Source organism: Uloborus diversus, chromosome 8 (genome assembly GCF_026930045.1).
Source record: "Uloborus diversus isolate 005 chromosome 8, Udiv.v.3.1, whole genome shotgun sequence".
NCBI classification, from domain to species: domain Eukaryota; kingdom Metazoa; phylum Arthropoda; class Arachnida; order Araneae; family Uloboridae; genus Uloborus; species Uloborus diversus.
This window is the reverse complement of record NC_072738.1, coordinates 60,764,196-60,836,284: the sequence shown is the minus strand read 5'-3', so window position 1 is coordinate 60,836,284 and position 72,089 is coordinate 60,764,196. Positions and strand designations below refer to the sequence as shown.

The following is a 72,089-nucleotide window of genomic DNA, read 5'->3' as shown; positions in this document are numbered from 1 at the left end:
GAACCCTGATTAGGGGCCTCCACTCCTTCGTTGCCCCGGGGCCTTCACACTTCCAAATCCGGCCCTGCTTTTCTTCATATGGGGGACGTTGCAGCAGGATTTCCCGTTTGTTCTAGATGGGTAGTTAGTTTTTTATACTTACTTATTTTTTTCAACAAACCGGTTCAAACACTTAATAGTTCATTAAAAATTTTACTCTTTTCAATTTACAAAGTTTAAACAGAACAACGTCTGTCGGGTTCTCTAGTTTCTTATAAAATTCTGGAGGAGTGTACTGAACTTTATCCTTTACCATCCCGTCACCAAAGGTGTCCTAAAATTGCTTTTTTTTTTAAACTTTAATTAGAAAACTTCCTAATCAATAGGGAAGACCCAGAACTCCATTTAGCATCATCTAAAATTATGTCTAATTGAGTTTTTGGAACTTCGAAAAATGTCCTGTACAAAGTTACGATCCCTTTCACTAAAGTGCTGAAAGATTTGCTACAATTGCTTTTCAAGACTAAAGTCTGAAAAAATATTGAGGGAGATCACTTCTTTTTCGTAAGATCGTCTAAAGTTACGTTTTTTGCGAACTTTAGTATCGAAAATTACCGAGGCAGAGTTCTTGCGTCTTGGCTCAAGAAGGGGTCGGGGGTGATCACCCTTCTCATGTATCCGTCCGTGTCATAAATCAAAATTAAAAATAGAAATGGAAAAAGATATGAAATGATTGTAGTGAGAATGGACTTGCAACAAATACCAATAATACAAATTAAAATATAAAAAGAAAAGCAATAAATCTACATTTTGTGAATAATTAATGCATTAAGAATAACAACATTCTAACAAATCAAGCACAAAACATCAGAACAAGGCAAGAATAATACTAAAAACAATAACAATTACAAAAGTAATGATTCATTTAGGTTAGTACCGTAGCAGAACATTGTAGCAGACAAGCTGGTTTCGTTTTTATCCGATTTACAGCACTATGCTTACGTTGGCATATTGACCGTTCCCAAGCGGTAATTCTGTAGACGTGCTAATTCTTTCGTGAACACTAGATGGCACCACTATTTTATTGTTTATTTCCATGAAATAAAACTTATATTTTTGTTGAGAAATTCAGTTTAGCTTTGTTTTTAGTGTGTGAGAAGAAGATATTAAAAGTAATAAGTCAGTGCACCTATTGACGTGTAATTAACCAATTAATTAAGAAATAAAATACCTTAAAACTTCATAGCTAATATAATTACTATCTTTTTTTTTAAATTAAAAAATAAAAATCGTAATGTAGAAATTCAAGAGAAAATGATCTATGATACCTTATCATGTGTCGATAGGTTTTATGACGCTGTATAACATATATTTAATGCTCAAAAGTTTACTTTTCAAGTTAAAAATTACATTGGCTCTTTTTTTTTAATGACGGTGTATTTAACATAAAATGAAAATGATTATTTTTTTGGAAAAAAATTCTGTTCTGTTTCATTCAAATAATCATGCTTTTAATTCTGTCCCGCCTTCCCCTCAGTTCTTATATTATCAAAATTAAAAAACAAATTATGGTTCAATGTTTCTGATTATGAGCTCAAAAATAATTTCAGGAAAAGATCATCATGACCCTTATCAACTTAATATAAATAAATAAAAAGGCAAATTGAGAACCAGAAACTGGTATTGGATTGTAAAATACTAACCAGGCTGGTCTTATTCATGTGATCTGCATGCATTATCTGCCAGACAGCCTAGTTATCCCACCCAGAGGCTGCTGTTTTGTCCTTGTTATGAACTCATCAGTTTGGAACAGTCAATAACCATGCTGGAGGCAAATATCCTCTTATTGGTGCTCAGAGTACCAACAGACAGGCAGTTAAATTAAATTAAGAAACCCAGCGAGAAACACCAGCAATGGTGTTCTTGAGTATTAAGGAGTAAGTTACTGCCTTAAGCCAGAGCTAAGGCAGAACTACAGTTAAACCTCTTGTTAAACCGCCCCTTGAAAAACCACCACAGTCGTAATTCGCCAAGAAAGATTATTTAAAAAAAGTTGTGTATAGAAATGTAATACAAATTCTCTCATTAAATTGCCACCCCTCTGTCCAGTACTGGACAACACCGCAGTCTCTGGATGAGATAACTGGGCTGTTGGTATATTGCATGTAGAACTCTTTCGAGATTTTTTTTTTATGAAAGCTGCTGAAGGATTTCATAAACATATATTAATAAACATATTATATATACATTTAATTAAAAGTAACTTGCCTTTGTATTGTAATTGTCAATTTAGCAGTGCATCTTGTGCAGAGCCTGATCATTCTGATATTGGACATGGGGCACAATTCTATTTCAGGGCCCCCTTAGGGATTGACAAAGGTTTTTGAGAACACTGGGCATGAAATTCATTTTGTGCTCCACCCCTCCAATTCCTGCTTATTCTATGTAATGAAGCTATAAAATATTTCGATACTTGCGTATTAGCACAGCCATGCTAAATTTGGTGGTACCTCATATCAAAATATAGTACTATATATTTAAAAAGTAGAAGTGATATAGTATACAATAATTGTTGAAGATGTAGTTGCACTTTGCCCGTTGCAGTAAACCGTAAATATTCAAGTTACCTATGATATAACTTTTAATAGTAAATACAGACTAAACTTGGAGTGGTTTTAGGATTTGCACAGAGATCAAGTTTTTAAGGGGAATTTTTATCAACAAATAAGAGATTTTTTCCCTTGTCTTAGCATTTGCAAAAATATCAATGACATCATTGTACTCTAGATTCTGAGGAAAATTATTATTTATTTTGAAATAGCATGATAAATAAAGCGGATTTTGGGCCCCCCTGAAATCTAAGAGGAGGGGCCTGTGCCCCGCATGCCCCTGCGGTAATCAGGCTCTGATCCTGCATGCTTTGAATTACCATCCCCAGGAACTGTTCTGTCTGTCTTAGGCACACAGCGATAGCTGATTTTGTATTTATTAAATCTCCCCTGTTTCGGATATGTTGTTGCAACACGTCAAGTACGTTTTGTATCTTCACTGTATTGCTGTAACCAGTTCTGTGTATAAAATTAACAAGGATATTTAAGTTAAATCTGTATAAGCCATTCAAAAGAGAAATTAATTCAATTTTCATTAAAACACAAATACAATCTTAAAAAAAATCTTTAACCAAAAAAGGCTCAACATAGCTATTAAGTAAAGAACGTGTAAGTACTGGTGGAAAAAACAACAAAACTTAAAGAACAAACTAAACAGAAAATTAATTTTAAAAAATGCTGCAAAACATGAGCAAATAAAACTAAGGGTTGGGGGGTGTTCCCCCCTCCCCCCAAAAGGAAGCGATCACACCCCCACCACCAAAAAAAAAATTAATAGCATATATATATATATATATATATATATATATATATATATATATATATATATATATATATATATATGTGAGTGTGTGTGTTTTGCAAAAAATAAATAAATAAATAAAAAAAACTAGAAAGCCTATTGGAGTACTTTTGTAAAAGAGCTGTTCTGACTTACATTTCACACTATATATATGTACCCCCCCCCCCGAATACTGCATATAATAACGTTATCTAATTGATATAGTTGTATCAATTAGACCGTTGATTAAATTATTAATTACAACGTTAAACCTTTAGGCACATGAATTGTCACATTTTTTTTTTAATTCCAATAATTTAAATTGGCTGTTTTGTCCCTTTAATAAAAATGTTTTCGGGATTATCCGCAATTAAATTAAGAAAAAAAATTAAAACTTACATTTGCAGCATTTTCATCAGTGATTTCTTTTACTCTGAAAGTTAAATTTTCGTTTCGATCGTTTGTAATATTAATATTTGAATAAGTAAAGCCGGATGGTAAGCTATCTTGAAAAGAGCGCAAAAAAATGGGATGAAAAAGTAGTGGCGCCATCTATCGAGCACGGAAAAAACCAAGCCGTAGCGTGGATTACAGAATTACCGCTTGGGAACGGTCAATATGCCTTACGTTGGTACGTTGGACGACCAGCTGGGTAACCACATGACAGCAATGACGTCAGCGGTTACTAACCGGTTGTTCACGAACCAATGCTTCATCGAACGCTTTCGGTTGATCACCGGTTACTTGCGCAGATATGATGCATACGAATAACACGCAGGTGAAAAATACATAAAATTGGTCAGAAATGTCACGTGGTTCCATCAACCAACCAACCAGCTAGAGTTGCGGTCGACCGTAGATCAACCGGTTAGGCTCATAAAACGACATCGGAAACAACCAGTTAACCGGTAGCTCTCAAGAACGCTGCGGTTAGCAGCCGGTTACTTACCGGTAGACTGGTGAGGTTACGTTCGACGACCTTGATCGGTAGCTATCGGCTGGTTGATCACTTAACAGTTAATGATCACTTGCTCCAATCAACCAATCAACAGCTTAAACGGTAACCGATTGATCATAGAACGCTGCGGTTTGTACCGGTTAGTCACCGGTTGACCAGTTGAGTTTGTCAAACGCAACGTACAAAGAAAGCTAATATTTTTTACACCCCTGAAACCGTAACTGAAAAAAGCTTGTGTTGTGCTGAAACGTTTGAACTCGGTGTAAGCAAAGGTTAAAAATAATTTTTTACTGTGTTTTCGTTTGTTTGTTCCATATTCAAAAGTAATAATTTGGAAATCCGGTATGAAATGTGCGAATAGTTTAATTTATAGTCAGATTTTTAGAGTGAAATTTATTCTGTGAAGTAAATAACATAGGCTTAGTATCATTAAAGCCTCCATACTTTTACCAATTTGGAACTCATATTCGCTATTTAAAACTCTTGACTTTTTCTGTGGTTTTCTTTAAAACCATACAGTATTATAAATGGAAGATCTTGAACTTTCTTGAAAGTGCAGTTATATTAAGCACAATGACGGAAATGTGTATTTAAATTTGATGGTAGTTTTCTAATTATTCTTTTCTGAAAGCGTACTTCGTATTTTGTGTTTTTTTGTACTTTTTAAATGTATACATTTAGAGTTTTTCAACTTTTAAAAATTCATAATACATTTGTTGTTTTTTATCACACGAGTTCTTTGACTGTTTGTGTACAACTTTGACATTTCTGTTTGAACTCTACTTCAAGAAAATAGCTATCAATCCTGCTCCCTACTTTCATGTAGGTGGTGATTTACTGATCGGTAGCAATCTGAACATTCATGTTCAGTGATTTTGTAATCACTTAAAAATTTTGCTTTGTGACGTGAAATTTCAATTTGAAATCCTTGAGTATTCCTAAATTTTTTAATGTTGTTTTTAGTAATTTCTTGCAAATTAGAATTGTTTGATATTTTTTGGTGCAAGAGTTTAAAAATGCAGGAAATTTTAACATTACCTATCTAGGCTTCTATTTGACTTTTAAGAAAGCTGCGGGACCCAATTACGGACAAAGTGGGATCATGAGGAGGGGGGGGGGGGATTTAGAGGTTTTTTTCAATTTTGGGATGAATTATGGAGAGTTTTCGAGAGTTAAAGGGGTCAAAGAACGGTACACAGGGACTGTTTCAAGTGAAAATTATTAAGTTAATTTGTTCAAGCCTTTTTCAACAATTTAAATCATGAAAACTTTTGCGTCACTTTTTAATGTATTTTATGTTTATGTTTGTGTATCATTTATATGCAATTTAATGATTGGCAAAAAAGCGCGGTTGTGAATTGCTGTTCTAGCAATTTCAATTAGAAAAGTAAATTGTATAAAACCTTGCCAAGTTCATTTGCATTTAATATCAGCATCGAATATATTGAACCCAATGTCTACTCTAAAATAAATAGGTTAACTCTTTAGTAATCAGGGGGCTCTGCCCCCTTCACGTTTCGCTCGTCAACCCGTCCGCCCCTGCTGCGGGTGACAATTGATGATGTAAATGATTTTGATGTCCTCAGGACATCCCGAATGTCCACCCTTGTAATGCAAAGTCCACAATTTTGCCAGTGCTTGCACAATCAAGCTGATTTTTTTGTAAAAGAGTTGGAGTCGATTCTGAAATTTCCGGAGTGAGAGTCTCATTTTCCCCCTGACTCCGCAGCCCGGTTTTTATGAAGCCCTTTATGTATAAAGCCCATGGGCCACGGCCCACGAGTAAGCTGTGGACAGCATGGTACTGGGCCGTGGATACTGATGACAGATCCTAAAAGACAAGATAAATCTTGGGGTCCAATATTTTTCGTGGACAATTAACTTTTAACGTGAGATATGACTTAGAATATCTCAGTGGCTCTTAGCCAATGGTCGATAAAACTATATTTATTTAGTTAACTTCAAATATTTTTTTTAAATCTAGCAACTGCAAACTACTTTTAAAATTTAGGTCGCTATTTTGCTGCATCAAAAAAAAAAAAAATTATAAGAAGGATTACAAAATTGAAGCAGTTCAACCTTCAATTTTTTAATTCTTTTTGCCAGCATTTATTTAGTTCAAGAAGTGCAACTTGAAAATAAAAATAGAAGCAGTCATAGTTTGATTTAAATTTTGTAGATATGCATATAATTGATTAGATGATGTAAAACATCTTTTAAACAGATGAGAAAAACGTAATTTTCATCATCGAAAGTTTTAATTTTGCAGGAGGAACCAATTAGTTTGGAACTTTTAGCTAGGATTTCTGGAACTGGACACCATCCCCTTTCTAACACCACTGATAAAATAAAAACGTTTTTTCAACACTACCGAATAATCCTAAAATGTTACAAATGTTAAAAAGTTGTTATTTAAGTTATTTGTTCAGTCTGTACTAATATTATTAAAAGAGTTTGGACTTTTGTGTGTTTATATGTTCAAGGTAATCTCCGGAACCCTTGCAGCTATTTGAAAAAATCTTTCACTACATGAAAGGTGCATTCTTACTGAGTGACATAGGCTATAAATTATGTATATATGTACTCATACTCATTTTTTAAATCAATAGTTTGTCATCGCTACCAGTTTATGTTTCCCACTGCTCTGTTATATATACAGGGGTCGAAGTAGTCCTATATATCCTATATTTCCTATATTTTCAAAAAAAGCATCAAAATTGTCCTATATTTCTATATTTTTCAAAAATGTCCTATATTTTTCAAAAATGTCTTATATTTCCTATATTTTTCAAAAATGTCCTATATTTCCTATATTCCCGTTTTTTACCCAATTTATCTTTTAAAAGGAACAGTAAATAAACTTTCTGACATTGGATTTTTCATTAAAAATATGTGCCCAAACGAATTTCAAATTAAACTCAACTGACTAAATCCTACGACAGGCATCTTCACTCATTGGCTACAGCAAAGTGACGTCACTCTATAGTGGGTGGAGTTTAGCGAACTAAATCTGAAGTTGGTTTTAGAATTTTACGTTTGGGGGAAGGGGGGCAACAGCCATTTGTTTTGTTTTCCATCATGGTTTTCGTTGGTATATTTTGTGTTCAGTTCATTTTCTAATCGGAATGTTCTAATCTTCTTTTTGCAATCTTTTTTTTTTTTGGGGGGGAGGGGGGATTTTGGGATCATGGAATGTTAGTTCCTTATGATGTTAAAACGTAGTTTGTGGTAATAAGTAGAATTATAATGGCGAAATTGCATCGCTCAACAAAATTTCGTGTGAAGTGGTTGAATCAGGAAGACATCAATTGTACAAATTTTGGTGCATGGTGCACTGAAGGAAAAGATGATTTTACCGCTTTTTGCCATTTTTGCAACTGTTCAGCGCCCATAAGCAATAGTGGATTTTCGCAATTGAGGCTGCATGCTAAAACATTTAAGCATAAAGAAAACTGATAAAACGTCAGAAGGATCCTCCTCAAGCTCTGTTTGTTCTTAATACAAGTGGTAAAGGGTTCAGTTTAGATATAAAATCAAAGAGCACTGGAATTAGTACTTGGGTCATGAGTGGGAAAAAAAAAAATTTATCTTTGTTCAAATTTTGTTTAGTTTTTTAGTCTGTAAAGTACACTGTTTTTTCAAAAACATTTCTTTCAACTACAGGACGACGACAGGAAAGTCATTTCAGATGTAAATTATAATTTTGTTTTAAATTTTTTTTAAACAAAATCATTGATAAGAATAACTAAAAAATATATATGTGATATGTATTTCTTTTTTCATAGCAAAATTATTCATATAATGTGTCTTATATTTGTCCTATATTTTTTGTGGAAAATGTCCTATATGTGACAAGTCGGTCACTTCTACCCCTGTATATACGTAAACACAAGCACTGTTTATCTCGCACTTGCAATGATAAAATAGTTGAATTCTGCATAAACTGAATGTTAAGGAATAGAAACTAGTAAAAACATAACCATGATGGCGTAAGAACCGCCATAACCTATACATGTATTTGGGGCTGCAGAGGATAAGATACATAGCATTCTATTAGCCTTGGACATCGCCAAACATTTAGAGTCGCAGAATGTTGATGCATCAAAATTTATTCAAATGAATTATAGCTGAGATTCGCTTCGAGAAAATTAATTTTTGAATTAAAGCAGTGCAGATAGATAATATTATGTTTAAAGTTGCCTCCTTTTAGGAACTTCGTACGATCTCTGTATCACAAGAATACTTTTAAGCAGGGTTGGCAAAAAACCGGGTTTTTTAAAAAAAATGTGGGGTTTTTTTTTTTTTTTTGTGTCTTTTTTTAGGGAAAATGTAGGGTACTTGTAACATATTGTAGCGTAAGTATATGGAAAAAGTGCAAAAATTGTCTTCGAGTAAAAAAAAGCGGGAAAACTAGTTGAATTCAGCGTTTTCCGAAAAAAAAGTATAAAAGTCGAAAAAAACCCAAGAATGGTGAAGTTTCAGATTTTTTAATTTTTATTATTATCAACAGTTAAGGCAAAGTTACTTCTCGAGTGATAAAATCAATTGTTCGTTTTTAATTACTACATTTTTTTTTGCATTTTACTTTATTGTATTTCATTTTGTTATGCAAAACTACTGTAGAATCTCAAGTAGTTTAAATCCCGTTTTACTGAATTCTAGCTTAATCAAGACATTTCTTTGAATTTTATGTTGCCTGTTTTTCTATTTCTGTGTACAGAGTAAGAAATATTAAACTTTTACGTAAGATAATGAAAATACTGTACCTGTTGTTTTCTGTTGACCGTTTGAAAAATCTGTTTATTTCTAAAAAATATACCTTGTGTTTATTCGAGATTTGTGACATGTTGATTAGCAGAAAATAATTCACATGAAAGCCTTTTAACTTAGATTAGTTCCTCTGTACAATCTACAAATATTGAGAAAATCAGACGTGACAGGACTTGGTCAAGATATTTTGAGTTATTTATTGACCAGTTAAAGAAAAAAGTTAAATACATTTATTTAAAATCTTTGAAGTATTTTTTTAATGCCGTTAAGAGTTAACAAATACTATTACAGTTCAAAATTCATTTTTTATGTTCATTGTCTGTGGTGAAGAACAAATAAAAAAGAAGTTTAAATTGTAAAAGTATTTAAATTAATTAATTTTTTTAAAACTTCTCAGAAAATTTTAAAAAACCCAAAAGTGGGCTAAATAATGGGTTTTTTTAAATGGGTTTTTTCAAAAAAACCCATTGGGTCCAACCCGATTGGGTCCAATTCAGCCAACCCTGCTTTTAAGCCCTTAGAGCCCTATTCATTCTATTAAAATTAAAGGCGGTATTCCAATAATTTCGTTGCGAAACTTTGATTTGTCATATTTATGCAATGGAATTGGACCCCGAGTAAAATCAATATTGACTAATATGATTTACCGTATTATTCTTACCGGATCACCAGCAGGTCAGCCGGGAATATTTCGCAAAATCCCATGGTACTTACACATTTTCATTTCTAATATAAGTAATTGCAATTTCCAATGAAAATTTATTATGCCATCACCATCATCAAAACTGAAGGTCAAACGTACAACGTTACGTATGGAAAGATTATATTGTTCATGGGGGGGGGGGGAGTAAAGGTTGATCTCTCTTGATTAGGAAATGTAGTGAATCAATTTCTTTCAAAACCTCATGAAAATGAAACAGAAAGCATATATGCGAGTATACCATGATAATATGTATCATGTATACTATGATATTTTTAAACAAAAAAATTGCAGAACATTTAAGACAATTTTTTTAACCCGAAAAAATTGTTCGGGAAACAAGTTCGGGACGGTCCCTTAGTGTTCAAATAAATCAGCTTAGCCTTTTATTTTATGAGTTTTTTTTTTTTAAACAGAGAAACAAATTTTTGTTTTAAAATTCAGATTTTTGGGACATTTCAATTTTTTAATGTTTTTGTGACTGTTTGATTTTCAAAATTAGTTTTGTGAAGCTGCTGATTTTCTCACTTGATTTTTGGGAGAGTACCTATTTTAAAATAGGATTGAAAAAAATATTTAATATTGTTTAAAATCTATCTACTTAAATTAATGGAGTTGTAATCAAAGTTTACTAAATTATGCTGCTGGAATATTAGGAGTTGTACAAGATTCTTTATTTGGAAAATAATATGTTAGGATGATTATCAGTTGTCAAATCATTTATCAGGAAAGAAATTATCAATTTATACATAATTTTAAATGTACATAAACTAAATTGGTCTTTTGCTTTATTTACTTTTGAAATGAATAATTTTGCAGTGAAAAACGTTTAACACAAAATTAAGAGGACCAAAATATTTTTTCATGTTAAAAGATTTGTATTAAATAGAATAAAATACAGTTCAGACCATTACAGCATTTTGTGTTAAGCGATTTTTCATGTTTTAGATATAGAATAAATAAGCATTTCTTATTTTTTAATTGGCATGAATTAAAAATACAATACATTTCTGCTTTAGCCCTGGCTATAGTTAAATATTTTCACCAGATATTTCAATAGTCTGCCGAATATATAGTCTGAGAATAAATTCTGTTATATGAGAATGGAGAACTCAATGTGACAAGTGTAAACAGTTACAAGTGTGAGCAATGACATAGTTATACTTAGTGTTAAAAAGAATCCTTGATTTGGGATGTCTGTATGATTTCATTCATGTGTTTTGCTAGAAATAAATATTTTCTGAAACTGTTTCTTTCTATGCCTTTTGTGTTTTTATAGGTTTATTTAATTTTAAATAATTTTATCATTCATTGTATTTATTTTTTCCCTTTTTTTTCCAAAGAAGTTTTCATCATGTCTGTAATAGAAAACCCCAATGCTGAAACCTCTGTAGAAGCCGATAACTCTGAAACCAAAGAAGACGATGATGGAAATAGTAGCATAGGTGAATACATTGACAGTCCTGAAAATGGTAAGACTTACAAATATATTTTAAAATCATTCATGTTATTTTTTCTTTAAATCTTGATACAAATGTTTAACTAAGATCAATGATCTATGTCTTAAATTAAGGAAATGAAGGAAAGAGCTAAAAGCATTATGCAAGTTGAAAATAAACTTACAATCTGCATGTACAACACAACCAATTGCAGTATTTTCTGTAAAATATCAGTTTTGGTGCTTCAAACATTAGATTTTTGCATTGTTATATCAGTGCAATACACAGCCTGAGACTTCTAATCCTTGACACTTGTGGCATGTCAGAATTTGGGAAGCTCATTACAAAAGGAAACATGGTTTTGCCCCTGGAGATCAAAGACCATGAGCACCCAAAGGTAGGGGTCTGATTTGGCTTCGTTTTTTTAACAGGGTAGGGATGTTAACCCTTCACACAACCCCATTTTAGTCGCCTCTTATGACATGCATTAGGATACATTGGGACTGTTATTGCCTCTTAGTTAGCACAGGGTCACCTTTGGGGCATTTCGGTCACCACACAGGGATTAGGCACGTAGCTAGAACTTTGTTAAGGGGGGGGGGGGTCCAAGGTTGCACGAACTTCAAAAGAGGAGGCATGCTAATGCGGAATTAGTATCTGATAATTACACAAGATAAAATAAATCCAATTAAAACTGATGATAAAGTATGATAAGTAACTAAAATCAACTAAATAATTGAAATTAATAGTCATTACAGTGTCAGTAGACCCTCGTTTTATGCGGGTTTATTTTATGAGGTTTCGATTATACGCAGTTTAAGATTTGACACCTTTATTTTATTTTATGCGGATGTGTTTCGGTTTTATGCGGATACGGCACACAATGCAAACTGATAAAAAAATTTCCCTCTCTCAAAATCCTAAAGACTGCAGATTACGTGTAATCAACTGCATTTTGGCGTGCTAATAATCGAGCTTGGGCACTGGAGACATTTCATACGATTGGTTCTAAAGCAATTTCCAGAAGTAAAGTTATTAAACTTGCATAGTTCAGAACTCACTGGAAGAAGAGCTTTTAGGAGTGACAAAGGAGGCCGAAACAAACGAGATACTGACGTCGGTGACGCACAGCCAAAAACGTTCACATTGAAAATTTTGAGCAATTCCTATACAGTAGAAATGATATTTCTGATTTATAAGTGAAGGAAGATTCTATCATGGAAATGATGCAAGTGATCATGGATGCGTTAATGCTCTGCAAAGAATTACAGAGAAAAAGTCTTAATGACTGCCAAAAGACTATCATAGCCAACTTCTCTTAATAAACAGGACACGAAATTAATTTATGTTTTCTTTACGCATGTTGTGTATAAAAGTCAATATAAGGACACATTAAACTTATTATACAATTAGTCATCACTAGAATGAAGTATTTTAATATTTACGGAACCAAACCCCTATTTCAACACTAGTATTAGGTCTCAATTTACGCGGTTTTGATTTATGCGGCATTTCCGCGGAACGTAACCCCCGCGTAAAACGAGGACCTACTGTAGTTAAAATTAGTTAACAAAAATTTTATATTAAGTGGTAAATTGATTATTGTCAGTTTGCAAAATTAGCATTAAACTGAAAGTTATCCCATGCAAAGTTTTCAAATATGGGTAAAAAAAAATTCCATCACAAAAGCATCCTCTGTTTTGATGCTTTGAAAATGAGTGATATAATTCCTATTAATAAAAAGTGCACAATAAAAGAAAATCGGAAAACGAAAACTGTTCTAGAGATTATTTGGCAAATGCATGCGAAAATTTAATAAAATATTAAAGCTTTGTAATATATTTCAACAAAATATGTACATTTATACTTATGCCATTTTATTTGAATTGTTAAAATTTAGACTTAGGCACAAATACAACTAAGTCAGCACAAATAAAACTATATTGACCTTAAAACTACTATGACCTATTTTTTGAGGTCAGAAGTTTTATTTGTGCTAACCACAACTTTGGTTTTAAATCTTCATAGTATGCGTGATATTTTTAACATATTTAAATAGTAATCCAAACTTAATTAACAAAATGTTTGTTTTAGCAATGATTTTGTACCAACCGTTCAACTGTATTTTCAAATGAAATTTTAAAATAGAATTAATTTTGTGTTTGTAAAAAGTAATTTTCTTCTGTACATTGTTTCCTTTGTATAATACGCTGCCAAAAGTATGAAGCAAAAGATTTTTTTTTACATTCTGATGTGTATGTATTAAATCATTAAAACCAGCACCTAGATTCAGTGTTGCCAGATGGTTAAATCCAGATTTCCCCAATTTCCTCACAACTTTTCCCCAAAAAGCGATGGTTTTCTATCAAAATTCCCCAAATTCAAAAATTTTTTCTTAATAATATTTTCATAAAATGAATTGACTTCCTCTTTTATTTTTGTCTCTTGAAAAAAAAAATTTTCCCCCCAAATAGCCAAATTTTCTTATCAAATTCCCCAACTTTTTTTTTTCTTCCCATTTTCGCTTTTTTTTTTTTTTTGTCTTCTTTATCTTTCTTTATCTTTACTAATAATAAAGCTGAAAGTCTCTCTGTCTGGATATCTCTCTGTCCGGATCTCTGTGACGCACATAGCGCCTAGACCGTTCGGCTGATTTTCATGAAATTTGGCAAAGAATTAGTTTGTAGCATAGGGGTGTGCACCTTTAAGCGATTTTTCGAAAATTCGATTTTGTTCTTTTTCTATTCCAATTTTAAAAACATTTTCCTGAGCAAAATTATCATAAGATGGACGAGTAAATTACCAAGTTATCTCAACGTGGAATAGTTACGTGGGCAAACCAATTGGCGAGAAATTCATCATGCATTACTTGTAAACATACAGGGGGACCAAAAGACCTTTTAATTTTCTACTTCTGGAAGAGCCGTGCGGGTACCACTAGTCATAAATACAAGCGCCTGACCGAGAGATAAGAAATAGCCAAATATTTTTTTTCTGCTCGCATTTTCTACTCTGCTTCTGTATGTACATTTTAACTATGATTTTTGTATGTATTTATCCAAGAACACTCTTCATCACACTTATTTTTACCTGTTTAACGTATCAACTAGTTACTCACGCAGAACTATTAATGCGAATTCCGTAGCATAATATTCCACATAATGTGAAATGCGAATTCCATAAAGTTGAGCAAAGCTAACCCAACGCTGTTTGATACAATGTTCTCACTACTTCTTGACGCAAATTTAAGTACGGAAAAAAATCTTTTTTCCCCAAGGGTTTTTTTCCCCTGGTTTTTCCCAAGGAAAATATTTTTCCCCGAAGAATTCCCCTCAAAACCTATTTCCCCAAAATTTCCCCAGAGAGCACCAGATTTCCTCAAAATGGAGAACTTTCCCCCAATCTGGCAACACTGCCTAGATAGTATGTTTTTTCTGCTTAGGAACTTATTCTAGATGTCAGTGTAATGCCTCAATTTTAATTCTTATTTCTGACATTGATGTTGACTAATATTTGATGTAAGTTGTTTGTGATATAAATAATTGAGTGAATTTATGTTTATCTTTTATGATCATATAAGAGCCAATGCCCTATTTTCCCACAACGGACACTGCGGCAAAGTTTTTTTTTTTTTTTTTTGTTATTATTATGTTTGAAAGCTTTCTCCTCATAATTTGAACTTGATTTAATTGTGATCTGAGACACAGTAGTTGTCTTACTTTAATGTATAAAAGAACTTTTAAATATTCCAATCATATTGATTTATGAATTTTTTATGGAATTTTTCTTGCAATGAATGAATTATTCTATCATTTTTGTTTTAAATTTGGGTTTATTTCTCTTATATATGGTTAAAAGACAATGTAATATTTTTTAACTCTATGTAATTTTAATAAATGGTCATGATACTATCTTTAGTCTTTTGATTGAACAGCAAGTTAAACAACTTAATGTGCACTACTTAAATTATGTCAGTCTCTTCTACCAACTGTCTTTCTGTTGCTGCAGAAATTGACCAAATATTAATATAATGTTGTGAACCAATGATGCGATGCAGTAATTTTAAAACTAGAAATTGTTTCAAAAATTGTACCCTAGAACCTTGATTTATTTTGTAAATGTCTAAACGTTTTATTTGAATCAATTTTTTTGCATTTGAATCAATTTCTTTGCATTTAAAGAAATTCCTGAAGAACACGCTCAAGTACGTAGCCCCACACCTCAAGAAGGAAAGCCTTTTACTGCAATGGAAGGTGAATTAGACTTTGAAGATGAAGTAAATAATGAGGATAAAAGAAAAGATAGCCTTGAAAACTCAGAAGTAAGGGATATTATCTTTAAAAAATATAAAATGTTGAGACTTTAAAAAAAGGGATAATCTCTTGTTTTCAACATTTTTGAAGAATTGCAAGAGGTTACTTTTCCCCCATGTTCACCCCAAATACAATACAAAAGTGGTGATCAGCAGCAGGCCTTTTTATTAGGCTAGGCTGGTCTTAGTCAATTTATCTATCTCTAAATAAAGATCAAGGGCCCTCATCAAGTTATATACTTTGTTGCAAGTAACAAAAATTTCTGGCAAACTATTCCAAATCCCACAACCTTATAGAAGTAGTGTTCTTCCTACTTTCAAGATTAGCATGGGATTTTAAAAGCTTAACTCCCCCCTCCCCTTTTATATTTGATAACAATTTTGAAGTCCTTAATGTTCAAATAAATCTTTTGTGAATAAACGAAATGAAAAGTATTACTTGTATATCTTTTGTTACAAAGACAACACATTTAATTAAATCTTGTTATTATTGGTAGATTCACCCTAGTGTAAGCACAATTTTCAGAAGATATATGGGATCAGAGGCTGCTCGATCTGACAATTTTCTGAATTATAAGCTATTAAAAAAAAAAAAAAAAAACTAGACATTTTATTTATAGCAATGTTAGAGAAAGAAAAACTTCATCAACCTGTATCAACCAGCTCATTCAACCCATCAGTATCTTCCATTTTAATGAATGTAAATTTGAATCTTGGTAAAAAATGAAAGAAAATCAAACAGAACATTCACAGTTAAGTGTTTCTTCCAGACCATAACAGGGGTAGGGAGCTTCCAGATAAAAGGGTATTTAAATTAAATTAAAAGAGCACTTTTAAATAGAAATTTTGCACTTGAAAATCTTTTTTGCTAGAGCATTTTTCAATAGCCAAGTACTTTTTAATATTTTTTTCCGAATATTAAAAAGCTTTTTAACGTTTCCTTTGAAAAAATTAGTAAAAGCTGAGAAAATTCAGTTTTATGATCAAATAAAATCCTTGTAGATAAGGGAAACTGAGGGAATTCCATTTCTAGACCAGGCTTGTGTAAAACATTACCTTTCTGAAGAAAAAAAAAATTGCTTTTGTGAAGAAATTTTGCTAAAACTTCGAAGGGTCAAGGAAAGCTTATTGAAAAATCAATAAAATAAATAAATAAATAAATATATATATATATATGCATGCAACTCCCCCCCTCAAAAGCCTCAGGGGTACACTAACAGTAAAAGTTATCAGTGAAAATAATGATCCTTTTTTCTCTACTCTTGGAGGGAGAAAAAAAAAATAAAATGATTGATTTGTCACCCACATTACCCAAAGATATTCATGATGTTATCCCTCATTGAATAAGTTAGAAATAGATTTGTTAACCTATAGAGGCTAAAATGTATTGGTAAATAGTTTCTTGTTTATTGTAGTAGCATTTTTGAGTCTTTTTTAGACATTTGTTGCTGTATTTTTGAGGAGAATATAAGCAACATATTTTATACTAGATTTGTTTTGCTGATATTCTGCTAGTTCCAGCTTCGCTTGGTCGTAAAACTGGGGAAAAAAAAAAAAAAGCTCAAATATTTATGAGAAACTTCATTGGAAATAAATGTATAGCAATAAATCTTTTCTTTTGCCAAAGATTTCAATAAATTTTCAAGATATTTCAGGATTGATAAAGTTTTATTCTTCATTTTGAGATTAACTTTCATACTGTAATAAGTGAGTTAAAGCTAGCTGCTTATTTTGTATAATTAATATTAGATTTGTGTTAAATAATTTAAATAAACATCCCATAATTTAGTTATAGTATTTTTGTCTTCTGTTCATGGATTACAACTAAGACAGTTACTAGGAAATTAATTGAGGCATAGTTTAAGAGAGGAAACCAGTTTGGAAGGCCTAAAATTTTAGTGCTTTTTGTAATTTTTTTTATCAGGAAAGAAATAATCAGAATTTTTTTGAACTTGTAGGATATTTTATTCATTTTTGTAAGTACACCTTGTAATTTTTTGAAGTCATTTCCTCTAGAATTAGAGGAGCTAGAAGCTGCTGTCCATGGATGATCGCCATCAGAGCTTGTTGCTGGTGTGCATTATCGAAGCCACAATTTTTGCCTGTAATCATTACAATTTTTCTTTCATGTAAACAACATATTTCCCTAGAATATGAACCTAATTGAGATCAACAAAATTGAAAATTGCACCTTTTTTGAGGTATTTGGGGGGGGGGAGGGGGAATACACAGTTAAGTTTTTCTACCATTTTTTTCACACTTGTATTAAAAAAATATTTTTACTAATAATATCATCAAAGATATATTATTAATAAGAGAGTTCATATAAAGTATCATTGAACAAAGAATATTTACACAAATTTTCAGAACAATTGGTCAAAAACTCTTTGAGCTAGAACGCACACTAGTTGAAAAAAAGTTGCTTCAAAAAAAAAAAAAAAAACGGGTTTGAGAGGAAAAAAAATGCTGTGAACGATTTAGAATCTTTACAGTCACATTAAGTGCTCATAGCATCAGAAAATTTTGCCAACATTCTTAAATAGTTTTACTAACATTTTATGACATTAAAAAAAGGATTTTTAGACCGGTCTGAACTAGTTTCCCACCTTATAATAATTAAGAATTTCGTTAGTACATTACGTTTGAGGAGAAAAAAAAGTGGCACATGAGATGCTATGTTATCATGCATTGCTACGATAGCTGCTCTTGTGAGCCGTAAACTGTACAAGGTCTGATTGATTGCTGTACGTGCAGCTTCCTCCTGAGAATGAAGAATAATGGCAACACAGCTGTTTCATTATAAAATAGTATTGCCTCGCAATCAGTTGTTGTCCTTCTCTAGACAGTTATAAGCACTCAAATAATTCCATTTTAGTGTTTTAGAAATGTATTTCCTTCAATTGATTAGCATCTATTTTTTATAAATATTTCTATCAAGATTTTATGCATAATGTATTGAGTAGAATGAATCCCTGTGGATGGCATTCTTGTTTTTAAGTTAAGAGTGAATGCAGACTTCGTATTCTTCTGATTTTCCTGATAAAAAAATATCTTTATTCTGGTTATTTTCAGTTTATTTTATTCATTTTATTATTGGTATTATCTCTGTGCCTGTCTGAACAAATTTTTATGTGTGTGTTTTTCTTTTAAGTTGGAGAATGCAGAAGTTAAAGACAAATTAGATTCACAAGGTGATGATGCAGAAGAACCATCAACTGAAAATGCAGAAGAAGGCGAGGAAACGAAAAAGGAAAAGGTAATTAAAATATGTTCTAAAAGAAGAGTTTAAGAATCTCTTAGCATTCCACTAAAGCAAATATTGAAACAATTTTTAGTTACCTACTTTATCCAGTGTTTCAATTTATGTATTATATTTTGCTCCCTAAAAGAAATACCTTCCACATAATTTAAATAAATTTACATATATTATTAATTAAATTTTGCTTTTTTTATTTGACAGTAATTTACTGTTATTGAAATGAAGCTATGTATTTCTAACAATTTTATCAAGAAAACTTTCCATCTTTAATTAATACTGCAAAATGTTAGAATCCTTATATATTATTTCTGTAGCCTGTTTTTCATTTCTACATGAGATCTTCCTCAATTCGTGATCGATTTCTTTGATTTACACCTTATTTTAAAGGTTATTGTGCAGGCTACTGACCAAAAATAGACCCACGGTCTAAAAATTGTTTTTTTCTGTCAAAAAAACCTGTTTTAAAGAACCAGAAAGAGGTTTTCGGTTAAATTATAACTTTAACTTGCACTGTGACCGACAGAGCTGAATAGCTTGATCGGCAGAGCGTTCGACTACTTCTGCATCAAAAACTTAGAGAAATATCGCGCGTTACATGAACACTTAATAACAATGAGTAACAAACATGAGAGAATAGATGAGATGGAAACGCTCCTTGCTGTTATGAAAACTTGATGCTACATGGCGCTAAATTGATTCTTAATTGTAACGCTTTTTTATTTTTTTTTAAAGCTTTGGCTCTGGTAAGAAAATTAAAGCATAATGTAAGCTAAAATATAAGTATCAGGTTTATGATTTCAGACTACAATGGAATTGCTTTTTGTTCAGAAAAAAATAATAAATCGTATATTGAAATATAGATTCTTCTAATGAGTTTTTGACTCTTTGTACAAATAAAAAATATTACTTCCTCAATTTGAAAGGTAAAATATATATTTTTTCTTCTTTTTGCAAAAAAAAAACCAAATTGCCTATCATTTTTACTACATTCGAAAAGCTACGCTTAAAAAAGAACTTAGTTCAAGTTATTTTGTATTTTGACCATGCTGTTAAATGATGAACACGTACTGCCATTTAAGCCATAATGGTTCAAGCAGCCTGCGATAACAAATTGAAAAAAATTTCAAAAATAAAAACACTTCTCTTTAATATCTTATATATTATTTCTGTGGATTATTTTTCTGTCAGTATGCAAGATCTTTCTTATCTCCTGAAGAAATTCCCTCCTCATTTTAAAACTTATCAGGCCGGCTAATGACGAAAAAAAGACTTACGGTCTAAAAATCAATTTTACGGAAATGTCCCTTGCTGTTGCAAAACCTTGATGCAGCCTGTAGTTCTTATGCAATTTTTTTTTAAAGCAAAGTTCTAATACAATTTTCCAATTTTTTAAGTCGCTTTCGACAAGAAAAAAATGAAACTAACCTGGGTGTGTTTTTTTTTTTTTAATTTTTATAAAGCTTAAAAGCACTGGAATAAGTTATTCGGTTAAATTGATAAGTTTTTTCGGTAAAGCATTCGGCTATAAACTATCTGAACTTCGGGCAAGCTTAGGCTGTCCGAAATAAGAGCAAATTTACATTAATATTACGCATTACATGTACTCATAACATACAACAGATAACACAGGTAATAAAATAAATGCAGTGGAAATGCTACTTGGTGTTTCGACTCCTTTATGCAGGCTACAGTTATCATTCAGATAAGTTGACTGTTAATCGAAGGGTGTTCTTCCTTTTTTTTAAAGCTTTGACTCTGTCCAGACCACTAAGCATTATGAAGCATAAAAAAAGTATTAGATTTACCTCAAGGGAATCCTTTTTGTGCAGAAAAATATTTTCATTGTATGCTGAAATGTAGATTATTCTAATAGCAGTGTTCGACCTTTTGTACAAATGAAAAAATACTACGCCAAATTAAAACTATGAGATTCACCCAGTAAACCTTCAATTATTTATTCGAATATGATATAAAACATCAAAATTATTATCTACTTCATTAATAAGAAATCATTTTCTACTCCTTTGTCTATGTTCGAAAAATTACACTGAAAAACGGACTCAGTTCAACTGGTTTTGAATTTTAAGTGTTCGATTAAAAAAAACGTGTTGGCATTTAAACCGTAACAGCTGAAGCAGCCTGCTATGGGCAATTGTTCAATATTCAAAAATAAAAACGCTTATTTCCAATCGAATTTATTACTTCTCTAGGATGTTTGTTTCACTCGCTACATGAGATCTTCCTCATTCTTTAATCAAATTCCATGTTTTACGAATAATTTTAAATCTTATCATGCTGGCTAATGACAAAGCATAGACACATGATCTTTTTTTTTTTTCGGCAAAAAGCTTTTTTGCTGTTTTTATTGCGCATTCTTCCAATGAATAGCATTCAAAAAGGAAGCCGCAATCGCTTGGTTTGTTGGAGTGTCGTGCTGTTAATCTGAATGTCGACAATTCGAATCCGTACTAATAAACCTCTTTAACGTTTCCTTGTTTTCCGTCAGATGCTCACATGGGCAAGACTGTATTTGCTACAACCTGTTTTTTCACATGCAAAACTACAGCTTTTTCACGAGTCACTCAGTCACACTTTTTATGATGTTTATGTTTGCATTGAAAGTACGTACAACCAAAAGGTGAGTGATGATCAGATCATCACAGCATTGTATTTAACGAGGTTTTGTTACTGTTGTCTTCAAATTAAATGCCTTCTCTTGTGGGCTTACTTTTTTTCGGTTCTTCTTCATGACGTTCTTTCTTTGAAATTTTTATAGAGCGAAATGCCTTATGAAATGATTTGAAGCACAGTGCAGAGTTCCGCAGGGGTTGACTGGTTATACTTATAGAAACAGAGTTGGCAAGCGAGTTCTAATTTATTACTACCCATTCCAGTTTCTAAGCCTTGTTGCAAAAATAGGTTTTTGACAAAAATGCTCTGATTTTTGCCTTTAATCAGCCTTTTTTCATTTTCTTGTTCAAACTTCATTTTTCTTTGGTGAAAATATTGTGCCAAAATGTACTAATTCAGAGCTCTAATATTGTCCATTACCAAAGTTTAAAATTCTACTTTTGTGTCAGCAACAAAGTTTTCCACCCTTAAAATTTTCTATCCATCCAAAAATTTTATCCTAATCAAAAAAAAAAAAAAAAATAAATAAATAAATAAATAAAAATAAAAAAATAAATAAATAAAAATAAATAAATAAATAAATAAATAAAATAATTAGCGAAAAAGTAACAGCCATAAAATGTGTATATATCGTCTCCTCAGAGCAACAGTAAGACATCTAATCCCGAAAATAACACTAAGATATCTTACTGTTGCTCTGAGGCGACGATAAATATATGTATAAATTCAATGAACTGTAGAAAACTCATTTCTCCCCCATTATTTCTAGTTGGATGAATCAATAGAAGAAGGTGAAGATGATGGTGAAATTACAGATGTATGTATTTTATTTCTTGAAATCTATTTTTCGACATTTCACTATTGATTTTATGATGTTCCGATTTTTTGGATCCAATTGTAACACTGACGGTTTTGCTTAAAAAAATTCTAATATGTATTGTATATAAAAAGAAAAGCATACTTGTTTTTAAAAATAAAATTTTATTTTTTTTCTTACTATAAAATTTTGTTTACTATTACTTTTAATCTATTAATGTATCTTAAATTGTACTGAGCTCTTCAAATTTTGAATATAATTTTCCTTAAATATATAGATTGAATGATTCATGATTTTGAGAATTATCTCTAATAATTAAAAATATTCAATAATTATTCGCAACTCCAACGAACTATAGGGGGCACTGAAGTCACTGTCTAATGGCGGAATTGAAAACTACAACAAACGCACATGGTAACGAAGAAAATGTTAAAAGTGTTGTGATTTTTGTTCGTACGTATGATTTTTTCGCTTTATTCTTTTAAAATTAATTTTCAAAGTCTTGTGGATATTCTGGCCCACGTAGAAAGAAATGAGAATTCAAGAAGCATTACTAAACGTCAAAGATTCATGCAAACTACGTAGTTCGTAGTTCTAAGCAGCTATTTCCACGATGTTGAATTCGATATTTATCAATTCTTGATAAAACTAAATAATAATTGTGGCCTGACAAGAATAACAATTAATGCTAGAAAATTCAATGTGACATTACAAATTGTTATCGAAAGAAGATGATACCTTTTTGCCTTGCTTGGCTAGCGCTTATTTTTTTTTCCATTTGTAGTTGAGTTATTTCTCTCGAATTCCCGAATCGGTTCATTTAAAAATTTTCTGTTTCGATTTTTCTAATTTCTGAGTTACGATTTAATTGTGTCATGTTATGCAAATCATCAACAAAATTCTCACGGATATATGGTGGTAGTTTTCTTTTCAGTTGATTGACCATTATTTCCTTTCACTTATCGAATTCTGTAATCTTACTACCATTTTATTCCACTCATGATAAAAATTAAAAATGGTTTAACTAAAAACGCGAAATCTCGCCAAGGCTACTTTGTTCGCACAATACTAAAAATTAATAACCCTAAACAAATTTGGCGAAACCTTTCAGCTGAGAATAAAAGGAATAAAGTAAATTCTTTCTCGGTTATTCATTTTGTTCTACGATAATATATTCAAGAAAATATTTTGCATACTGTCCATTCCAACTAAATGCTGCTGTAAAATATGGTAAGTTTAATTAATTTAAGATTAAAAAAAACCCCATATTCTTACAAATTCATACAAAACAATAAAAAATTTTACCTGGTATAACGTTATCCAATTTTGTTAATCCAGAGTTTTCTTGTTTACGCTTCCACCATTTAATACTTTTTTGAAAGAAATAAGGAAAACTAACATTATTTTGAGAAGCTCGAGAATACTACTAAGGGACGAATTAATTTCTGTTGTTGAAGGCGTTCTTAGACATGTTGAATGCGTTACTCAGAACAAACTGACCGCGTTTACGTCAACAGACACACGTGATGCGCAACGTGGCAATGTTTTAGGTGCAGACGCAGTTTTATAAATCACCGCAAGGTAGCGTATTCGAGCGCTGGAGTTCCGAATTGATATTACAGTAAAACTCCAATTATCGGAATCAATTGGGACAGAACCCCATTTGGGTAATTGAATTTTTCCGAAAAAGAGGTCTACTATTTTAACCAATTACTGTATGTAAGTTGAAAGTGAGAGGAAAAAAAACTATTTTTATAAAGAAGAAAAAAAGGTTTTAACTAATCAAATAAAAAGGTAACATTTTTCATGAAAAGCATACTTACAAGTGTTGTACATTGGTAAAGTATGGACTATGTACATTCCATACTATAAATGAAAATCATTGCTTGCTGAATATCTGCAAGTTACAGAAAGTGTTTGACTAGCTTCACTGAGGGAAGGTTGTGCATCGACAGAATCATTATTTTGGGTATCGCTGCGAGTGAAATTGCCTTAATTCTTTTGTTCAAATTATGAAAGCATTTTGGATAATCAGCAATTTGTATAGTTGGAAACTGGATAGTTGAAGTTCTACTGTATTTCATAAAAAACATTTTTTTTTATTTTTAAACAGGATAATAATTTTTTATATGTTCCTAAAATATTTTAAGTTAACTTCCTGAATGATTATTGTAAAATCTGTTAATCCATTGGAAAAATTTCAAGATGCCCTTGATTTTCTACTTTGTTATTTACTTCTGAAAAGTCATCTGACACTGGGAAATAACTTGTGTATTCATGAATGTTGTAGAGGTGGCAAAAAGTAGCAGTCGCAATTACTACAGATAATCAAGGATTTACTGCAAAATGATCATTTTTTAAAAAAATCTACAGGATGATGATCTCGAAGAAGGGGAAGTGAAAGATGTTACACCGGCTCCAAAGCAGCAAACTCGTCAAGCAGCTGTCTGTCGATTTTTCAATCGAGGCCAATGTACTTGGGGTAGCAGTTGTCGTTTTTTGCACTTAAGTGTGAGTGAAAGAGGAAACTACAATATGTTTGGTCCACCAGCTAGGTATCCACCATATGTTGCTTCAAATGTTTCACCAAATATTCAAATAGTTCCCCAACGATCTGGCAATGTAAGTAATAACTTTTTTCCCTATATTTTCTTATTAAAGACTATTTTTATTCCAAGTCAGCTTCTTGCTGCAACAATGTTTTTACCTGTAAATAATGGGATTAGTTAACATACATTAAAACTATAAACACATGAGAAATTCTAATTATTTGGGGAAAAATTATTACTGCTCTCTTTATAACTGAAGGTTTAGTTAATAGTATAGTTTCTGTCAGCTACTGCAGCAAAACAAATTTTTCTATTACAAATTGCAATTCTTTTTTGCACTAAATGGAGTAAATTTTAGATTTCACTTTTCTTTATTGTTATAACTTATTTACAGTATTTTCCTCTGAATAAACTAGTTTTTAGCATGTAAGCAGGATCCTATGCAGGCTGATTTTACTAACCTTCTTTGGTACCTTCACAAAACTAATATTTAAAAATATTTTCACAAAAATAATTTTGAAAATAGAAACATTTGCAAAAACTACAGTAGACCCTCATTTTATACAAGTTTCTTTAACGCAAATTTGATTACGTGCAGTTTAAAATTTGACATCTTTATTTTGTTTTACGCAGATTTAGCATTGTAAATAAGTAAAATTTTCCCCTCTTTCAAAATCCGAACTCCTGAGACTTGCAGATAACGTACAATCAACTGTATTTTGGCATGCTATTAAGCAAACTTGGGTCACTGGAGACATTTTCTTGTGATTGATTCTGGAGCTCTTTCCAGAAGTTTTATGGTATTAAACTCATGCAATTCAAATCTCACTGGAAGATGAGCTTTTAGAAGTGACAAAGAAAGACAAAAGCAATTAAATGGTATCCTATTTTTGAAAGTTTGATGATGTATTATGCAAGTTATGGCTTTGAGAATACAGCAATTTACCTTCTTAAAAAAGTTTTTTTTAGTGGTTTTAATGCAATAACACAAGGTTTAGAGTCTTACCCCCAATGAATCAAGATTATATATTCATGGAAATTTTGATCAAACTTCTACTAAAGAAATGAGTTGTTGAAATGATATTTTTCTGCTCATAGAGGTTCGAACTCACAACCTAAGCATTATTAGCACACTGCTCCAACCAACTGAGCCAATGAGTCTGCATTTTGGGATGCTATGCATTGATGTTATGCGTAATAAAAAACAAAAAATCATTTTTTTTTTATATAGAATGTACATTTCTAACAAAATGTGGAATAAAATTAGGTTTCATTTTTGCTCAAAATGTTTCATATTGTCCCTGCTATTAAAAAAAAATAATGCACAACATGAAAAACCAGTAGCAATTGAGTTTAAAAAATGCTGCCCTTTTACAGCTATGGTTCAAGATTTCATAAGTCGACTTTTTGTGTGCAAGTAGAGGAACGTATACTTTCTGCATCTGTTTTTTGATCAATTTTTTTTCTATTTCAGCTATTCATTACATTTTGTTACAGAGTAAATAAAATTTCTATTAAAATTCATGGAAAGCTTTGTTCGGAAATATAGACCGAATTTCTGAAATTGTTGAGCTTTTAATTCAAATGTTATGAACAGATTTATTTTGTTCTGTTTTATTAAAATTTAGTATTCACAGCATAATAGTCACAATTGATTAAAAATCATTGGACCGTAGAATAAAGAATTAAATAAGTAAAAATGTCAGTTATGAAAAGTTTTAACCTCGCACAAGTTATTATTTAATCTTAGCAGTAATCATTTTGAAAAGTAAAAAGACATTTAAACGTTATTGCAATGAATTGAAGTACTTTTAAGTAATTGAACATACTAAGTAATAATTTTAAAGAAATAAAGCTTTTTGTGTCTGAGGTCATCAGTTCAAATCTATAAAAGAATTATACCTGCTTCTTTAATAAAGCTTTTATAATTTCTAATTAGTTTTCAAAATAGTGATTCTTTGCATTTCTAGCGCCCTGCACCAGATTTTCTGCCAGGACCTCCTCCACCCATGCCTCCACCTGTAGAACCTAGTCCTGTGGAAACTGCTTGGGAAAGGGGTCTAAGACAGGCAAAAGAAGTAAGCACCTTATCTTTTGTTCATTCTATTTTTGTATTTTATCTTGTTTCTGCCTTTTTTAAAAATTTAATTTACTTTTTAAATTTATTTTTTTAATGTGTTTAAATTTTAACAACAAAAGTTCTGAGTTACGTAGATGCAGTTCAGGTACTTTTTGTGAACTTCAGACATTCTCAAGAATTAGGTATTATCTGCTTTCCATGAGAAGGCACTTGAATCCTCTTTCATCGTGTGGCATCCGATGATTCTATTTCGTTGTTTTCAGCATAGGGTATATTCGGATCATAGCATTTAGTTGTAAAAGCATTAGTTTTTAAAATGGAAGAATAACTCAATTGACAACAGACAAGTGAAGCAAGTGATGCAAAGGCCACTAAGACTTTTTTGCACATTAAAATGCACACCCAGGTTAAGGTTGTCTGGTTGTCTCATTTAGAAGCGAGTGGATTGTTTACCAATCCCCCCCCCCCTTCTGCATAAAATGGAACTCTGCATTTGAGAACGCGGGACGAAGTTCCTTCTCCTGAAAGAGGACAATAGCAGCATACAGTTTTGCATGTTACCCACTTGGATTTGACCTTTATTTATGAAAGCCAGTTTTTTTTTCTATATGTGTGATAAAAAAAAACTGTGTGCTTATTGTGGTGTATATCCAAAAAAAGAAAGATAAGATCACCCAATTTCCACAAAAATATAGTCATCTCCCCCCTCCTTTTTTGTTAATAATTAACAAAATTTTAGCAGTATCATCGTTTAATTTTAAAAGTGCTTTTTTTATTGCTTTTTTAAAAATTGCTTTATGTATTATGGTTTAGTTTTTGTGCTCAGATTTATTCGTACAATATTTAGTGTGAATAAAAAAATAGAAAAATTAATGCAAAACTATAATTTTTTGGAACATAGAATAATCAACTGTAGAGTATAGTTGTAATACTAATTTCAGATTCACATAATTATGAATAGATTTTCCCTGTTTTAAAGAATCAGGTCCCTGTCTGAACAGTGGACAGACCCCTAATATTTATGAAGGACCCTTATAATTTACTGTAAGAATGAGTATTTATTGTTAGCTACTCTTGTATTTTGCCGCATTGACCCTTTAAAGCAAACTGAAACATACCCTGCTAGGTAAACAAAATGTTTTCCTGATGGTGTAATTTAGCTTTTGTTTGTGTTAACTCAATCGTGGATCATAAAAAAGTTAATGGGTAAGTATATTTTGAGTATTGTTGTACATTTAAAAAATATGATAATAAATTGTTAAAACAACTTTGTAAAATTAATTCTGGAAGCTAAGTATTAAACTGGGAAAACTGGAAATGAAGAATTTCTATCTGTAAATATTTGAGGTTTTCTTCTCTCTCTCTCTCTTTTTTTTAAAGTTTGAAATAAAGATCCATATTTATCTTTCACTGTTGAGTAATATGATTTTCTATGTTGAAAATTGGTGGAAGTTTTGAATGACGGCTCTTAAATTTTAGTTGGTGAAAAAAGCAAATAAAAGAAAGGAAGAAGAGCCTGATTTTGAAGATAAACGACTTAATTTGAGTATAGATATCAATGAGAAAAATTCTCCTGATTATGACAAAGAAAACGAATACTTTGACAAGCCATACAAAAGGCAAAATGATATGCATTCATATAAGTGAGTAATGGTTTCGGTATTTCTCTTATTCAATTCAAAAATTCCTGCTACTTTTTGTTTCACAACTTGTTGCTAATAACTTATTTGTTATAAGTCTTTGTGCTTGTCCCAACTCCTTTTGGGCAGTTGAATATGGTAACAAGAGAAAATTTTTGTTTGTGGGATGGCTTTTTTTTTTTTTTTTTTTGTGGCCTAGTATTTAAGCATTTAGTTTTACTCTTGTCACCAAGCCACATTTTTATTGACTGTTCAAATTTTAAAATTTGAAAAAAATCATGCTTTTTCGGTATTAAAAAAAGAGGAATTTTTCAGGACATACAGAGTGATTTAAAGTTGTGGGCACACATTAGGAAAAGTAGAAAACAATAAAATGAGCTAACACAGGGCTGTATGACCAGAAACCCCTGTGAATGAGCTAATCTCTTAGCTCCAAACAATAGTGTAATTTAACTTGATAATGATTTTTTTTTGTTGTTGTTGTTTGTTCCCTGAAACCTAGTCCCCAAACAGAAGTCTTAAAACACCAGTAGCTGAAGCAGAATTTAGCAAACTCCTAATAGGAATGTCCTAAATCATGCATGATTCAAGCAAATGATGACCAAGGTGTTCAAACCTATAATCAGAAAACACTTTACAATCACACAGAGTGTGAGTAATAGTTTCCTCCTTAAAGACGTAACCTCTGCAAATTGGATCATTACTGACACCCATTATTTCAAGGTGCCGCCACAAGGTGTAAAGTCCAGTAAAAAGAGCAAAAGCCTTCTTAATGCTATTTTTGTTCAGAAGCCTATTGCATTTCTGGCACTTGATCCTGAGAGGGAATCAGGTTTGTCCTCCTTAGAAAGACAAGCTGAATATGTTCAATGTCATCGCAAGATAACCTTATCGGGTGGGAAGATTTCTCTCACAACAGTCATCTTAAACATACACACTGCTTGAGCATAAGACTGTGGTTGTCCAGTCCTTACTCTTAAAGATGCAGCAGTTTGTGCAGGGGAAAGAGTTCAAACCTCCGACCGATGACGTTTGTTTTCTCCTACCTCCTCAGGAATGGCTAGCCCAGTGGCTTTTGCCTTCTGTAACAGCCTCCCCTCTCCTGCCAGCATAGGTTGCAGTTTTGTGCATAAATGAGTACCCCTTGACCCCCTACTGCAGTGTCGGTGGGTTGCAGGAATGCCCCCTCACCACACCGTGGGTTGCAGACCTGCACCCTCACCTCCTCCAGCAGCAAGGTTGCTCGTTCTCTCCTTTAAGCCAGCATCCAATTGCGAAGGAGCTGGGATCTGGGCGGTGGTAAAAAGTCAACACCCACACAACCACCTGTACGAGTGTAAGGCAAATTACAATGAGGTTTCGCCCGGTTCCTCGAAAGGGCCATTTAGACATCATACAACCCAGATGCCATCCATCCATCCATCAACATGGTGCTTCATACCTTAGATTGGTTATCCATTTTAGTCACCTTTTACGACATACATGCACTACGTTAAGACTATTCTGCTCCGGTCACCACACGGAGAACCTGCCAGACAACGAAGTTCTGACTCAACAGCTTCCTTATTGCAAGAAAGGCCATCTCAACCGTAAAAATGGAGAATAACTTCTGTTTTCAAATTAATTCTCTAACAATTTGCTACTTTTTTTTCTCTGTTTCTTCATTGTTGTATGTCGAAATAAGATTTTAAAAAATAGGATTAAAAAAAAAATTGCATTGTTTTAATTAAAATCCAAATATTGCGACTAAGCCTTATAAAAGTTGCTAAATTTGGTGCCACTAGAATTACACTTAAGGATTTTCATGGTATGGTTTTCCCATTTATATTTCCAGGACTTTAAGGTTTAAAGAGTTGAGACAGGAAGGAATGGCTTTCTCTGGATAACCTGTACCCAACGGTACATGTAGCAACCTGGGACGCATTAACAGTTCAGGGTTGCAGACACACACAGATACACACACAGACACTTACATACATGAAATACACCATAACTCAGTCATTCCAACTTACTGAAAAAATACATGCTTTGCCTTCAATCTTCAAGTTAACCGAACCATTGCTTCGGCCACTCGTCTGGTCAGTGCTAATTCTCTATTAGCTGCCAGTTTGTTTGGCACTCTTCTCTTCCTTAAGAGGTTTTCTACCTCCAGCTCAGTCACTTCCTATTCCGGGCTGATGAGTGCAATAAGCACAAAACTGCAGTCCTTGGATGGAATGACTGAACTGGCAGTGTATTTCATGTATTTCTGCCTTAGCCCTGGATATAGGGTAATAACTTACTGAAAAGACACATATTTTAATTATAATGACAGACATTTTAATTGAATTATTATTATTTATTAGTGTTATTTAAATGTTTTAGATCTTTTATAACTGTGTGACAAACTTATTGTGAAAGAAACTATTTTGATTCTTTACTGTTAATTTAGATATGATGAAAGTGATCCATTTGACAATGAAGACAGAACAGCTAGAGAACATTGGAGGGGAGGCAGATATGAAAATTTTGAAATAAGGTGGACTAGAGATGACATTGGAGTATGTTTAGATATTGATATTTAATATTATAATTCGTCAATTATTCAGTGTCATGAATAGAAACATAAGAAATTTGAAAATGTTTGGCCATTGGAATCTGATTCAGACGTACATTACAGACTCTTGTTTCAAAGTTCTTCAGTACATAATAAAGAAACAATTGTAAAAAGCTTTCATTCTTTTTTTTTACCTTCACAAAAGTCCTGCCAGTAAAATCTGCTCCTTGCTTAAAAATAATTTTTTTAATTGGCGCTGTCACAAAAATAATTTAAAAAAATTAGCACTTTTACAAAAATCTGTACTTTTAAATTAAAAACTTATTGCTGCGCTTAAAACAAAATTAAACTCATGAAATAAGAATTTTTAAGTGATTAATACAAACGTTGTATAAATGTTGCTTTTTCATAGCATATCAAATAATTTTTATCCCTTTTTCATATTAAGTGGAAAATGTGCTTATGTAGTTTTAAGAGTATCGTAACTGTGCTGCCATCTTTTAGCACATGTTTCAGGTTAGTTCTTTTTCTATTAATTTCTCAAATTGTGCACAATACAAAGTCAATCAAGCTTAAGTGTATATTTTGCACCAATTGCTCCATCTTCCCCCAGGAAAAATCTGACTTGAAAGAGAGACCTTCTAAATAAAGAATAAATACCTTTGTGCTGAGAATTAAAAAGTCAGTAATCCAACGTTATTAAGCACAAAACTTGCAAATGATTGCAGACACGTGTTTCGGTGTTATAAGGAACACCTTTTTCAATGCAAAGAAGTGTGAGCTTTTGGATGAAAAGTCTTTTTGGCTTTTCTCGGATGACTTTTCATCCAAAAGCTCACACTTCTTTGCATTGAAAAGGGTGTTCCTTGTAACACTGAAACACGTGTCTGCAATCATTTGCAAGTTTTGTGCTTAATAACGTTGGATTATTGACTTTTTGAGAGACCTTCTGTTTAACATGAAATTTACTGCCATAGAGCATTATTTAATTTGTTTTTGTTGACTAGTTACTTACTTAGCAATATCTTTACAAGTTGTGTAATGATTTTTTTCATCTTTTTAATATAATTGAACACATTGTAGGTGATATAGCAGTTTTCCAAACTAAAATTAAGGTTGCTCTTTTTTTGGACAGAAGTCAGAATAGCAAAAGAAAAAAAATATTACAAAGTCAATTATATTTGGCTAAAAGAAAATGTTAGTTTGAAATGTTTCACAAAAATTTCTGAATCAAGAAAAAAAATAAAAATCTGGATAAAACTGTCCCCCTCTCTTTTTTTTTTTTTTTCATTTGCAATCCATCATTTTATTTATTTCGTGGCAAAATAAATCATTGAATTTCCTGAGTACTGTTATGCTGCTGTTTACTTAGTTTTATGGCATGACTATTAACTTTTATTTTAAATCATCTTTCTTACAAATATATTTTATTTGTTTGTGATATTTTTATGATTTTTTATTCTTTATCTTAGGATCAGCGCAGAGAAAGGTCCAGAGGGAGAAGAGTTTCAGTTGACAGAGAAAGAGATAAGTATGTGTTTATCTAATCAAATTATTTTCAATTTTGTTAGTCATGAAATACTGAAATCATGCTTAGATAAATGTGGTACTTTGTGTGTGTGGATTACAATTTTATTTCAAAGATACTCAAATGGATAAAATGACTGTCAAAACAATCATACAGTAAACTTCCGATTAATCCACAGAATTGGGTGACACAAGTGCTGCGGATAAACCGCAAAAATGCTAAAATATGGTAAACATTGTTTGTTTTCAAAAACTTGGCTGCACACACATGCATTGATGCATAATACTTTCTAAGAGCTGCGGAAATACTATAATCAGTTCAGTGAAAATGTTTTGTATTTTTGCACAACAGGACTTAACATGAATAATAAATGTACGATGAAGAAAGCGCAAAAAAAAAAAAATAAATAAATAAATAAGCAAATAAATAAAACAAAAACAACTGAGTTTATAATTACAATTTTTGGAGAAAAAAAGCAGCCATTGATATTTGCTTTTTGCTGCAAAAATACATGTTCCTGATTGTTGATTGACTCGGGTATAATCCACCCTGCAGATAATGATGACAAAGCATGGTAGACGTGCTGCTTCATTACAGTGACAATCATTTTAAATAAAAACATTTATTCATCACATGGTCAATTTAAATCATGCTTTAACAATCTGAGACTCATGCGGATTTGTTTTTAAATTTTTTATGCAGAAATTTATTGAGTATAATTTTACTGTTTCTTTTTGCTGTTGAGAATTTGAATATGCTCATAAGAAAACTATTTATTCACTTTTACCCTGAATTGTTTTTTAATAATTTGTTTGCAGAATGATGCATTTTGGAGTATCTTTAATAATTGTAAATTTAGAGGGTTTTTTTTCTTTTTTTTAAAAAAAGAATAAGTTAAAATTTTGTATTTCCTTTGTCTAAAGTGTTTATCTGTGATATTTTCTTTTGGTTTTATTTATTTTCTTCTAATAAATGTCCTTTAATATAAATATATAGCTTTCAGTTGTAAAAACACAGTAAAAAATGCTTATAATGTAAGTTATACTGCTTTTTCTCCTGTTTTTTTGAAGTTAATTCTACTTTTTATATTTCCTTGAAACATGACTGAAGAGTAACTGGTGTGTAACTGAAAGCATCTTAAATTTTGAGGTATTTCTTCAATTAGATGACTCATAATTGTATTGTAAGCATTAAAATAAATTATTTTTTTATATCAGTGGATTTGATCCTGATGAATTGGTAAAATAAAATTACTTATGAACTTGACGGAGAAATTTTGATACATAACGCTACAAATACAAGAAATGAACATGATTGAAAATTAGAACGTGTGAGCCTTTGCTGTTACGTTCTATATTTATCAAATTTATTGTAACTATTCAAAAATAGTTCATTCTAGAAGCTGAATTGTCTTCATCAAATTTCTTTTGCTTTAGGTTCTCGAAGCATGGGAGAAATAAAGAACGATGGAGAGATGATCGCCTATTTGAAGTTCAACACAGTGGCAATAGAACTAGAGCTGATGATTGGGTTGATCCTTGGAGGAGGTACACATTGTTGAAATCTAAAGAGTCGGCAAAGTTTTAGTTTTAATGTTTAGCAATCACCCCCCCCCCCCTGATTGCAATGATATCATAATTATTAGCATACTTGCTGAATCTGCTTTTCACAGCAGTGTTCCTCTCTTTTAGGCTTTCTCCTTATTTTTTGCTTGTGTATGATTTTCTTCTGCTTTTTGAAATAATTTGACTAAAATGACTTAAGTTGCTACAAACCCTTTTGTGTCGAGCACGGTAAAAAATTATAATCCGTAATTTTGGAAAGTTTGAAGAATGGAACTGATAAAAATGATAATTTAAAATGTAATGAAGAAATGATAATTCACCACAACGAACTGATTGTTAATTTAGAAAATACATTAACAATTTAAAATTCATAGGAATTTTTTTATTACTGCCACAGTTATAATGCCATATAAGTATCAAGGAGTATTTTATTAAAATTGTATAGATACTTTTTTATATTGATAATTTGTCTGTACTTTTGAAAAAATTGTGCATGTTGTTCATTTTTCTACTGAATGTTTTTATAAGTTTTGTGAAGGGCATTTTGACTCCAAGTTTTTGGACCATTTTTAACTCTTAAATTTAGTTAGTTTTTTTATTTAACATTTTTAATTTAATCCAAACTTCTCTGAATTATGTCAATGATTGTTAATATTGATCATCATAGCCTTAATAAAATGCAATTCTGATATGATTTTGTTTAAATGTTCTGCTTATTTTTATGAAAAATACAATCTCTTTGCTCCTGCTATGGGAATTTTAAGTGATAAATAAATAAATTATTTATTCATTTAATATTATTATTATTAATTTGGCATTTATTAAGTTCAACTTTGTTAGAGGGCTTGTATATTTACTAACAAAGGAAGAAGCCCCATGCTGAGCCTGTAGGAGAGTAACAGTTTGAATAATAACCTAATAAAGAACTTATTTATTTTTGAAAAATTTGTGGCTAAGCATTATTGCTATGCAAAAAATGTCCCTAATATCTATTTAAATTAATGCTCATTAGAAATTCATCTTCACAAACTCATCTTTTTTCAGATCAAAGACACCCAAAACTGGGGGTAGACAAACTCGCTCTAGGTCTGGCTCATATTCATCAGTTTCAAGTTACTCATATTCTGACAGGTCGTCTAGATCTTCATATAGTTATTCACGTAGCTCATCAAGTTCTCGGAGCTCCAGGAGGTAAGTTAAAGCTGTAGATTTTCTTTTAATAATCATATAAGCAAAACCAGTATTTAGAGCTGAATTAAACCCACTATGCCTTTCCATTTATTTGATTTTATAAAATGTTATGTTCAAGGAAATTAGCATTGGAATTCAGTAATTCTATAAATGAAGAAGCGTTTTAGAACAAATATGGGGATTTTTAGTATGTTTTTGTCAAGTGCAAGATTTTAAGAATCTTGATATCACCCCACTAAATGAGCAAAACATTGATTATCCAAGTTTTAATGTACTGAAATCACTCAAGATATCATAAATTTGCCATGAAAAAAATTACTTTGATGGTCATTTGGTATAAAAACCAGATCAATCCCTTTTTTTACAACGGCGACGAAAAACATTTTGTGCTTTACCGGCTTAATTTTTCCAAAAGAATAAATTTTTGATTTCCTACTCCTTGTGTAATGTTAAGAAAAAAACTTGAGAACATACAGCCCCCCCCCTTCCCGTTTTGTAACCCCTTCCCTCAAAAAAAAAAAATAATAATAATAATAATAATTACTACACAAAAAAATTGATGTTACGACAAAATGCAAATGTGCTAACTATTTCCTGGTAAGAAGTAACTTCTTTGTCAAAGCATGGTCTGAGTCCTTCTGCTGAAAGTGTTTTGGGATAAAAATATTTTCAAAACTAGAACTATTGCTTTATTAGAGAATTTTAAGCAAACTAGGATTTGAGAACATCTGTTAAGGGATTTTCCTATTTTTTAAAAACTTTACGTATAATGGACCCCTCCCCCCCCTAAAAAAAGAAATCCCATCTATACCACTGACAGTGAGAACCAAAGGGATGTGAGAAAAAAAATTTAAATTTCTAGATAACTAGTACAAATGATAGGAGAAACTCCCTTTTGGTTTGATGCAAAGGAAAGTACTAGTGATCGTGATAAGCACTGCTATACAGCAGATTTAGAAAAAAATGTCAATGAAAGCCTATGAATCTGAACTTTTAAGTACAATTAACTTGAAACTTAAAAGCATCCACTTACATGCCTTTGTTTCTCACTGCCACATATGTCCTTCAAACTTTACTTAACTTAAGAAAAAATACATTTTGCCAAATTTGAGGTTTAATGCCCTTTTTCTTTTTAAAGTTTGAGTATGAACTCAAATTTATTGCTCATCACTATGAAATAAACAAATTCTGGCTAAAAACTGGAAATCAAGAAATTTTTCTGTTTTGTAATAATTTTTGATAAGCAAAGTTAACTGAACTTTTCAGTGAGGCAGATTTTTAAAATAGCTACATTAAAAATTATGTGAATTGCTTCAGCATATCTTTAAAAATTCAAAGTGCGTGGATAGATTATATTTAATTAAGCATATCTGAAATGCATTTGTGCATCTTGGAATGTTTCTGAAACATCAAATTGTTATGCTCTGTCTTTCAAGATAAGGGACGTATTTGTAGTTTCTGCCGAAGAAGAAGAATATTTCTAATTCATTGCTACAGGAAAATTAAGATGTCTTATGAAGGGGGGGGGAGTCCAGTTTTTAATTTGGAAAATTAATCATCACATAAAGATTAACTATAATGCTAATAATGCACAAATTTTACTACTCTAATTGAACTGTTCTTCCACCTTTTTCCAGCCCATCTGTTTTACAAAAAAGGAAGGTTTCACCCCCAGCTGAAAATCTCTCCCCCAAAGGAGGTTCCAACAGATTTAGCACTGTTAAAAAGAAGTCAGGCCCTAGGTAAGTTCAATGCGCCTTGCAGTTTAAAATATTATGATACTGGAACTCAAGTTTTATAATTTTATGCTCAGATTGGTATTATGTTTAACTGAAAAATGCCTTTGTGTAGAAACTCAAGATATGCAAGTTATATACGAAGTCATTCAAGTCGATCACGATCCCGTCTCAGGTAATTGGTCTATGTGACGCTCAAGGGCTTGGGTCTCATTGCTTCACTGCCAAAAACAAATGCTGGTGGAATTTCTCTGCTTTCCCTTTCTGTCTGTCCAAAACTTTGCATTGTATTGTAGGGGGAGTAGCTTAGACGTGAAATGTTTCAAGTTTAATGTCTTGATTTAGGGATGAGTTTTTCTGTGGATGTGTATGTATCGGAAAGCTTCTAATTCTAAACACATTGCATACCCCTCATTAGTTTTTTCATTTTTCTCGTAGCGTCTGTTATAGATGACTCATGAGTTCTCTTGATTTCGTGCACCATCAGTTATGCCTATAACAGTTGGTGTTTTAGCTAGTGGAAGGAAAAAATTTCAGAATTTGTGCTGAAAAGAGAATAAAGGCACTACTTAGTAGTGAATCTAGAAAGTTATGTAAATTTTATTTGGTTCCTCTTCAGAGAAGAAAATATTTTATAGAGCACTATATGTTTAAATGTATTATAAACTATAATTGTTTAATATGTAGTTTATTGCTTAAAAGGGCCATTGTTTTTGTGAACAATAATAATTTAACAACAGCACCTAAAGAGGAAATGACTTAAATATTGTAGTTTGTTCAAAAATGGGTAGCCACTAGCATATGCCGAAGAGATTTTTATGCTGCAACAAAGTGTTAATAATGAAACACAGTAAGTTGAGGATTTTTCATTATACAAAGTTCTACTTTGGGAAAATGACTTTGTAATTGATGCTTTTTTCTGAGTTACATCTTGAAAATTTGAGATAAGAAAGATTTTACTTGATAAAGTTTGCTGAGAAATAAAACCAAAACACTTATTCTGTATATACTCACTTATGAGTCAACTCCTAATTCAGGAGAAAAAAAATTTGAGATCATTTTCCTACTTTTTTTTTTTTTCTGAAACAAACATTATAAAATGAAGAAGCATGAAATTCAGTAAACACATGTTCTGAATGATTAAAAAGGTGCAATTTTTATATTGTATGAAAGGGGGCGGTTGTATTGTTGTTTCTATATCAAATTAATATCAATAGAATTTTGATTTTAAATGTTTTAATAACTTTATTACATTTCTTATTATAAAATTTTGTGCCTACTTCAATGATGAACTATGCGAAAAGTTCATGAATTCGGCAGTTCTTGCACTTTTTATGCGCAATCAACTCCCTATTATCCGCGGAATAGGGTGGTAGGTAACCGTGGATAAGTGAATATCGCAAATGAACCACAAAATAGGTAAAAAACAAACAGTTTTATACATAGCTTAAAAAAAAAAAAAAACTCAATAAAACTTGCATATATTTAAACTATTGCTAAAAATGATAGCAGTGTAGTTAATAATTATAAAAAAAGCTGAAAACAGATTACATGCATACATGAGCAAATGGTGCAAGCAGATTAATCGAAATAGATGAAGCTAGGTTACTCCAAAAAATATAAGGGAGGGAAATTTTTTCTTACAAAACTGGTCTGGTTACTCGTTTACATGTGTAAGTAGTATAGATCTAAAAATCAATACATACAAGTAGATCTAAAAATCAGATTTCAACCAGTAGTGGCGATCCAAAAATCAGGATTCAAATTGTCAGATTTTGGTGATTTTAAAAGGTTTGATGTCACTGAGAGGAAAGAGGAAGAAAGAATATAGAAATATCTACATCATTGCAGAATTTTTTTTTTTTTGAAAGTGGAAGACCATGAATAAGAAACCCATGGATGATCAGAAGTTAACTGCAGTTGCTATTTTACCGTTATTTAATTTTAATTGACAGTTAGACTATTTTAAATTGTATCAAAGTGGTTAAGTATTTATTTGTATCCTTTTTTATGGGGGGGGGGGTTAGGAAAATGTTCAGTTTTTAAGGGGCTTTTATTTTTACTTTGTTAAATCGTTCTGGAAATATTTAGCTTATGCACAAGTATATTCTTTTTTTTTTACAATATTGATGAACGTATTTGGCACCAAACAATTCTAAGATTTCGTATTTCTAAGTAATGTTATGCAAGATCTTTATTTGATCTGATTATTTTAAGAATTAAAAATGTATTGCAAAAATGTTTAAAACTGATTAGTCTCCATTTAGAGTAACTTTTCATTCATTAAAATGGTTTTTAAAAAATGCAATTTTCACCAAAAGATAAACTAAATATAGTTTTAAAGAAGCACTTTTGGATTTTGTAAATGTTAACGTGAACATTAGGAACTAATTATTAATTGACATTTTTGTAAATAATTCAGGGTTCATACTCTATTTGGGTGAAAAAATTCCATGACTTTTCCAGGACTTCATGAAAATTTTCATGACCTTGTTGCATGAAGCAAATAGTACTATTTAATATCAAATTTATCAATTTTTTTTTAAAATTTTTTTTGGAAATGAGCATTAGCTTCTATGTGAATGCCACTACCTCATTGAAAAAATATCTGTGTACACCTAAAAAACTGAATAATTCTTACCTATTTTCATCATATAAGTTTAAGTTAAGTAAAACTACAGTGCTTAAATGTCAACTATTTTTTTATAAACAGGCAGAATGATAATGATTGGGGAAAAAGTTGAACAAATCATTACTACGTTTCAGTAAATATACTTAAAAAGTTGCCTTTTAGTGACAACTTGACAATTTTTTGGTTCTTTAAAACAAAGTCATTCTTTAGTAAATTCATGTTTCTAAACCAGATATTTATTTTAAAAAAAACATTTCATAGTAAAAACATCTTTTGATTTAAATGTACTTGTTTACTTTTTTGTACATTTTCAAATGCATATAAATTAATAGGTTCAGAAATTCCAGGGCATGTTTGAATAATGACACTGAACGTACCAGTGGGTTGCATGGGTTAGTTTTGCGAGCCATATATTGGGCACTACTGTTTTTGAGCATTAGAATTCCCCTATTTCTGTATTCTATCGCATGACAAAAGATTGTCCAAAACCTTCAACAAATTGATATAAACTCTGATAAATTTTAAAATAAAGATTTAGGAGTGATGGAAACAAACTTGGATGCAATGTTTTTTGAGATCGTTCAAATTTCCAGTTTGAATAGCTTTTATGATGCAATACTAAGTCACTCAAGATTTCTAATGCTCTTTTTAGCTACTGTTACTTTTTCCCAGAACATTTTTAAATGACTGAAAATAAATTTCCATGACTTAGACTGAAAATTTCAATTTTCCATGACTTTTCCAGGTCTGAAATTTCCTTTTTTTTTCCATGACTTTCCAGGATTTCCATGACCCGTACGAACCCTGATAATTGTGCTATTTTATATGACGTATGTGATAGTCGAATCTCGATTACTTGAAGTTTATAACTCAAATGTTAATTTATCTCAAAGTTTTCATCGGATCCCAAACTCTTAACTCTTGTGGAAACTTTTCATAGCTCGAATGTTTTAGCCGGTCTCTTGGAACTTCGAGTTATCGAGAGTTGACTGTATGTGGTTTCTGTTTTCGGTGATAAATATCATACAAAAAAAAGATTTTGTTGTTGAGAATTAAAAATTGGCTAGTTTTGTTTTCCAGAATAAAAGCATAAAAAATGTACAAGCAGCAATATTTGCAATTTTGCTACTTGCAATTTGCAGATTTGAATTTTTGGGAAAGGGGAGGGGGAATGCAAGAAAAGAATTGCCTGCGGGGGGGGGGGAGCAAGCATAGAGAAAATGTGCCCTTTCAGATTATTGCACAACCTGAAACTTTCCTATCTTAACTAAGCCTTTCCGGATCAAAATGTTAGAAGAAAAAGAAAATAAGTTGAATGGAAAAATTGAGGTGATATTTTTAGGGGGGAGAGGGGGAATTAAAAAGTATAGAAAATACCATGTCATGTATGTTGACAAAAGATATTGACTGTGTGTGCGATTTCTGCTTTTTACACATTTGTTTTTCGCTTTTAAATACAGCATTGTTCTTTGCTTTAAAAATTGCTTTTCTTTTCTAATCTTTCATTTTCTTAAATGATGTGCTTAGCCTAAATAATGTTTCTTCATTTTCTTAATAAGATTTGGTTTTAAATAACATTGCTTTTCATGCATGCATTTATTCTAAGCTTTAATGTTAGCCTAATAAGTTGAATGATTTGTTACTATATTATATTTGTTTTTAATTTTGGATATTTGTTTTGAAAATGCTTTTAAATTCCAGCTATCAAATGGCTATAAAAAGAAAGTTGCATGAAATAGCTGAGTTTTAGTTGCTATGTTCTGTTGCATTTCTTAATAAAAATATTGGCATCATATGGCAAAAATTATGAACATGTTTTTATGTTCCTAGAGCATTCGCGTGTAAGTTATTGCTCTTAAAAAGGACAACATACAACCCATAAACATATACTGAAATGTTCACTAGTTGGGTACTTACACCCAGCAAAAAAGATTGGCACACTTGTTCCAGCAATTTATCATCTTAGTACCTTCTTGTTTCACTTTCTGTCCCAAACTCTAAGAGGTCACAAAAATGAATGAATAAAAACATCTGATGCCAAGTAAAGTGTACCAAGCCATACATGTACTTTATATTGATATATGGAAATAATATGGAGCCCAATATTATCATCAATATATATTTACATTACACAGATTAAAAGTTTCCTGATATTTTTGTAATATTGTGTTTTGATTTTTTGGGTGCCACTACAAACTCTGTTGATATTAAGTGTTCTTAGGTTATGCTCACATAGTGCCTAAAATTCTGGGCAAGATGAAAGAATACCTGCTAAAGTTTCTCAAATCCCATATTAAAGGCCTTCCAAACAATTGGGATTCTCTCCACTGATAATGTTTGGAGAAAACTTAAAATTTTAATCTCAACCCACATAAAGATGTACACAATTGTTGTACAGCAGCTACTTATTCAGTATTGCAAGGTTGCAGGCTGTAAATAGTTAACTTTTAATGCAACAATTCATCCTGTTAATTTTAGAAGCTAAATAATAATAAAAAATTAAATTTAATGCTTAAGTTGAAACCTGTCTGCTTTCGCAATTTTCCAGATCAAGCTCTTCAAGGTCTTTATCTAGGACACCTTCTGTTTCAAGATCCCGTTCATATTCTCGAAGTTTAAGTATGGATAGTGTGTCTTCTGCTTCGAGTAGTGTCTCACATTCATCTTCAGCTTCTGAATCAATAGGAATTCGTAATGCTCATCCGTCTATTCTCAGAAGAAGTAAGTCTCAATTTAAAATTCTCATGTTTTGTTGTAGAAATATATGTTGTTGTGTCTTGAACCTGGCAACAACTATTTATTAATATTTTACCAAGCTGTGTTAAGTTGTGGTTGCCATGGTTTCCGTTTGAGTTCCATTCTTATTCGCAAAATGATAGATGATGTATCTGTAGTGTTCATGTTGTAGAATTGTAAAATAAATGTTTGTCGTGTGTGAATCGTATCCTTATAGTTATTGCTAAACACGACAATAAGTTGGCGACGAAGATGATGGGATCTTCCAGCATTAATTTTGAGTCATTTGATGTTGCAGTGGAAGATTGGCCAAGTTACGTAGAACGACTTGAGTCTTACTTCTTAGTGAATGAGATTGAAGAAACTAAGAAGGTACCAGCCATTTTAAGTTTAATGGGAGCCACTACTTACAAATTATTGAAGAATTTGGCTACGCCAAAAATTCCTTCTGATCTGGAGTATGATGACATTGTAACACTATTAACTGAACATTTGAATCCAAAACCGTTGGAGATGACGGAACGCTTCAGATTTTACAAGCGTAATCAATTAGAAGGTGAGAATATTACTACATATTGCGCTGAATTACAAAAATTGTCGATGAACTGTAATTTTGGCGACAATTTAAGTACAATGCTAAGAGATAAATTAGTCATGGGTTTAAGAAATGAAAACATCCAGAAGAAGTTGTTGGCGCAAGATAATTTGAATTACGCCAAGGCGAAAGAAATTGCTTTTGCTATGGAATCGGCACAACGTGATGTGCATGAAATTCAAAATAAAATGGTATATATTAATAAACTGTATAGTTCGGAAGATAAAGTTGCTAAAACTGTTTCGAATAAATTTAAAAAGCCAGAATTTCAAAGAAAAGCAGCAAAATCATCTCGCAAATGTTATAGGTGTGATAGTACGCTTCATTTAGCCCATGTATGTAAACACAAAGACACAGAATGCCGAATTTGCCAAAAGAAAGGACATTTGGCGAAGGTCTGTCGCTCAAAAAGAAATAAAACTGAAACTGTGAAACAAATTGAATCGTGTTCTGACAGTGCCCCTGTTCTTAATGTAAAATCTGCTACACAAGCAAGAGATAAAATATATTTGGAAGTTTTTATTGAAGACCAAAAGTGTGACATTGAATTAGATACTGGAGCCGCAGTCACATGCATGAATGTAACTGATTTTAAGAAACTGTGTCCATTGGTAGTGATTAAACCGACGAATATGATACTCCGTAATTTTGACAACTCTGTGATCATACCCGTTGGAGAAGCACATGTCAAAGTTCGGTATAAGAATCAAAGTAGCAACAAGAAGATTTATTTAGTGAATGAAAAAGTGAGTGCAGTATTTGGAAGAGAATGGTTAAGAAGTTTCTCTCTTGACTGGAAAGAAATTAAGACTGTTTGTGCTTTCAAATCCGACTCCCGTAGCAATAAACTAGTAGAATTGTTACAAAAACATGAGAAAATATTTACTCCAGGGATAGGAAAATTAGAAAACTTTAGCTGTCGTCTACAAATGAAACCTGGTTTCAAGCCAGTATTTTTCAAGCCTCGACCAGTACCATTTGCTTTAAAGGAACGAATCGAAGCGGAACTCGTTAGATTAGTATCAGAAGATATCATTGAACCAGTTAAATATAGTGATTGGGCAACACCAATAGTACCTGTTGTAAAGCAAAATGGTAAATTGCGAATTTGTGGAGACTATAAAGTGACAATAAATCCTGGACTTAATATTGAGCAATATCCCTTACCTAGAATCGAGGACATTTTTGCGAATTTGGCTGGCGGAGAGACTTTTACTAAAATAGATTTAACCGAGGCATATTTACAAATGATGGTTGATGAAAAGGATCGTCATTTACTTACTATAAATACACATAAAGGTTTATTCAGATACAAACGAATGAACTATGGAATCGCCTTAGCCCCTGCTGTTTGGCAACGTAGTATTGAACAAGTGTTATCCGGAATCCCAGGAGTACATGTATTTCTGGATGATATCACCGTAACGGGCCGTAACGATCAAGAACATCTAAGCAGATTAGAACAAGTATTAGAAAGACTTTCTGAACATGGACTTAAAGTTAACAAGAGTAAAAGTGAATTTTTCAAAGATTCCGTAAACTTTTGTGGTCACAAAATCGACAAATTTGGACTGCACAAACTCAAGAAAAAACTGAAGCAATTTTGAAAGCGCCTGTTCCGGAGAACGTTTCCGAGTTGAAGAGTTTTCTAGGGTTAGTGAATTATTATGGAAAATTCATACCAAATTTATCCACTTGTGTAGCGCCACTAAATAAGCTACTTAAGAAAGGAACGACATTTTGCTGGACCACAGAATGTCAGAATACTTTTCTGAAGCTAAAAAAAGAAATATCATCAGAAAGAGTATTATGCCATTACAATCCGAAGCTACCCATTGTACTGCAAACAGACGCATCACCAGTGGGAATTGGAGCTGTGTTGAGCCATATTACTGAAGACGGTTCGGAGAAGCCGATTATGTTTGCTTCGAGATTCCTGACAGCAACAGAGCGCAATTATTCTCAAATTGACAAGGAGGCTCTAAGTATTGTTTGGGCAGTAAAGAAATATTACCAGTACCTGTTTGGACGCCATTTTCACTTAGTCACTGATCACAAGCCCCTAGTATCAATTTTTGCTCCTAGTAAAAGTTTACCATGTCTTTCTGCTACAAGAATGGTTCACTATGCACTGTTTTTACAAGCTTTCAGTTATACTATTAGGTACCGAAACACTAAGGATCACGGAAACGCAGATGCTCTGTCAAGATTGCCATTGTCAACCGGGAAGGTAGAGCATATTACAGATGCAGATGCAGCTAACATTTTACAAGTTGAAGTGCTTCCGATTACGGCAAGTGAAATTGCTAAAGCGACCAAAGTTGACAGCAAACTGTTTGAACTTTATGAAAGTTTACGAACTGGAACTGAGCTGCCCTTACCCTGGAAAGGTAAAGAATCCGAATTTTCTTTGCAACAAGGATGCATTATGTATGGTCATCGAGTTTGCGTTCCCCAGAAGTACCATAAAGCTGTCTTGGAGGAGCTCCATGTAGGACACCACGGAATTGTTAAAATGAAAGCCCTCGCAAGAAGTTACTGCTATTGGCAGGGTATAGATTCGAGCATAACTAGTTTTGTCCAAAATTGTGCTGCTTGCTTGTCAACTAGAAATGACCCATCAAGAATCAAGCGACATCCGTGGGAATGGCCGAATGGCCCATGGCAAAGGATTCATGTCGACTTTGCTGGTCCATTTATGGGGAAAATGTTTCTAGTGGTTGTTGATGCATTTTCTAAATGGGTGGAGGTAATGCCAATGAAGAATATTACATCGAACTTAACAATTGAATACTTAAGAGTTCTATTTGCCCATTATGGACTTCCATTGACGGTTGTGAGCGATAATGGTCGAAGTTTTACAAGTTACGAATTTCGTCAATTCCTGAAAATGAATGGCATTAAGCATAGACCTTCTGCTCCTTATCATCCTGCTACGAATGGGCAAGCAGAAAAGTTAGTTCAAGGTTTTAAAGCATCATTGAAATCTAGTCAAAGCGATCCTGGAGATATTAATGTGAAACTCCAAAGATATTTGATGCAGTATCGAATAACCCCACACTCATTAACAGGTGAAACTCCAAGTTTTCTGTTTTTGAAACGATGTATTCGTACCAGGCTCGATATTTTGAAACCGAATGTAAGAGAACATGTGATGCAAAAGCAAAGCTCTCACTGCTTGACTGAAGAAATTACACGTGAGTTTCTCGAAGGGGAAAAAGTAGCCGTGAGGAATTATGCAGGACTGCCTAAATGGAAGATAGGTACTGTGATCAACCGTGATGGATCTTTGAATTATAGCGTACAAGTCGGAAATGAAATATGGAAACGACATGTTGACCAGCTAAGGAAGTGTGGACAATCCTTGGAAACAACTGGATCAACACTTGAAAATTGTGTTCCTACAATTTCAGAAAGTACTGAGGAACCAGAGGCAATATCTGATTCAAGTGGGGTAGAAAAGCCTGATCTTTCTATTCCTGCATCAGAAGCCTCATCAACCCCGATACCTGTGCCTACACCTGAGCCGAGCCTAGAAGTTCCTTCCCCGACTACTGTGCCATTGCGACGCTCGACCAGAATTAGAAAAGCACCTAAGAGATTTGGGGTGTAACGTTATATTTAGTCGCAGAGGGACTGTTGTGTCTTGAACCTGGCAACAACTATTTATTAATATTTTACCAAGCTGTGTTAAGTTGTGGTTGCCATGGTTTCCGTTTGAGTTCCATTCTTATTCGCAAAATGATAGATGATGTATCTGTAGTGTTCATGTTGTAGAATTGTAAAATAAATGTTTGTCGTGTGTGAATCGTATCCTTATAGTTATTGCTAAACACGACATATGTAATTAGGCTTCATGATGACACTTGCATAATTATCTAGAAGTCGAAATTCAAATACAGTTACAGAATTGAATGTACATGAGACTATAAAAAGGGAATTAAGAACAATAATACTAAGATTAAGCAAGATAGTTTTTATTTTATTAGCTCAAAACTAAATAAACCTTTTTTCCCCTCTCCCATTCCATTTTTCCCGCAGTGGCTCAACAGTCCAGGGTGGACCTTGGCTTTCTTAAGAAGCCTTTTTCAGGCAGCCTTCGTCTTGCTAGTGTTTTTCAATTTTTCATTTTAAAACAAGGAGGACTCTTTCTAGTTCATCAGTGCATCATATATTTGGATTGCCTTTTTCTCCACTCGCCATGTTCTTCGTCCATTCTAACATCTCCTGTCTATTCAATTTCTTCTACTTTTTTATGATTCATTTGCATAATTTAGAGGTTTCAACCTATTAGAAAAGAAAAAAATTGATTCAAGCAAAATTTTAGTTAAACATCAAATTTTGCACTTAGATTTGGTAATTGGGACATTAAAATGAACGATTCTGTTGCAAAATATGTCTATTGACAGCTTATTTCTAACACTTTTCGAGCAATTGTGATTTTTATGTATATATTTTTAATATTAAGTTCATTGAATTATACTCAAAACCTTAAAACTCAAACTGAGAATTGTGTGAAAAAGAAGAGAAACAGAGGTTGCCGTTTGAATTTGGATGACTTAAAAAGTTAGGTGATTTAATGTGGTTTTCAATAAAAATCTTGAGAGGACTAGCTAATGATTTGTGTTATAAATGATATGTCATTAAAATGGTATCTGTATAAAAAAAGTTAAACTGGGTATACATATATAGATAAGGGGAGGGTATTATGGAATACTCAGGAAATGTGAAATACCATAGTTTTGGCTCTGTTTAGAGCTGCTATTTTGTAAGAATATTACGAACTATTCAAAAAGAACTCTCTTGATACAGTGCAGTGAGAGTTAAGCATTTGTTATTCTGCTTTTCAAGAATTTCTACCAACAAGTTTTCAGACATTTAAATCTACCAGTACACATTTTGTGTCACTTGATCAGTGATGTTTATCATAGTATACACCAAAGACATTGTTGTTTATTTCTCTGACATTTTTTTTGTCCATCAGTTAAAAGGTTTTTGGCAGTGGTGGCCTAATCGGTAGAGTGTTGGACTCGTAATCGAAGAATCCCGGGCTCAATTCCAGCCAATCAAAGACGTGTTTGTTAATGGTGACTGAGGCACGATAACTATGTTGTGGTCACAAAATGCTCCAAATGAATCAATACCTGTAGGGGTGACAGACCAGGAATTGCTCGGCTTCTGGTCTGGATCAAAATATCGGAGCTGTCTTTAGGACCCTATCCAACCGGTTAAACCACTGTGGTCTGTACGGGGATCCCTGTAGCCTGAAGCTTTAAAGTTTCAATTTCTGAAAGGCACACTAATCTTCAAGGTAACCCTGTTCTTTCAAGTGTCCTGATGTGGTTGTCCCCAATATGTCAAAGTCATAAAATGTTGTCCTACTTATTCACCACTCTCTCAAAGAGTAAACATCAAAAAGAGGCAGGAAAATTGGATCTTCCTCTATAACAACCTACTTCTCATATAAAAAAAATTTAGAGGCCCTGGGAGAAAAGGACAAAGGACCAGGAACTTCAAAACAGTGAAAGAAATGGAGCATTTGAGGTTTTTCAATGGTTTGAACAGCCTGTTCCATATTACACAAAACTATTTCATGTTAGCTCCCATTTTAACTTTTTAAAAAAGTTCTTACGTCTGTTTTTTTTTTTTTGCTATTTACAGTTCATTGCAGTTAGTTATAGCATGTACTATACTTGTGGTGATTTCTTGTATTCTTTTCCTAAAATCAGTTAAGTAATTTATAGAAATGTGAATGGTATTCCATTTTACCTCCAATGCATGTACATTAGACCCTCATTTTTAAACTTTGAGGCCATTTAAGATTAAGAGTTGGCAAATCAAAAAATTAAAAAAAGCAGAGCACTATGTATGATATGCATATTTCTAAGGTAAGCTATAGCTACATTAAAAATAATGATTTTGCACTGAATAAATTGAATACCTGCCACAACAAAGCTAGTGTATACGGCAATTGAAAACACTTTTTTACCTTTACTCAAGTATTATGAGTTTAAAAATTATTTACTTTTCTTATTATAATAATTTGAAAGGTATCATTTCATTTTATGTGTGAGTTGCATACATTTCATTGCTGTTTTGTTTTTCAATAAAAAATAAGACGAAAAGTGGAAGTTACAATTTTAATAAAAGGAATTGTTTTCTCTCAGAAGTCCAGTTGCTACTTCCACTTTTTAGATCATTTTGTCAAGTTTTTTTTATTGTATTAGTTCCTAAAAAAGAATGGAAAAATATCTCCAGCAGTTGGTTCTAAGGGTTTAGGAAGATGTTTTTTATACTTTGAGTGTTCTTTGACTAAAAGTTTGTAAAATAGAGCATCAACTGTACATTTGTATATCTTCCTGAATAAGGGCGCAACGACAGTCTTGTGTTCATGTTTTCAAGGTTCATCTGTAGTCATTTCTGTAATTATTTTCTTTTCAAAAAAGTTAATAACCTTGAAAACATTCACATGCCAGTAAAGAAAATTAGAATTTAAATTTTGTTTTCTTATTTCGTAGGTGATAAACCTTCAATAGAGAAAAGTGATTCGAAACGTGGTACGACAAGTCTTTATGAAGAAATGCAAAAGCATGTTCCACAGCAAGAAAGTCTAAAGCGGAAAGGTGAAATTAGTATATTAGTGAAAGGGATTATCTCTTCCCCTTTGATTTCCAAAAGAAGCTATTTGGGCGTTCTGGATATCCCCATGAATTTTATGAAAAGGGTTTTTTTTTTTTCTATTATTAGCTCCTGATAGAGGATCAAAAATTCATTGTTTCAATAAGGAATTTTTCAGTTCTAGGGAAATGTTTGTTAAATCGTGAGTATTGATGAATTCAAAGTTTGTTAAGTGGAGAATCAACTGTATATATGTTTCTGAATAAAGCTGAAGTGGAAGACCTAGTGTTTATGTTTTTAAGGTTCAGCTCTGTTCTTTCTCTAATCATTTCTCTTTCTTTGAAAAAAAGTGTTTAGAACCTTAAAAACCTTCATTCTTAGTTAAAATATTAAGAATTTACTGCCCTTTTTTACTTTCTTGTAAGGTATACAAAAGCAAAAATATTTTCACTAAAATTTTGACCTAAATGTCCTTTTTACTCAGCCCCAAAGGAGTGTTAATTAATTATTCTGCATTTTATCATGACTTCTATAGTTACATATGTGTGTATATATGCATATCTCTCGTCCCTGCAAAAACTATTCTATAAAAGGTCGAAATTTGATGCATAAAGTTTGTGTAAGGTCTAATTGTGCATCTTCCTTAGGTTTTTTTTTGTGCCAAATCAGTGTAAATTTCAATGCAAATTACAATAGTGTCCTAAATTGGCAACCGCTTGGCCACCAAGTCTTTTGTAATCTCTTTGCCACCAAAAAACAAGATGTGAAATCGAGTGTCAGTTTGGCGTGTTGCTCAGAGATCTCATGTTAGATATTGTCAAAAACATCTATTATGAATCTCCCATGTACATGAGTGCATGCAAACATTGAGTTGTTAAAAAATGTTAATTGTTTAATAGATGTTTTAGAAAGTCATGTAATATTGGTATCAGATTTTTTTATTTTCAAATGCTGAAAGCTATCTTGATAGGCGTACTAAGGAGATTGTATTGAAGGTGTCTTTTATCTCAGCATGTCTATCAGTCTGACAAATCTGCTGAAATTTCCCTGTTTTGATTCTCCTTTTATTTTAAGGAAAGTCTTTAAAAAAGAGAAGGAAATAGCTTTGGCAATTTTTCTTGATATTGAGAGGGAAAGATTTGATTGAGTCACTCAAAGCACTGTTATGAGGACCCTTGTGAAAAGAAACATTGGCAGAATTGTTCACTAATTTAAAACTGTTACCTTTTATGTTTTTTAATGTTTCATGTTGTATATTTTATGTATGTAAATGTTTCTTGTTGTGATTAAAAGTTTATTATTCACCCTAATGCTGGATATCCACATGGTATTGTTCTCTCACCTATCCTTTGATGCCTAGTCATTGATTTACTGCTTTAAAAAAATCAATTCTTCTGGCTTTTTTTACATCAGTTATGCTGATGATGTCACCATTGTGGCCAGAGAAAATTTTTTTGACATTGTCTCCTCCATTTTGTCTTGGAGTGTGATGGAAAGGTAGTGTCAGTTAAAGTTTCTATAAAGTCTCCTGAAACCACAATGATTGCTTTTAATTTTAAGAAAGCAATCAGGTGTGGGACATTGATTTTTTGAGCAGACTGTTATATTCTGTGATGAGATAAAATACCTAAGGGTGTATTTCAACTCCAAGTGAACCCAGAAGAAACATTTTTTTTTTTTTGGCTGAGGCCAATAACTTGTTTTTGTCCTGTAAGAAAGCTATTGGGAAAAGCTCCTATCATCACCTTGATGTCTGTTGGTTTAGAACCAGCCTAGAAGGTGCAATGATTAAGTGTGCAGCCAGCTGCAAAGCATTGTCTATATTGGCATGACTGGATGTATTAAGTAAGAACACACATACTGCGTCTGTTTAATTGCCATTAGAATTATGTGCATCAGAAGGTGGAGCTTTTTTGTGCATGCAGAAAGCAAGCAAGGGTTCAGGTCAATGGAAGACTGTTCTAATTATCTTTGCTAAAATTGCTCTCTGATGTATTGATGGTTCTGAACTTGAAAATGATTAACTGAGATATGGAGGACTTTTGTCCCAGAATGAAAACTTTTGCTATATGCACAGTTATACCACTATTTTTTAAGCTGAGATTTGTTCCATCTCAGTGTGGTGTATTATCTGTTTACTAAGCTATTTTGGAAATTTTAGAAAGTATAAGAATGACTTAAAGCTGAAATTTTGCATTGTACATGCAAAATATATTGGTCGTGATTGAATTGAGACTGTGTTTAAAAGATGTATAAATGATAACATATAAAGGAGAAAGGTATGAGTGATGCTTTACTTCACATATATATGCATGCACATACATACAAATCAGAGATAAATTCATAAGTTTTATAGTACTAAAACACATAACAGAGATTAATTATTGAATCCTGAGTTGGGACCAATTCTGTATGAAATGAGAATTAGTTTTTCCAAATATGTAGTACCAGAAGGATGTTATGGTGCATTTTGGCACCAGTTCAGCCCTAATACATATATGTATGTATAAATTTATATATTCTCTGAAAAAAATTTTGAGTATTAGTCCCAGTGCTCACATTCTCACAGTGCTATATTCCGTTTTCTAGCTTTTTTTCTCTTTCTTTAAAAAACTGTTTAGAACCTTAAAAACATTTATGCTCTGTTGCAAAGATTAAGAATTTACATTGTCCTTTTTTTATTTCGTAGGTGATAAACTTTCAGTAGAGAAAAGTGATTCGAAACGTGGTACAACAAGTCTTTATGAAGAAATGCAAAGGCATGTTCAACGTCAAGAAAACCTAAGGCGAAAAGGTGAATTACAACAGAAGTGAAAGGGATTATCCGTTTTCACTCATATTTCCTGCAAGCGCTATTAAACCCCTTTGTCCTTCACGTTAAGCTCTAAAAAGAATTTTCTATTTTTAGTGCGCAAAAGAAAATGGAGGAAGGTATTGCTCTAGCCGGATGTTTTATAAGATAGTTAGCTTTTTGTAAAAGTTTAAGTGTTAGCTTGTTAGAGATTCATGAACTATATCTCCTGCAAAAGTTATAACGACAAGTCCGCCATTCATTTTAGGGGTTTTAGCCCAGCTTACTTTTGTGTTCCTTTTCTCTTTTTTTAACCTCTTTGTCATTCGTAGCGCATCTAGGGCGTTATTTATACATTTTCGCAGACAAACGAGGATGGCGAAAGGGTTTAAGAAAGAGTTTAGAAGCATGAAAACATTCAAACTTTGTCATTTAGGACTTACAATGTACTTGTTTATTTTGTAGGTGACAAGCCTTCAACAGAGAAAAGTGATTCAAAAGGTGGAACAAACAGTCTTTATGAAGAAATCCAGAGGTATGCTCGACATGACAAGGCGAACAATTCCCTTAGCACGAATGAACGTGAAATGAATTCTGCGCCAGCACCAGAATCAACTGCGCCAGAAATGACTGGTGTGCCTAGTATTCATCACCTTCTGCCATCTATGGACAAAAAAGAACCTGTTAAAGGATTACACAAGCAGCAAATTAAATTAACTCTACTAAATAAGGTTTGTTTCTCTTGCCAGCTTATATATATTTTATTTATGGTGTTTTTGATAGAGTATGAATAATTTTGCCATATGTTTAAGATAATTATTTTTATACATGCGTACATGTATGAATGTAAGTATGTTCATACATTTATTATTAGGTTATTTTATTTATCACCCCCCCCCCCCCACCAAGTAATGTAACTTCCGAAAAAAGGAGTAAATTCCTTTTAAAATAACTACTCGAAAGTATTCAATGGTATAGTCTGTACCATGCCCCCCCCCCCCCCCCCCCCGTTTTAGCTATTATTAGTAAAAAAAATTGCTGGAATATGTGTTCACTGATTTGGCTGATGGCTGTTCTCTAATGCAGATCTTAGAATGCAAAAACTTTATCTAGGGTTGCCCATCCCTCCAAGAGCAACGCTACCTCTCCCCTCCCCCTAAGAAAGAAATGGGACCCTCTATTCAAGGGACTAAAATTCTTTTAAAATAACTTCTCTAAAACTTTCAATGATACAGACTGCCTCATGCCCACATTCACATACACTCATGGGCATCTCTGATTTAACTTATTATTATTAAAATGAATTGCAGAAATATTTGTTCACCGAGAAGATAAAAAATTTTAATAGCACCGTACTGTTGCTATTTTATACTGTGTAAATGCAATTTGTTATGAGATTAACTTGTTTTCTTATGATCTTATCTTTATTTTAATTTTTCATTAAAAATTTGCTTTTATTACAGCCACCACCAGCTAAACTAATGAATTTTCCGAAGAAAGAAATTGAAAGCATTAAAAGTAAGTATATTACCCATTTTTCTCATACAACTCATCTTTTAGCAATAAATAGTAAAAAAAATGCAAACACAAGGGTACTTCTATTCTTTTTGGTGTGTTCCCTCTTAATTGGTCTTTAAAAAAAAATAAAAATTCAATATCAATGTGTGCATCTCTGCTGAATAAGCTGAGATGCAAACTAAATATCAAAATACATTCATCTTTCCTTGTAGAAGATATACATGTAAGTTTGTTTACTAATCAGGTTTCCCACAGATTCTTGAAATGGGTTCATTTTAATTACCTGTCATAGTAAGGAATGCTTAATTTTGAACTAAAATTCTGACTTTTTTTTACATGGTGTTTTACTATTTATTTGAAAATTAAAATGTACTAATATCTGCTTAACTGGTACCAGAACCTGTTGCTCATCCTCATTTTTGTATTTGAATTTTTTTCCTCCTGCAAGTCCTTACAAAATAGGTCCCCTTCCCCTTCTCTATCTCAATCATCTCTTTTCTCTTGTTTCATCTAAAAGTCCATTGTTTATTTATTTTTACGGAAATTTGAAAGTTTCATAATTATGAAGGAAAACTACCAATCTGTATTAAAGTTTTGATTTTTGTTTGTCTTTAAAATTGATATTTCTTGTTCATTAAGTAAGGTACTCTCTCCTTCTGTTTTCTGTTTCCTTTCCTTTTTTCTTTTTTTTTTCTCTTTTCTTTTTTTCAGAACTGACTGTAATATTTTAAATTATTAGAAAGAACTACCCTCTTAGTTCATGCTTTGATTTTCAGCCGTTTTTTACCTGTTTTTATGCATTAAGTATAAATTTATCAATTGTGCTCTTCATGTGTTTACGCTCTAATACTAATTTCTCTATTTTATTTCTTTAGTTGTTTCTAAAATATATAATGGCATGTATTTGCCTATTTGTTACTAAGATCTCCAGAAAACATGTGTAAATGCTAGAGATACAAGTATGAAAGTCTTGTGCAAAATTTGTCATGAGGTTAGGGTGCTTTTGTGTGTGTGTGTGTGTGTGTGTGTGTGTGTTTTTCATTTTGGAGTGAAAACCCTGTCAATTAGTCTTTTGATTATTCCCATATTTTCACCCAAAGCAATATTTACTAAAAAGTGAGTAGCTTCTTGTGTGTACGCTATATTTAAAATCAATGGTTCCAAAAAATATGGAAGCTCAATATTTTGCTAACTTTTAAGTCTTTCTTGTTTTTTCTTTGTAAAATAAATGTTAAGAGGGGTAGTCATATGAGGCAGTGAGAAGCAAAGGGATGTAAGTGGCAAAATTAAAAATTTAGAGATAACCAGTACACATGGCAAGTGAACCTCTCCTCTGTCTTGGGGCAAGAGATGGTACTAGTAGCCCTGGTAGCTGCTACTATACAGCATGACTTAGAAAAAAAAATCAATGAAAGCCTACTGAGGATGTTATCTTTAAACATGTTTTACTCAAAACTTAGAAATGCCCTCTTACATCCCTTTATTTCTCACTGCCTCATATGTAAAAATAAATAAATAATAATAATTTTTGTTCTAATTTTAACTTATTTGACAACTTTTTTAAAAATTAAAAAAATTATCTCTGGTGACTCCAGTTGCATTATTATTATTATTTTTTATTTTGAAAAAAAAAAAAATATTGTTGAAGTAAAATAAATTTCTAACCTATAACAAAGATTTTTTTAAACAAACACGGCCATTTCCCCTCTGTAATGGTTAGTCTGTTGCGATTGAATTATCCTCAGTTATCAATTAAACATTCTTGTTTGGTCCAATTTCAGTTTATTCTGTAATCTTATCTCGATAATGTTTCTGCATTTCAGATGAATCTTCAAAAATCGATACACCAACCCAATCTGGCACAAAAAGACCTCTTTCTCCTTCACCCGTGGCAAGTGCTAAAGTGGCAGCAACTCCCACAACTCCTAAAAAATCCGCCAGCTCTCGTAGAGACGAACTTTTAAAACAACTGAAAGCAGTTGAAGATGCTATTGCAAGAAAAAGAGCAAAGATTTGTTGAAAATTATTTTTTTGTAAATTTTTTGTTTTTTGGCCAACTAGCTGACATTTTCACGAAATATTTGTTGGCAAACATCATATGTTGACATTTGATGGAAAGTCGAATGACAAATTGTCTCATCGCTCATCTTTTATGCATATTCTTTTATTAATAAATGTTTCTTGTACATTATGTAAGCCATATTTCAATAGGTGTATGGCATGACACGAAAAATATTTAATAAAATGTGGTTTTCTTTGATAGTGTTGATGTAATTATCTATAAAACCTGTCAAAACTTGTTTTAATTCCCTTTTACTGATCAGTATTTCCCCTCCCCCTTTTTTTAAATATTTTGTTGCAAATGTCAATGCAAAATTTTAATTGTTATTTATATATGTTGCAATATTCGTTTAAGCGTTTAATAAGTAAATCTTTGAAAGATGTAAACATAATGGAAAAGTTATTTTGCTTTTTTTCATTGAAATATGCTTTTGAATATTTAAGAAATTCTTGGAAATAAACTTTTAAAAATTACTAAGCTATAAATAAATTGCAAAATTTTTGGTAAGGAATTAAGTTGATTAGATAACTACGTATAGTTACTCAGAGAGTTGGAATATAATGTTGCGCTTTTAAGCTTGTTTTGTGTAAACATTCAAAAATGCTTATGTTGTATCTAAAGAAGTGTATATTAAATTGTTTGAACAAAAGTTATCGAAACACTTTAATGAGCTTTGATATATATATATATTCATTACACTAACCATCATAAATATATCTTATATCCATTTTTATTTGCCATTACAACAAACAGTATGCATTTTTGCATCACCCATATCTTCTTCTAAATCATTTTTATAAATACGCAACATTTTACTTCCTAAACTTTAAATAATTTGGGTGAAAATGTGATATCATACATGTTTCATTTTACTATGCATGATTATGAACAAAATTATGCTTTGAGCATTTAAAAAGTTTTTCTGAAACTTCAAATTTTCTTTTTTAATATTAAATGCAATATATATATATATTGTTTCTTGATATAATAAAATGCTTACAAAATATTAAATAAAAATGTTTTACAAGGGGGGTGGGAGTCTTTGCTCATTTAGTTTTCTCTTTTTGAAAATAAACGTTTTTACAAAATGAAACGACCTTCATGAACATATTAGAACTTGACATCAGAAAGCTGAATTTGCTTTTTTTTTTCCAAAGGAGTTCACTACAAAAGTAATATTTTAAACCTGTGTATAAATTAACTCAATGAATGTTGCTCGTGGTTAAGATGCAAACCAAGATCAATTTTTAAGTTATTTTTGTTTGTGCAATTAATCAGCAATAATAAAAAAACACATTTCATACTTTGCTTGTAATCCTTCTCATACTGTAATTTTTAAAAATGTTTTTCATTGACATACTGAGTCTACCATATTTATTTTAACTAATTTGCTCAAAACCTCACAGAAATTAATAAGAATACTTTTTTCCTGTCTTGTTGTAATAGTGCCTTTTGATGACCAGACCATCAAGTTGTTTTTTGTTTCTTACTGTGAGCATTTCTAAGAAGCAAAAAGTTATTCATTGCATTATGGGAGCTCTACATGAGCTGAGCTCCTTCACTTCTTTTCAATCAATGCTAATTTTAACAGTTTAGGTAAAATCCAGGCTATTTATGAGTAAAAATTAAGTTATAAGGACTATACTGCCATGCTAAGTGCTAAAGTTGTATCTGCAGCCGAGTTCAAAATGAGAAATCACCATTTAAAATTTTTGTGTCTCTTAAGTGCTCGCTTCGGCAGTACATGTATTAAAATTGAAACATTAGAGATGTATCAGATTCAGATGGAACTTTTTAAAAAATATTTCACATTGGCAAATGACCACAAAACGTAAATATATTACAAAGAACCGCCTTGTGACTTACTCAATTTTGATAAAAAGTGCGTTTGTTCTTAACACAGCTATAGGGCCCCTGCACTTTTGGTAGAAAGTAAGCCCTGGTTCAAAAGGTTTTTCATTTATCACTAGCAGTACCCGTACAGCAATGCCCGTGCTAAAAATTTAATGGAAGTCTGTTGAATAAAAAAAATTGACGCCCTCTTCCCCCTCTGATGTGAAGTGATCATTTTTCCTTGTATAAAATGCATACACACCTTTTAAAAAAAAAAACCCACTAAAGTTTCTTTGGAATTTAAAACTTTTTGTCAAATCATTTAATTTGATTTACATTTGCTTTAAAACTCTATTTAGTGATTGCAGCAGTTTTACTGCAATTTAAAATATTTTGCCAAATAAACAAAAAAAAAAAAAAAAAAAAAATCAAATAATATCTTTCAAATTTAAAAATAATTCCACAACTCTATTGTTTATCGTCAAACTCGCCCAGCAACCATGCCATCATAATTCATCCGTCTAACAAAAAAAAAAAACATCCCGAGAAACATTAAAAAATCAGTGTCAGAAAAAAAAAAGAAATGTCGTACATTTCACTAGGATAAAAACAAATCAAAAGTTTCTTTTCTTTCAAAACAAATCGCCAAAACAATGAATTACGTCTACGGTTGCTTTAAAACAAAAATCTTAGACTGAACTGCTCAGCGCCTAACGTGCCAAGCGACTACGCTACCAGAACCCAGCCCTTTTGCGAGTGAAGCAGATTTTTTTTTTTTTTGACAATAATAAATGTTTCGCCAAAACAACAACAAAAAATCTAAAATCACATTAACACAGGGTTCGTACGCTCCTTCAAAACTCCTCCAATACTCCTTCATTTAAGAATTTTTTTTTTTTGAAGGGCCCTTCATACTCCTTCATTTTGGTTTTAACTCCTTCAAAACTCCTTTTTTCTTTCAAGACTACATAACCTTCCTCTATTACGGTAACTTAAATACTTCAATTGACAACTTAACTTACTCACAAGGGCAGTTGTATAAGAGTGATTTTAATGTAGTAATTTTGTATATATTTATTTTGTTTTCATAAAGATGTGATATATATTCATTGATCAGAGAAATCATAAAAGTTGAAGATGAGAATATTATTGGGTGATATTTTATAAGTGATGTAAAACATGCTTAAATGTCGCTTTGTTATTTTTTCAAGTTTTACGATTATTGTTTTTCCTTCCATGACCCTCTCAAAAGCAAAAGTCAGGTTTTCTAATTATTGTTTAAATATTTAAAAATACATAAGTAGATTTACTATATTAAGTGATTGTGTCAAGTGATGTTATGCCTTGAGGGGGAGATGGGTTCATGAAATTGACAAGGGAAAGAGAAAGGGTGACAAAGTAACAGTTATTGCAATAATATTTTTATGAAAAATATGACATGTGACAGGAAGAGTTAGGTGAAGTGTGACACTTTGTGACAAAGGCGTAAGGTGGTCAAATATGTTGAAAAAAGGTGCAACATCATTTAATGACAGCCCATTAGTACTCCTTCAAAATCTCAATTAACTCCTTCTTTTATTTCTGAAATTAAGTACAAACCTTGTAACAGTAGCTTTCAAATCTTTATATAAATATATTAAGAGCTGTGTTGCCCCCCCCCCCAGCGCGCGAGTCTTTGCTTGGTCTACCTTGAGATTAAAAATTGTGTCAAGTGACATATATTTAACAATCAGGCCTAAATAAAAGAAAAAAAACACCATGCAAAATTATCCTTCCAAACAATGACGACAGATATTAAAATACTTTTAAGAAATTAAAATGCGAAAGATGGATTTTAAAAGCCTAAACATGGAAACACAAAATAAAATAAGTTTAAGAAATTAAATGCAAAATAAGGAAAGAAACAATGGATTCAAAAAGCCTAACCGTGGAAACGCAAAAATAAAATGGTTGACAACCTGATTCAAAATGACGTTTTCCGAACTTAATTTAAAAACGCTTGTTACTTTTTTTCCTTTGAAGATAGAAGCTAATTTTTTCGACCAAAAGTCGAGAGAGATCAGGAGTAAAAAATCTCGCTTTTTCCAATGCAGTGAAAAAGAAAACTGTGGGACAATTCCTTCACTTTTTATTGATAGATTTAGTGAAGAAAGTAGTGCCTAAATTTCAGCTAAGCCTAAAAAAGTTCTTACTAAAAACGCAAATTACTCCCGCCGTAATTGAGTTAGAGCATTGAAACATTGTTTAGAATGCGGAAAATTCTACCCTTTTCAAAGATATATAATATTAATATGTGCAAGCAAGTTTTCACTCCCATGTTCGGGAATTTGAGTGAAATTTGGGCCTAAATTGTAATAAAAAAAAGAGCTATTTATCGGATTTTTTCGAATTATTGCCTATGTCACTCAGTAAGAAAGCACTTTTCATATAGTGAAGGAATTTTTCAAATAGGTGCAGTGGTTCCGGAGATTGCCTTGAACATATAAACACACAAAAATCCACCCTATCTTTAATATTAGTACAGATTTATACCAGTGTATGCCAATGTGAAGCCCACAGCCTATGAGGGAGGGGGAGGAGGGGTGCACTTTGAAAACTTGGAAGAAGACATATTATAAGGGAGAATTAAATCAAACTATCAATGTCAATACTTTTTAAAATGGTTCTGGAAAAAGATTACATTGCTAATTATCAATACTGTTTAGCAAAAGGATGGGTAAAATGAGTGTAGATATTGAAATACAGCTTTATGAAAAGCTGAAAATTCTCAGAAAAATGGACGGTTCAACTTAGAGAAATAATGAGATTGTCCTTAAAACTTACCTAAAATATATGGGAAAAGGAGAGTTTTATTTAATGACTAGCTGTACAAGCACGGCTGTGCTCGTGCTATTAAGTCTAAAAAGAAGCTCTTGGAGCAAATGCAAATTTCCTTTCCCACTGAAATAAATAGAAAGATTTGGTTTTTTTGCTAATTAAACTGTGCACATATAATTTTACCTAAGCTCCAAGCATTTCTCTCTAATTCAGGGCTCTCCAACCTACAGTACGGTCCAATTAGAGTTGAAAGAAAACTAATGAAAAATTTTTTTTTAAATCAGTACTAAGCATGATCATAACCAGAGGGGGCAGAAAGGGGCAACTTTCTCCCTAGAAGAGGGCCTTAACTTTCACTTTCCTCCCTAAAGTCACCAAAGATAATTTGAAATTGCATTTTTGAGACTTCCATTTAAAAAATATGAAGGATAGTATTTTTTTTCTTTATTTGACAAAAAAAGTATCCTTAAATGATGTTTTGGTAATTACAATTTGGAACGATTTCTGGGAGGATTCCAAGAGGCCCTTTCCAAACGTCTCAATGTATATATACAGAACTGCCAACTGCTACGAAAAAATGTAGTTTCTACGGATTATGGCTTTAAATTATGACACTACCAAAGTGGGTCCGAAAACTACGATTTTCCGTTTTTTAAATTTATAAACCCAAGAACGCAAAAAAAAAAAAAAAAAAAAAACCATAAACTGCATGAAAACTAAACGGGTAAGTTCAGAAAATCAAACTTCTACACGAAAGGCTCAAATGAGGGACATATAAGGTAAAATTGTCCCCCCCCCAAAAAAAAACCTTAGCTGTATTGATGCATAATACTTTCTTTAAACAAGGGTGTTCCGTTTTAACCTGCAAGACCTTTATTTTCGCAACCGTTAGTACTAGATGTATACTCCAATTGCAAAAATGTTCAAAAACATTCAAAATTACCACAATGAATATTTGAAGTTAAATTAAAAATGAGTCAAAAAATACGAAATTTAACTTTTTATACGGGCCCCAGGTCCCCTAACTTATATTTAGGGAAATAATCTCCATTGAAAAACAATTCAAACACAAAAAATTGACATTACTATGACTAGTATTCCCCGAAATATGAAACATGAAACTTATATGTGTAAAGTGTGGTTTCAAATTGTTCGAGGTTTTGTGAATCACGGCATAACATTAGCATTTATTTTTGATTAGCAATGAAAAATATAAATACTTTGTTTTTCTTACTTTGACGACCTGTCATTTTTCTGAATGAGCGATAAGTTCCAATCTCGCCTTCTCTGTGGTCCCTTAAAACTTTGAACTGTAATATCTCCTTGAGTTTTGGTGGCACAAATGTCAAGTTTTTTGTGTCAGTAATAGTTTTTAACGGAGATTATTTCTCTAAATATTATTAAGGGATCTAGGGCCCGTATAAAAAGTTAAATTTTGTATTTTTTGACTCATTTTTTATTTTCACTTCAAACTTTCAATATCTTAACTCTGCCTCTGATTTTGAACATTTTTGCAACTGGAAGTATATACATCTAGGGCTAACGGTTGCGAAAATAGAGGCCTTGCAGGTTTAAATAGGAACATCCTGTATAAAGCACAGTAAGACGGTTTGTTTTTTTGCCCAACAGAACTTAACATCAATAAAGACTAGGTGTATGTACGATGATGAAAGCGCAATCTATATAAATAAAACAAAGAAGATAGTTAACAGGAAACATCCAACGTTGTTTAGCACAAATAAACAGATTACAGAATACACGTGTTTCGGGATTTCAAGGAACCCCTTTTTCAATTCAAAGGTGTGAGCTTCTAGATGTAAAGACACCCAGTAACACGTACACGTGTTTCGGGTTTTAAGGAACCTTTTTTTCAATTCAGAGCTGTGAACTTCTAGATGTAAAGACACTCAGTAAAACTGGTTAGTTTTACTGTGTCTTTACATCTAGAAACTCACACCTTTGAATTGAAAAAGTGGTTCCTTGAAACCCCGAAACACGTGTATTCTGTAATCTGTTTATTTATGCTAAACAACGTTGGATGTTTCCTGTTATTCCTCGGCACAAAGGTATTTATTTATTTATTTATTAAAGAATATATGTGTTCTTTATACAAATCCACAGTTTATGTCGGATCTCGAACACATTTGGCAGGGAGGTACTTGGGCGCCCGAGAAGGAATGTAACAGGATTTTGGAAAGCCAAAAAAGAACAACCGCTCGAATTTTAATTTTAGTGCCCGAAAATGGTATTAAATGGCTCTTTATACCCAAAATAATTGTCCGATCAGTTCAATTTAAACGCCATTGGAAAGCCCGCGAAAAAAACCTCCCTGAAATTGATTTAATTCCTTCGAATTTAAAAAAAAAAAAACAAAAAAAAAAAAAACAACGCTGTAAAATCATCAGAAAATTTTTTAAACTCATTTTTGAGCCTAATGGAGCACTATTTTCATACGGGAAAACTATTGTTTGCGTGATCTCATTTTGAATTGGCGGGCGTTCAGAAGAAACGAACAATTTTATCACATTTAAAATCAAATAATTTCTTAAAATAAAATCTATCTTCCATTGTTATAGTGTACTCATTAATTAGAAGCAGGGCTGTGGAGTCGGAGTCGGACTGATTTTGGGTAAAGGAGTCGGAGTCGTTATAAACCACTCCGACTCCGGATTTCTTTTTTCCTTTCATTTTCACTGACTCTCCTTGCATTTTTTAAAAACTGACTACCAGTTGAAATGTTAGGCAACAAAACATGTATAAAAAGCTACTAATGAGAAAATAACTGCCATTATGGCAATCAGCTAGCTTGAGTGCTCACCGAACTTTCTGTAGCTGTCCCTCAGTTTGCTTGCTTTTTTAATTAACTAATAGCAACTGTCAGCAAACGGTTTTGTTGCCTAACATTTTCAAGTAATCACTTTCAAATAAAAATAGAAATATAGTGTTTTGTTAGATCTCAGTTATATAAAATAGTAAAAGGAACGTAGCAATTTAGTAAATCGAGGCCCGTAGCTCAGGTAGAAACTTTTGAGGGTGATCGGCAAATTCAACTAAGCTCTGGTGCGAAAGCACAAATCCAAAAGATGCGATGAAATAATCTTTTTTTTTCTTTATTAAGACTATTTCTCAATTCGGAACTCCAGCGCTCGAATACGCTACCTTGCGGTGATTTACAAAACTGCAAATGAAACTAAAACATGGCCGCGTTGCGTTCCATGCATGGGTGCAAGTTTGGTGATGTGTTCAAGACGGAAAATATTTTCAGCTCCCCCCCCCCCCTGCCCGCATGCAGACTTAAGGAAAAATTTATGTGTATTAATATTGTAGATTTTACTATGCCAGGTTTGGAATCTGTTTTTTTGATTTAAATTTTAAGCCTTTAAATTGTAATATTTAAGCGTTTTGACATCATAATTAGAAAAAAATCTAAAATCCAGCAATAAGTGTGGGGGGGGGGGGGTCTGGGGGACTCTCCCCAGAAATTTTTCAAATTGAAGTCCAAAAAACGCTATGGTAGGCCATTTTGGTAAAGTTTTGGGAAAGGAGGGGTTCAGGAACTCTTACATCAATTATTTCAAACTGATAGTCCCAAAATAACAATATTGGACAGCTTTCAAAAATATTAGAGAAAGGGAGGGGGGGGGGAGCTCTGGGCTCTCCCAGAAATCGATGTTTTAAAAATGAAATTGTACTCCATCTTTCATAACGTTAATAAGCTTTTTGAATGCACTATGGAAGGGATGGAGTTCAGGAACCCTCCTTCGGCAATATTTCGAAATTGAATTTCCAAAAATGCAATTTTAGACGATGTTGGATAATGTTAGGGGTAAAAGCGTTCGCAGCGCCGCACCATTAGTTTTTGCCAATTGTAAACATTTTTATTGCAGCAATAAAATCGCTTAGGACATAAGGTTTTAACTTTTGAAACGTAAATCAGTTCTGATCGGAATGTCCTACATAAGGTAGCGCCAACAAACCAGAAATGAAGGAAAGGTGGGGGAAGGGTATGGCCGACTAATGATAATGAATTGGCACCATTCCCCCACACAGTCTTCATTTGAAAAAGAATTCTTTTATAAGATAGCAGGTGTTGAAATTAGCAATAAAAAATCGCTTCAGTGAAGTAGATATATTTTTTAAACAAGGTATCCTTTCCAATATTCTTTTAAATTTTCAGCATCAAAACATTTTCTGAAGAGAACTCCCGAAATCGTTCCTCTGAGTTCACCACAAACGTCCTAAATTTCAATTTTTAAGGCTTCAGTTTCTAAATTGTTTTGTAGGAATAGTACCCCTCTTACCTATAAACATGACTTATGACAGCCTAAAAGTTTTAATACTGTTACAAATTCTGTAAATAGTAATTATTGTAGGGACGTAACCTGTAAATAGTTTCCCGTAATGAATATACAACCCCTTTTTCATTCGGCTAAATTATACGACCCCTATTTTCTTTCTTTTCATTGATAACGGTCTACGCATTTCGCGAAGAGGTAAGAATGTTGTGGAAAATTCTTTTCGGTGTATAAAAGCCGTTAGCGATGGATAAAGAGGGGAGTTTCGATTCAGATTTGTGCTGAGTGTGTATTTGCTCTGTTTATAGCGAGGCATTTCGCTGTGTTGTTTTCGTATTTGGAAGTAAATACGTGTGTAAACGTTGAGTTTACGGTGTTGCGTGATAATTGCTTAATTGCTGATGAATAATTTTGCAGTTGTTAACGGTTTCTCCTGTACATAGTGTAAATAAATTTCCTGTGTTTTTATCAAGAACTGTGTCTTCATTTCAAGAAAGTGGAAGTCGCACCGAATCCGTTACAATTTGGCGCCCAACGTGGGGCTTCTTCTGGACTTTCTTGGAGTAAGTGTGACTTTGGACATTTTTTTCATAAAGACTGTTTGAATTTATAGACTTTGTTTTTATAGTGATTACTCGCGCAATGGATGACCAATTAAAACAACTTCTGGAAGCAATTAATGCTGTGAAAAGCGACCTGACTGAAAATATGGCGGCTAATCAAGAACAATTAAAAAATGAATTGGCGACTAACCAGGAACAGTTAAATAGTGATTTAACTGCTAAAATTACTACAAGTCAAAATGAAATAAAAAGTGACCTAACGTCGATGAAAACCATGATGGAGAATCAACTAACCGCCATGGGAGATAAAGTTGATGCTCTGGAAGAAAAATTTGATACTGTGGAAGAGCGTATCGCCAGTGTGGAAAATAAATTGGAAGAAGAAGACAAGAAATTTACTTCATTTAAGGAAGAAATAATTAAAGACATGGAACGGAGATTGGCGACCGCGGAAAGCAGCTCTGTACAGTTTGGCGCTCCCACATCTGTTGCTCGACCGTCCATTAAACTGGCCACATTTGATGGGAAAAGTTCGTGGCAGGTATACAAGACCCAATTCATGATAGTGGCGGAAGCGAACGGATGGGACTCTGCTACCAAGGCCTGCCATCTTGCAGCATCCCTGAGAGGTGACGCAGCGGACATTCTTCAGACCCTTCCGGACAGCCAGCGCCTGGATTTCGCCGCCCTCACATCTGCGTTGGAGCTTCGCTTCGGTGAGAAGTGCCAGAAAGATTTCAGCCGACTCCAGTTGAAGTCCCGTTTCCAGAAAACCGGGGAGACCCTGCAAGAGCTAGCGGCGGACGTCGAGAGACTGTCTCATCTTGCTTTTTGCGACTGTCCTGCGGATGTTCGAGACAACCTGGCACTCAACTACTACATCGACGGGGTTCGAGATCCGGAAATCCAGAAAGCTCTACGGATGGCGGATGTCAAAGACCTGAGTTCTGCTGTTGTGTATGCGATGAAGTTGGAGGCCGCCCAGCAAGCAACCCGCAAGGATCGCCATTCAATCCGCGGCGTGAAAACTGATGAGCCTGATCCGGTTTCGTCACGCTTTGCTGAACTGGAAAAGCAAATAAAAGAAATTGCAGGAATCCTCAAAAGGACTTCGGCTCCCAAGTACCAAAATGGACAATCACTTAAGTGCTGGAAATGTGGCGGCGAGGGTCACTTACGAAGAAACTGTGAAGCTCGCCAAGAAACCAGAGGGAAGAGCACCTCTCCCTCCCAGGTCCAGGAAAACTAAGCCATGGCAATCTCGCGGGGCGGAGGTCGCCAAATTGGAATGAGCCCCATCTTAAAGTTTTCCAGATTTCATCGACGAGTGGCGGCAGTAATGGACTGTTTGTTTACGCATATGTAAACGGGTTTCCATGCGAACTGATTATTGACACTGGAGCCAATGTTACGATCATTAGAACAGATGTGGCTCGTCAATTTGGACTCAACATTCTGTGGACGCCGCCCTGCGTTACCCTCCAAACTGTGACAGGTGACAAGATCGAGATTGAAGGTAAAGTGAACTTAGAAATTGTGTTTGGAAATGCCATTTACCATCATACCGCATTCGTTGCTGCTATCATAGACCCCTTCATTCTCGGATTGGACTTTTTAAAGAAGTATGACTTCAACCTCGATTTCAAGACTAACGAGCTGCACTCGACGAGAGAAGACATAGCAGTCTTTCCCGCAGAAAGGGATGTAAAATCCGCTCATCAAATAATTGCCCAAACAGATTTATCAATTCCCTCAAGGTCAGAATCATTAATACCCGGCTCCATTGAAGAAAGCAATAGTTTTAGATTTGGACTCATTGAATACCCCAACTTAAGCAATAACCCAAAAGGAGTGCTGGTGGCATCTACGCTTGTGGACCTTTCTAAGGATGTAATTCCTGTGAGAGTCGCCAACGTGAGTGACAGGCCAAGGAATATCCGGAAAGGCGAAGTGTTAGCAACTTGTACTCCCGTAAACTGCATCATTAGAAGAATCAATTCCCCCGAGACTGTGTCTTCTGAGTCCTTGACATCGAAGTTAATTGGGAGTGCACCCTTATCGAAGGATCAAAGAACTGCTGCGGAACAATTGGTGGACGACTTCAAGCATCTGTTTTCATCTACATCGGAGGATGTTGGCCGTACGAATTTAACGCAGCATAGGATTTACACTGGAGAACACCCCCCTATTAAACAGCATCCAAGACGACTACCGTTCGCTAAGAAGGAAGAGGTTGAAACCCTCCTGAAAGAGATGAAGGAGAATGATGTAATCGAACCATCATCCAGTCCTTGGGCCTCTCCCATCGTCTTGGTCCGAAAGAAAGATGGCTCCACCAGATTTTGTGTCGATTACCGACGACTGAATGAAATCACCAAGAAAGACAGTTACCCTCTTCCACGGATAGACGATACCTTGGACACTCTTTCCGGACACAAGTGGTTTTCGACCCTGGACTTGAAGAGCGGCTACTGGCAGGTTGAGATACACCCTGAGGACCGAGAGAAGACAGCGTTTACAACTGGACAAGGCTTATGGCAGTTTAAAGTGATGCCCTTCGGCCTCTGCAATGCACCAGCTACGTTCGAGCGTCTTATGGAGACAGTGTTAAGAGGACTCTCTTACGAATCCTGTCTGGTCTACTTAGACGATATCATCATCGTGGGACGCAGCTTCGAAGAACATCTGGCAAATCTTAGGAAGGTGCTGCAAAAGCTTAAGGAAGCCAATCTGAAGTTAAGTCCGTCCAAATGTAATTTGTTCCGCCGGGAAGTGAACTACCTTGGTCACATCATCTCTTCTGAGGGTGTGCAAACCGATCCAGAGAAGGTATCTGCGGTCAGGAGTTGGAGTCGTCCCGAAAACATCCATCAGTTGCGAAGTTTCCTGGGGCTCTGCACGTACTATAGGAAGTTTGTGAAGGGTTTTTCCAACATTGCACGACCTTTGCATAAGCTGACGGAGAGCAAGCAAAAGTTTGAATGGTCCAAAGAATGCGAAGATGCATTTCTACGACTGAAGGAGGCTTTAACATCAACGCCTATCCTCGCCTATCCTCAGCCTGAAAAATCCTTCATCCTAGACACTGATGCGAGCAACGAGGGCATCGGAGCTGTTTTATCCCAAGAAATTGACGGAAATGAACATGTCATCGCTTACTGGAGCAAATGCTTATCAAAGTCGGAGCGAAATTACTGCGTCACCAGAAAGGAGTTACTGGCCATAGTGAAAGCTGTAGAACACTTCCATCATTACCTCTACGGCCGAAAATTTCTGCTTCGGACAGATCATGCCTCATTAACTTGGCTTTTGAACTTCAAAAATCCGGAAGGCCAGATAGCCAGATGGATACAGCGGCTCCAGGAATATGACATGGAGATCAAGCATCGAAAAGGGTTATCCCACGGTAATGCTGACGCTTTATCAAGGAGACCCTGTCCTGAGAACTGCCACTATTGTTCCCGAATCGAGAAGCAGTATGGAACGACTAGCCCTACCGCCTATCAGGTGACAGTGACTCCAACATCATCAGAACCTGATCCATGGAGTGATGACCAAGTTCGAAAAGATCAACTTGAAGACCCCGACATAAAACCAATTTTAGAGTTCATGGAAAGTGACAGTCGACGCCCTAGCTGGCAGGACGTTTCCATCTTCAGTCCTGCAACAAAAAGATACTGGGCTTTATGGAACTCACTCCATTTACGGAACGGCGTGCTACACCGGAAATGGGAATCTGACGACGGCAAGACATCTAGGTGGCAGTTACTACTTCCTCGATCCAGGATTTCAGATGTTCTGAAAGAAATACATAGTAGTGCGACTGGAGGACATTTTGGTGTCTTGAAAACTCTCAATAAAGTTCGGGAGCGCTTCTTCTGGAGCAAGGCGAAGGATGACGTGGAGAAGTGGTGCCATTCTTGTGACGCCTGTGCTGCTCGTAAAGGACCGAAGAAGAGAAGCAGAGGGAAGCTACATCTGTACAACGTTGGAGCTCCTTTCGAACGAATTGGGATCGACATCCTGGGTCCTCTACCAAGAACTGCTGATGGGAACAAATACATTCTTGTTTCCATCGACTACTTCACCAAATGGCCGGAAGCATATCCCATTCCAGATCAAGAGGCTACCACCGTAGCAGAGACTCTAGTCCAACATTGGATCTCGAGATATGGAACACCTTTGCAGATTCATTCCGATCAAGGGAGGAATTTCATCTCTGCTGTGTTTAAGGGCCTATGTAAAATTCTCGGAATTGAGAAAACTAGGACAACACCACTACACCCACAGTCGGACGGCATGGTGGAGAGATTTAACCGCACAATCCTGAACAATCTCTCACTTATGGTCTCCAGAAATCAACAGGATTGGGACAAGAAGCTGCCTTTGTTCCTGCTGGCCTACCGCAGTGCTGTCCACGAGACTACCGGATATGCCCCATCTCAGATGCTCTTCGGACGAGAGCTTCGGCTACCTTGTGATCTCGTCTTCGGTCGTCCTCCGGATGCGCCTTCATCGCCTGAGGAGTACATCCAGGATCTCCAGGCCCGGTTGGAAGACGTTCATAACTTCGCACGAGAGCGAATCAACATCGCGGCGGAGAAGATGAAGACCCGATACGACACAAGGTCTACTGGACATGAATTCAACGAAGGCGACAAGGTTTGGTTATGGAATCCCATCCGACGGAAAGGTCTGTCACCCAAATTGCAGTCGCATTGGGATGGACCCTACAAAGTCCTTAACCGACTAAATGACGTCGTAGTGAGGATCCAGAAATCACCTAATGCAAAACCTAGGGTTGTACATTATGATCGGTTAGCCCCATACTATGGCCATAGTTCATGAGTATTACGTAAACAACCATGGTTGATAACATAAAAGTTGTAGATAATTTTTGCTTTTAATGTTTAGTAATATTTCTTGTTATTATTGTGTTTTCTGTATCTGTTAGTTATTAATTAATGTGTATATTTGTAAACTTGTGATAGAAGTTTGGCACCCTTTCTGGGGATTGTACTGCCCGGGACGTGCAGTCCTTAGGAAGGGGGCAATGTTACAAATTCTGTAAATAGTAATTATTGTAGGGACGTAACCTGTAAATAGTTTCCCGTAATGAATATACAACCCCTTTTTCATTCGGCTAAATTATACGACCCCTATTTTCTTTCTTTTCATTGATAACGGTCTACGCATTTCGCGAAGAGGTAAGAATGTTGTGGAAAATTCTTTTCGGTGTATAAAAGCCGTTAGCGATGGATAAAGAGGGGAGTTTCGATTCAGATTTGTGCTGAGTGTGTATTTGCTCTGTTTATAGCGAGGCATTTCGCTGTGTTGTTTTCGTATTTGGAAGTAAATACGTGTGTAAACGTTGAGTTTACGGTGTTGCGTGATAATTGCTTAATTGCTGATGAATAATTTTGCAGTTGTTAACGGTTTCTCCTGTACATAGTGTAAATAAATTTCCTGTGTTTTTATCAAGAACTGTGTCTTCATTTCAAGAAAGTGGAAGTCGCACCGAATCCGTTACAATACTTTAATTTTGGAAACTTTTTGAAAGAACCTTCCTACACCCTTCCCCCTTAAGTCATCCAAAGGTAGCCCAAAACAAAGCTCTTAAAATTTCAGAAACGAAAATATTAAAACTTATTGAGAGAAAGTCTTCGAATTCCCTCTTCTTAAGTCTTTTAAAGATTACCTAAAACTGAGTTCTGAATACTTCAGCTTTGAATATTTTTTGGGAAAGGGGAACCCCGAACCCCCAAGACAGTCTAAAGTTGCTCTTTTAAGACTCCAGTGTCGGAATTTCGCCTAAAGAGAGCCCCTTCCCTCCCTCTTGACATTCCCAAAGACAGCTTAAAAGTTTTAAGACTTCAATTGCAAACACTTTTCGGGAGAGGGTCCCAAATGCCATTTCACTCAAGTCCATTTAATTATAGCCTCAAATAGTTTTTAAAACATCAGCTACAAAACATTTTCATGTTAAAACACCAAAACCATCTCTCATAAATTCACCAAAGATTGTCTAAATTAGTGTTTTAAAGACTCCAAATTTTTGATTTTTTTAAACCTCCCCCTCCCCCCTTTTACATCATTAAAGACAGACTAATGAGTTTTAAGAGTTTGCAGAGGAGAAATATCAAACTACTCCTAGCTTCAAAAATGGCTTTCAATTCAGTTTTTCGATAGTTTATACTGTAACCCTTAAGTAACACCTCCCCCCCCCCTCTTAGATTGTCCAAGATATCAACTTTTTAAAACCTCAGTATCGTGGGTTAATTTGCGAATTGATTACCCTCTTTGCAAGAGCAGCGTTTTTTCGCAAATTCGTGCTGCCGTTATTTTTCTCCTTTTCTTTCTCTCCCCCCTCCCATATTTACATTCTAGCGATTGTTAGATTCAATGACATTGGAATTTAGTGATTCCTAAAGTCTTTGTCAAAAATGCAAGAACGGTTGCTCATCGGTGTTTCCAACCAGCTTGAGATTTCCTCTCGATTATTTCCGAAATTCCCATTTTCATTGAAATATTCCAAATCCCTGATAGTTT

The 72,089-nt window shown here is 33.4% G+C and overlaps 1 protein-coding gene across 5 annotated transcripts; it reads left to right on the top strand.

Moving 5' to 3' along the window:
* Positions 1 to 15,430: 15,430 nt before the first annotated feature.
* LOC129227425 (zinc finger CCCH domain-containing protein 18-like) lies at positions 15,431 to 56,383 on the top strand. 5 transcript variants are annotated; one of them, XM_054861979.1, is made up of 18 exons: positions 15,431 to 15,557; positions 18,700 to 18,804; positions 22,208 to 22,255; positions 24,629 to 24,877; positions 26,775 to 26,882; positions 28,364 to 28,527; positions 30,956 to 31,064; positions 32,533 to 32,591; positions 34,025 to 34,135; positions 35,198 to 35,344; positions 36,982 to 37,086; positions 37,196 to 37,255; positions 42,261 to 42,433; positions 49,562 to 49,666; positions 52,351 to 52,455; positions 52,918 to 53,183; positions 53,916 to 53,970; positions 55,794 to 56,377. In XM_054861979.1, the coding sequence occupies exons 1-18, from the start codon at positions 15,483 to 15,485 to the stop codon at positions 55,988 to 55,990; spliced, it is 2,241 nt and encodes a 746-aa protein (XP_054717954.1). In that variant the 5' UTR covers positions 15,431 to 15,482; the 3' UTR covers positions 55,991 to 56,377. The 5 variants fall into 5 exon arrangements, with proteins under 5 accessions (XP_054717954.1, XP_054717955.1, XP_054717956.1 ...); XM_054861980.1 differs by lacking the exon at positions 37,196 to 37,255; XM_054861981.1 differs by lacking the exon at positions 49,562 to 49,666.
* Positions 56,384 to 72,089: the final 15,706 nt, after the last annotated feature.

What these genes read in the sequence shown, in the direction of transcription:
- LOC129227425 (XM_054861979.1), top strand. Translation starts at nt 15,483, where the DNA reads ATGGAAGGTGAATTAGACTTTGAAGATGAAGTAAATAATGAGGATAAA. An exon ending in TGGGTTGATCCTTGGAGGAG is followed by an intron (nt 34,136 to 35,197) that starts GTACACATTGTT and finishes ATCTTTTTTCAG; the next exon opens with ATCAAAGACACCCAAAACTG. An exon ending in AGAAATTGAAAGCATTAAAA is followed by an intron (nt 53,971 to 55,793) that starts GTAAGTATATTA and finishes TCTGCATTTCAG; the next exon opens with ATGAATCTTCAAAAATCGAT.